We start from the raw sequence: 71784 nt of genomic DNA, 5'->3' as shown, positions 1-71784 counted from the left end.
CCATTTACATGTAACAATTGTTGCTCAAAATTCGCTTAAATGAATGAAAGTGCGCGATAATCGTTTTGTCTAAACACAGGTCATTGTGCACTATTCGTTTGCTTTTTATTTGACGCTCAGTTTTAGCCTACATAAAACTCATCGTCGGTTCACTCACTTCTCGTTGCGTCTGAACGCTCCCCGCTCGGTGTTTCACATAGGAATGTGAAGCACTGAATGAGAAGTGAGCAATTATCAGGAGTGATCTGCCTATCTGAACATTCTGCGCAAGCGCGAACAGCCAGCGGTGATGTCACTCGCTCATGCGCTCGTTTAAATGAGGATCGACCCGTGTCAAAGGAGCATTAGCTTTGTCTATTGACTGTATCTTGTATAACATGTTTTTGCTTGTATTCCGTTACTGCTGAAACATACTTTTTTTTTTTTCTTCTATCCAGTTATTCTCCCACCCCGAGTCTTCACTACTCGTCCAGGGCAGAAGAGTCCTGTGATACAGATCGATGATGGCTCTTCTGAGAAGGATAAGGAGGAAAGCACTAATTACACTTACGTGGACTGGAGGGAGTTCATGTGCAATACATGGCACCTGGAGCCCACACTTAGGTATGCCAAAAATAGTCATTTCTGTTATTCAAATGTAAAGCACACATCACATTAGCCAGAAGATTTGACGGCAGAAAAAGACCACATCTAGTCGACCCTCCCTTCGGATAGATCTGCGCTTATCACGGGCAGCTTGAGGTCATTTAGTATAGTTTTTCCAACCACGTCTGCTGTAAATTTGTTCCAAGCATCTCCTACTCTTCCAGTAAAATAATACAGCTGGCCACCACAGTCTTATGAAAGCTGTCTTAAAGGGGTTGTCCCGCGAAACAAAGTTGGGGTATACACTTCTGTATGGCCATATTAATGCACTTTGTAATGTACATTGTGCATTAATTATGAGCCATACAGAAGTTATCAGAAGTTATTCACTTACCTGTTCCGTTGCTAGCGTCCTCGTCTCCATGGTGCCGTCTAATTTTCAGCGTCTAATCGCCGGATTAGACGCGCTTGTGCAATCCGGTCTTCTTCTTTTCTGAATGGGGCCGCTCGTGCCGGAGAGCGGCTCCTTGTAGCTCCGCCCCGTCACGTGCCGATTCCAGCCAATCAGGAGGCTGGAATCGGCAATGGACCGCACAGAAGACCTGCGGTCCACCGAGGGTGAAGATCGCGGCGGCCATCTTCACAAGGTAAGTAAGAAGTCACCGGAGCGCGGGGATTCAGGTAAGCACTATCCGGTTTTCTTTTTTAACCCCTGCATCGGGTTTGTCTCGCGCCGAACGGGGGGGCTATTGAAAAAAAACAAAACCCGTTTCGGCGCGGGACAACCCCCTTAAGGCCGAATGCACACGGCCGGGTCAGATTCCGCATTCAGAATCTAACCCGGTGCTCGGCTGGTGACTCCTGCATACCTGTCCGGATTCTTCTTCTCTGTGCGGCGGATGTGCCAGTCAGTGCACATGCGCAGCACAGATAATGCCACACTATCGCTAAGCGATGATGCGAGTCACGCTGCTTTTCTGCAATTATAATTGTGGAAGGGCTGCGGGTTGGACGGCTTCCATTGACTTCAATGCAAGCCGTCTGCATGGAATCGGGCTCAAAATAGAGCACACTGCAATTCCCCCACCCTTCCCCCGCAAGTGGAAAATCGCAGTTGATTTCTGCTCGTGAGCATGAAAACCCCCTTTTACATTGCATGCTTATGGAGTGTTATTGCTGCGGGAATTCAGAGGCGGACTTCCACTACAGATTCCACAGCAAAAATCCGCCCGTGTGCATTGGGCCTAAAAGAAAATCTGTCTTTGTTGTTGTCCATGGGACAAAACCACAGTGCAGCTTTCATTTCTTATATTTGTTGAGGTAAAATAAGAACTGTGCTGTGATGTACTCATCTTTCTGCCCTGGCTGACCCGCACCCCACAGGCAAACAGATCTAATCATTAACCCTTTTGGGACCCACCAATTGCTTGTATGTTTTAAACACCAGCTGAACTGACGAAGGGGTTATCCCCGAAATGCGTTTTCATAAGCTGATCACGTACTTTATTAAATAAACGACGTTTCCCAAACCTTTGGTCACTTCCTATTTACTTTAACCTGGAGTGTTGCGCCTTCTCCACTGCCACTTTTTTAGTTCTATTCTTTTGGACATGAAACCTCAACTATCTACAGTACACAATTAGTATTAATATTTATGAACCCTTTCCAATCCACTGTCTGACGTCTAAAGACATTTATGATTTAAGGCTGTACAGCTCCGATTTTGGAAGACGTCCTTCGGGGTTCTCTTACTGTATATTGCCAGCCTCTCTGCTGTCGGAGTCTATCCAACGTGTCACCTCATGCAGTACTGGCTGTAGCCAGCATATAGCGCCGATGTATAATGACAGAAAAAGAGTAAACCCCAAGGAAAACCAGGATACAAATTGGATTGGAAAGGGTTAAAACTGTTTTCCCAGTGTGGCATTTAACAGACACGCTATTCAAACATAATAGTACTGGAGGTCTGGGAGCTGGAAAATGGCACCTTTTTTATCTATCTACTGTATATAGTACAATACATTATAATATATGTTTCATATTTCTTACCCCCATAGGCTAATATCTTGGACAGGAAGAAAAATTGATCCAGTGGGTGTCGACTACATACTTCAGAAGTTAGGCTTCCACCATGCAAGAACCACTATTCCCAAATGGCTTCAGCGTGGAGTAATGGATCCCCTGGATAAAGTCCTGTCGGTCCTCATCAAAAAGCTTGGATCGGCTTTGCAAGATGAGAAGGAAAAGAAAGGAAAGGACAAGGAAGAGCACTGAACATGTATAAAATGTGAACAAATAGCGATCAAATGAGCTCGGCGTGTTTTTATATTGTACAGCAAGATGTTTTAATATGACTTTGGAAGTGAGAATCTGCTATTATCTCTCATCCCTGTGAACCGTTTAGCTGCTTCTCACGCTTGGCCTTTCTTGTGATGTGATCTGCTACTGCAATGTGTATGTTACTATACATTCTGGCTGAGCGGGAGACTACGCCTGGTCTCCCGTCAGCGCTGTGTACATCTCAATATAAAGAAGACTCAGGGATGAGAGGGGTTTGATAATTCCGTTGTGAATGTACCTGTTTACTACAATGCATGCTCCCTTTCCACAAAGGGTAAAGCATTGCATAAATATGTATATTTTGAAATGAAAACTGGGGTTCAACACTGTAAAAGTTGAGTTTTTATTATGTGCAATATTACTTTTCTGTAATAACTGCAGAATATTAACTGTGAATTTTTGTGACTTTTTTCTGTTGGCCATAACAATAAATTGTTGACAAATGTAAATATAATTCATATTGTTCTATCTGGATATATTGGTTTAATGACTTGTATATGTAGCTGCACCTACTTTACCATTTTGAAAGACTATGTCTGTCTGTACACGACTGGATTGTTACTGCAGAATCCACAGCAGGTGTCCGCACGGAGAATCCGCAGCAAATAGCATGATTTGAAAGCTATGGAAAACCCTTTTTTTCCTTTCCTTGTGGAATACGCAATTTGTTTCTGCAAGTGTTGAGGAAAAATCGCTCAATTTTGCTGCAGACTCCGCACAGACAGCCTCCATTGAAGTCAATGGAAGCTGTCCGACCCACAGCCCATCGGCAATTGTCAATTGCAAAAAGGCTGCAGGTACCCGTGTCATCGCCTAGCGACGGCATGATCATCCACAGTACAGAAAAATCAGGTACGCGAGTCACCGGCCGAGGTCACAGACAGATTCCACTGCGGGAACCAGCATGCGGAATCTGGCTCTGCTGTGTGCAGCCAGGCCTATGTCACCACCTACCGTGTTTCCCCGAAAATAAGGCACCCCCGAAAGTAAGACACATTAAGAAATTTGCAGAAATCACAAATATAACGCACACCCCGATAATAAGGCATACTAAAGTGTGCAGGCAAGTCGAGAGGCCTGTCCCCTGCTGCCATCCCCGTTGTCTCCTACCTCCTCCTGTGCTGTACGAGTGTGCTGTTGTGAGCTCCCCTTGCTGGCTGGAAAAGTCCATACTGTCATTCTGTTGCTGCTGTACACGTCTGCTGTGATGAGCTCCCCCTGGTGGCCGGAAGCTGCAATACCATCCCTGCTTACAAGTGGTACAGGAACTTCTGTCTGCAAACAAGTACGTTACTTAAATTACAGCCCTTATTTTTTTTATGGCTCTGTGTGTGAGTCAGGCAACCATATGTGTGATTCTTAAGGCTGGGTTCTCACAGGGTGTATTTCCAGCCTTAGGGGGTGAGCATTACAGTCTCCAGACAGTGTGTGGGAGCAAGGTACTTTACAGCTCTTATTTTTTTGTGGCCCTGTATGTGAGTCAGGCAAATTTTCTGTGCCAGAAAATGATGACATAACTGTCATTGAGTAATTTTTGCTTTGTTTTAGGTTCAAATAGATTTTATTGTACATCAACAGTTTGGTCACATTTTGAAATCATTTCAACATTATCGAAACATATAGTAAAATAAACTTGGTATACTATTGTAGATGGGTGTACTTCAGAAACTTCTTATATAAACGGGGTTAGCAGAGACAAGAAAACGGGAAACAAAGTATCGTGGGTGATTCAAGTCGCGCTTCTCACAGTCAACCCAAAGCCCCTGGTACACGTTGACGCCTTATTGCGCTTCCTCCCCCGCTCTCCTCTCCGTTTTGATCTATATTTCGAAACTGAATGTCCTGTCTCGTCCCATCTTATAATTCTGATATGGACCTCTCCTCTGCTGTTGACTTAATTTTTCTTACTCTAAGACACACAAAAAAGGAGGGGGGGGAGATGTCCGGGGGGTAGGAGAGTAGGGTAAGGAGGGAGGCAAGAAGGAGGGAGCAGGGGTGGAGGGGGGGGAGGGGTGAAGAGGGGAGATGAGATGTGCAGAGTTAAAGGTAAGTATGGCCGCGTATGTTGCGCTCCGGGGGTCTATCCTACGATCTCATTGATCTATAGAGCCTTGCTCTATCCATTTTCTGAGATTATCTGTTCCCCTGAACGCAACCCACGGCTGCCAAAGCTTGTAGTAGACTTCCCATAGTTTGGGCTCGTCTGCTCCCAGCTCATCGAATCTCATGAGGGTATGAAGTTCTTCTACCCACATGCCCCTGGTTGGAGCGGTAGCTGAGCGCCACAATCTTGGAATGAGTCTTCTCATTGCGATTATAAAATGTTTTAATAAACTAGCTTTCGCTCCTCTCACGGAGCCCGGGAACAGCGAGAGCAGAGCCAGCCCGGGTGTCATCGTAACATCCGAATGGTTGACGTGGTTGTACAGGGTTGTCACTTCTTTCCAGAGCTCGGCTACTGGCTGACATTCCCACCAAATATGTATCATGTTGCCTCTGCTCCCGCTGCATCTCCAGCAATCCGAGGAGACCTGGGGATAGATCCGCTGGAGCTGGTCAGGGGTTCTGTACCACCTTGAAACTATCTTGTAGTTAAGGTCTTGAATTCTACCTGCCGTGGAGACCTTATGGGTCAGATTCCAGATCCTTCCCCAGTCCTCCTCTGTGAGGTTGTCCCCCAACTCCCGCTCCCAGGACTCCTTGTAATTTAGGACCTCGTCCCCCGTCTCCCGGCCCAGCAGCATTTTATATAGCTTGGAGATCATGTGTCTCTGGTTCAGGCTTGATAGGCAAATTTGTTCGAACTCCGTGAGGGGTGTTGTTAAATTCACTTTCGGCGTCAGCGAGCTCACAAAGCCCCTTAACTGTAGGTATTGTAGCCAATAACCCGACTGTGGTGGAGACTGGTCTAGAATCTCTGTCAAGGGTTTCAGTCCTGACTCTGTCACTACATCTCTTATCCTGGGTGTTGGAGTGGCCGGAAGGGACATGAAGCCCGTCCTATTTTTGGTGATTTTCAAATAATGGATTAGCAATAAGTGGTGTTAGTGGCCCCGGAACTGTTACCAGGCCGATGCGAGGCGCAAAGCCCGCCCATGTGGTAAACAATTGGAGACTGAAGGGAGAGATATTAGGAATGTCTTTTATCCGCCTGGTTGGTATCCAGGGGGCTCCGTATAGGCTGTCCGTCTCTCCTGCGTGTTCTATTTCCACCCATAGCCTTGAACTTCTACTTTTAATAATATCAAGGACACAGTTTGCTATGTTGGCTTTATGGTATAACGCGAAATCTGGTAGTCCCAGGCCTCCCTTTTCTTTTTCCCTCGTCAGTATGGAGTAGCGTAGTCGTGGTTTGCACCCCTTCCATACAAACTTTATGATCAAAGATCTAATTTTTTTGAAAAATACTCTTGGGAGTCCTATTGGAACGGTTTGACTGATATATAAAAATCTGGGCAGCACGTCCATTTTTACCGCATTAATTCGTCCGTTCCATGAAATGTAGAGGGGGTTCCATTTGCCCAAATCCTTCTCTAGTCTTTCGGCAAATGGGATGAAGTTTAATTTATAGGCTGCCGTGGGCTCCGCTGAAATATATATTCCTAAATATTTTAAGTGTGAGTCGACCTACCGAAAGGGGAGTACCGACCTCAGATGGGAGACCTCGGCCTGCGGGAGTGATATGTTCAGGGCTTCTGATTTCTGCGCATTGATTTTATAGTTATTAATTCTCCCAAATTTCTCGAATTCCTTTAAGAGCACAGGCATGCCGATTCGGGGGTTGGACAGGTATAGCAGCAGATCATCGGCGAATAATGCCATTTTATGTTCTGAGGTGCTAATCCTGTAACCCTTTATTGAGTCGTTACTGCGAATCGCGTTCGCTAAGGTTTCCATAGTAAGAATATAGAGAAAGGGGGAGAGAGGGCACCCCTGTCTCGTCCCGTTGCTTACTCTGAGCGTGTCGGACAACGTCCCGTTCACTCTGATTCTCGCAGTGGGATCCTGGTAGAGCGCCATGATCCACTGGAGCATCCGTGGGCCCAGTCCGATTTTCTCTAGTATGGCAGAGAGGAAGGTCCAGCTCACCCTGTCGAAAGCCTTCTCTGCGTCAATCGACAGGAGGCATAGGGGGGTGTTTGTTGCTTTGGCCCTAGCTATTAGGGACATTGTTTTAATAGTATTGTCCCTTGCCTCTCTGCCAGGGACAAAGCCAAACTGCTCCAAATGGATCAGCTTGGGGATTTGATTTTGTATTCTGTTTGCTATCAATTTAGCAAACATCTTGAGATCGACATTTATCAGTGAGATTGGTCTGTAACTCCCGCAGGCCGAGGGGTCCTTGCCTGGTTTAAGTATGACTGTGATGTGGGCTTGCAACGCCTGCTTGGGGAACGGGTGGCCTCTATTTACCGCGTTGAATGCGTCTAAAGCTATTGGGACCAGCTCTTCCGCAAATAACTTATAAAATCTGGCTGTGTAGCCATCTGGGCCCGGACTCTTATTTACTTTCAGGTTTTGAATTATGTCGGTCAGTTCTAAGGGTGAGAAGTCTTGCTCCAAGGCCTCGGCCTCTGTTGGTGTCGGGCTCTTCGGTGCGTATTCCGAGAGGTAGGCATCTATCTCATTTTTGAGGGTCTGATGTGGGGTATGTGTCTGTATCGGGATGTTGTAAAGTTTATTGTAATAGGATTTAAATTCCTCCAGAATATCTTTGGTGTTGTGTACTATTTGGCCTCTAGCGGATTGAATTTTAGGAATATACGTTTGGGGGGACCTAGGATGGAGGGTTCTAGCCAAATGCGAACCACATTTGTCCCCGTATTCAAAGGAGCCTTTTCTGATTTTGTCCCTGAGGGCTAGGGAGCGCTGATCTAATATCTCTAGGATCTGCTGGCGGACCAACGAGATTTCCGCCCGCAGTGTTTCCTTTTGTTGTCTTTTGTTTGCGTTCTCTTTGTCCCTCAGGGTCGCTAATAGCCCCGTCAAAGCGGCAGCTCTTTCTTTTTTAATCCTGGTTCCCTGTGAAATCAGCACGCCCCTTAGTATACACTTGAGGGTTTCCCATTTTATTGGTGCAGGGGTCTGGTCCGCTTGGTGGGTCTCCGTAAAGATTTCAATTTCTTTTTTAAGTGTTGAAACGCACAGGGGATCTTTTAGGAGATTGTCGTTAAGTCTCCAAGACTGACTTCTAAGTGTGGATCCCCATCCCGCTAGACCTCCAAAGACCGGGGCGTGATCCGACCACAGCAGGTCCCCATGTGAGCATGAGGGGGAGCTATCTAGAAGGCTATGCGAGATCATAAGATAATCAATCCTACTGTAAGAGTTGTGAGCCGCTGAGTGGAACGTGTAATCCCGGGTGTCTGGGTGTAGTGTTCTCCAAAGATCTATTAATTGTAATGTGTCTAGTTTTTTTTTGAGTGCCCTGATTGCTGCCCGGGAGACGGAGGACTTACCTGATGAAGTGTCCACTGAGGGGTCCATTGCCACGTTAAGGTCTCCTCCCAGGATTATTCTCGATCCGTCCGCGAATTTGGCTAGTGCGTTCAGCACTCTCAGCGCCGCAGGCACTTGGTTCTGATTGGGGAGATAAATATTAGCAAACGTGGTCACTGTACCCAGTATTTCTATCTTAAGAAAAATATATCTGCCCCCTGGGTCAATAAAAGAATCGACTTGCTGGTATTGGAGTGTCCTATGTAGGGCAATGGAAATCCCTCCCGCCTTTCTCAAAGGGTCGGGACTATGGAGCCACTTGGGGTAATACGAGGAGGTGCAAGATGGTACGTTCCCCTCCCTGAAATGGGTCTCTTGCAGCATGACTACCATCGCTCTTTTTTTATGGAGGTGGTAGAGGAGCTGCCGTCTCTTCTGTGGGCTGTTTAGTCCCTTGGTATTGTGGGTGCAAAATGTTAGGTTCGCCATTTGGGCTTAAAGATCAGAGTGTCTGCGTATCTCCCATCTCTCCTCAGAAGGGTTGGGGGTGGGGAAGAATAGGGGAGGGTGACACAAAAGGAAACAACACATCGGGAAAGACCATATAGGGGGTAATCACGTAACTTCAGAACAAACAACATCTGGTAAGGGGCCGCTAGTGGTCCCCTAAAACTAGTGGTTTGCCTAAACTAGGCAAAGAAACAACAGCTTAAGTTAGCTGTCAGCCCTATGTGGGAGTGTGGAGGCCAAGAAAGGGTGGGCTCCCTCCCGCCCCTCAACCCCGTCGAGAAAGTACATCCCGGCTATAGGAACCGGGATCATTAAACTTATAAGTGGGCATTCCCAGACCCGGCTACGTCAAAGTCGTCCCCACTGTTGATTAGATCTTGTATCCTGTTCACCCTGTAGGGGCGCACTTAAGAGAGGGGGGAAGAGGGTTATAGGTATAGTAGGAAAGTATGCGTGAAAAGAGGAGAAGTAGGACAGTATGAGGTTATAGATTCGAAGTGACTGCGTCCTGGTCACTCTGCTGCGCCACTTCTTGGGTCTTCATTTCCCCTCTGGCATTGGTCTCTGCGTCGTCGTCTGGATCTCGGAGGTACCGGTTGCCACGTGTTCCTTGGGGGTGGCACTGGAAGGGAGCACAGTGTTGGCCAATCTGGTAGTCGGACTGGAGGTAATTCCAACGTTCCCAAGAAATGTGGTAAGTCTCCCAGTCCTCGGAATGTTACTGTCTTGCCATTCCTAGAAGCATGTAATTGGAAGGGGAAACCCCAGCGATAGGGAATCTCCCTGTCTTGGGGGATGGTCAGCAGCGGTCTCAATGCTCTGCGCAGCTGCAGGGTTCGACGGGAAAGATCTGGAAGAATCAGGATCTGGGTACCCTTGAAGGACAATTCTTTAATAGTTCGTATTTTTTGTAGAATTAAGTCCTTATCTTTATAGAAGTGGATTCGGCAGACCACATCTCTGGGTCTGCTAGGGTCTGGGGATTTCGGGCCGAGTGACCTGTGTATTCTGTCGATTTCTAATAAGGAGGACTCCGGTCTTTTTAGTATATTGTTGAAAAATGACTGGGCCCAGCCCTCAAGTTGTGATGGTTCGACTTCTTCAGTAAGGCCTCTTACTCGTATATTATTTCTCCGATGACGGTTTTCTAGGTCATCGAGGTGCGTATAGAGATCCAAGATCTGTTGAGAGTGCAAGTGTAGTTCTTGATCATGGGCCTCGAGCGTTTCTGTGACCTTCTCCTGGGCCTCCTCTACTGCCTCTACTCTCTGGCCTATTTGTCGTATCTCCTGCTGGAGAGATGCGACATCCTTCTTGCGTGCAGCCTCGAGTTGCTGGAAAAGGGTATCGATGTGATTCTGTGTCGGTAAGGCCCTAAGATGGCTTTTCCAATCCCAGTCTTCTCCTACGTCTGGTTCGAGGGTTTGGTTATTGGATTCACTCTGGTTTGGACCCCTGGTGTTCGTTCGTCCTGTCCTGTTGCCGTAGTTGTCTGCGCTGCCAGTCCCCAGGTTCGGTTTGCTGGTTTGCGGCTCGGAGGTTTTGGGTTTGGCTGCGCTTTGCGCATTAGTCTGCGTGTATCTTCTCTGTCCCGCGCTTCTTTGCGGTAGCGGGGCGTTATGATGTGGCTGTACTGGTGTATCAGGCTCTGTCTCGGGCTGTTGGTAGTCTGTGGATTCTTTAGGGGGGCCTCTGGGTCCTAGAGGTGGCTCTGGGGAGTCGTGTGTCAGTGGGAGATTGGGCCGCTGAGGAGCCCGGTCCGGCTGCGATGCAGGGGATGTTGATGCATTCTTGGCCCAGTTACTGGGCTCGTTCTGTTTATTTGGCCTCTGTGGTGGCTTGTTTGTGATTGTGGCCTGCTCGTCAGACGGTCTGGTCTTGTTTTGTGATACATTCTTTTGTGTCTGAGGGGAGCTCAGTCGTGACTGGCTTGTGTCGGCTTCCGGCGTTTTGGTGTGCAGGCTACATGTAGGGCCCTTAGGAGTGTCTCCTTGCCATGTGGGTGGCTCTGGGGAGCTGGGTGCAGGTGGGGTGCTGCTCTGCCTTGAGGGGCTGTTTCCTGGTGGGGGGTGTTCACTGGCCAGTGCTGCCTCTTGTTGGGGGGATTCCCCCCGCCTTGCAGGGTGCTGTGGGTGTCTCTGGCATGGCTGTACCCCCTTGTTGGGCTTGCTGCCATTATGCGTTGTGGCTCTTATACCCTGCTCCACTTTAGCCTCTCCTGCTGGGGGTGGTTGCTGTGCTCTCCCCTTCTCTTGTGCTGCCCTCTCTGGCTCCCTTTCCTCTGCTGGGTGCTGCAGGGCTGCCTGAGGGGGGGCTACCTGGGCTGTTTGTGGCTCGGGTTCTAAGCTGGTGGGGTCTCCCCTTGTCTCTGTGGCCGGCTCTTTATTCCCACTCACCGCTCCCGCTGCCGTGGCCCCCTTTATGATTGCCGCTCCTCCTCCCCCTTCCTCTAGGTCGCTGCCGTCGGGTGCCGGCGGTCCGCCGTGTGCTGCTTCCTCTGCTCTGCTGTGCGTGGTAGCCGGAGTCTGCCGCCGGGCCGCCGAGGCTTCTGCTTCCTCCCCGCGTTCTTGCCGGCTGATCGCTGCCCGTTGCCGGGCTGGGTTGTCGCTCCGGAAGTGGAGCGGGCGCCATCTTGGGTGCGAGCTCCCGGGACTCCGCTCCCGCTGTTCTCCTCAGAAAGGGCGCGATGCTGCTCCTGGAGTCGTCTGGAAAGGTTGGTGCTGCTCCTCTTTTCTTCCCCTTCGCCATGGTTGTAAGGTGCCGGGTCTGGGTCCTCCACATATGGGCTAAGTGGGGCTGGATGCGGGAGCCGAGCCGAGGTGCGTCTCACTCCTCCATTAGCTGGCCACGCCCCCCTAATTTTTGCTTTGTTTTCACAGTTTGTCTAGCTATATTGGTTTGTGGTGACAACTACGGTACTGTGCAGTATATACGGTAATAAATGTTAATTTTTTTTGTTAAACAATAAATGGGAATTCTTCTTCATTGAAAAATAAGACACCCCCTGAAAATAAGACGTAGCGCATATTTGGGAGCAAAAATTAATATAGACGCGTCTTATTTTCGGGGAAACAGGGTATATTAAAAGAACAATCTTGAAGTCTTGCAGTTTTCACACTGGCCACTAATCCTAGTAAACTGACACTTCCTGTTCTGTCAAGAGACTTTTTCAGTAGTCCTCTCGTTATCATCACAGGCAAGATCACAATAAAGGGTAACACCTGTATATACACTGAATAGTGACTTTATTTGAGACATCCATCTGGTAGCCTCCCGGACCCTCTTTGACCTTCAGATCAGCAGCAATTTGTCATCGCGTAGATTTAATTAGTTGTTGACATTGTTCTACATGAATATTGGCCCACGTGAACAAGATGGCTTCCTACAATTGCTGTAAATTTGATGGAGGTACTGATCTGCTCTGAACAGCTGGCAAGAACAGGTCATCAGTTCATGCCACTTGTGCCAAGTTCTCACCCTCCCAATAGTATAGTACAACACAAATCTAGATTCATTTGACCATTTGCTCAGTGATCCAATATTTGCGCTCTTTTGCCCACTGGAGTCTTGGCTTTCTGTTTCTCTTAGACAGCAGTGGAACTCGAAATAATCATCTGCTATGGCCCATCCGTGCCCAGGAATGACAAGTTGGGTTTTTGGAGAAATTTAGTTGGAACACCAGCATTGCATGTCTTCAGTCACACCATCTCTGTAAACTCTCCAAACCGGAGTACAAGAAAACCCCAAAGTTTGGAAGTTTTCAAAATCCTGGCTCCAGCTATGTACCACCGATGACCGTGCCTTGTTCGGAGTATACGTTTTAGGGTGTGCATGTCTATGCAATCACATTATTATTTTTTCATGCAAAAAGGATTTAGTTTGTTTTTCACTTGAATTATGTCGATAACGGGTCACATTGAAAGTGGAAAGAATTCCTAAATGATTCATCTTTGTCGTTTTTTTTGTAACCTGACAAAAATATGGCATTTTAACAAGGATGTGTAGACTTTTTATATCCACTGTACCACTGATATACGCCCAAAAAGTCAGGATCCCAGAACTAAGACATAGGTCTGCCTCCATCTGACTGTCACGGCATTGGCTGTGGGTATGCCACGAAAGTCTCAGATGTGCATACTCCTTTAAAGGTATATTTATTATTTTCTACCTGTTGGAATGAGCGGCCTAACATGACTCTGGACAGCATGGATTAACAGGCGTTCCGTCTGTTCACTTTAAGGCCTCATGTCCACGGCATAAATTGATTTACAAAATCCGTGCGGGTCTCCCGACCCATAGGGAATCATTGGGCACCCACAGGTAATTAAATAGCTGCGGATGTCATTTTCCCCCCGCGTGCGGATCACACGCACAGGAAAACAACCGCAGCATGCTCCATTTTTATGCGGTTTATCCACACGGACGGCTCCCATTGAAGCCAATGGAAGCCGTCCAGATCCACGGCACGTCTGCAGCGATCGCTATGTCCGTGCCACAGACCGCTAGAAAGCAGGAAAAATTAAAGAAGGCATGGTGCTTGCGGCTTGTCGCCGGCATCCCAAGTGCGTCCGCCGTGCAGAAGAAGATCCGGCCGTGACTGAGGAGAGCCCGTCCGGACAGGTGACTAAAATGTATTTTTTGGGCTCGTGTCTGTGAGCTGGGTGGAATCCGCTGCGGGATTCTGCACGGGGAAACTGTGCGTGCCCGTGGACATGAGGCCTGAGGGTATAATCATGTGGCAAAGTTTGCTGTGTAATTTTCTGCTATGATGCTGCTAATTTTCTGCTATGATGCTAAAAAATCTGAATAAACTCACCTGCAGCGGTCCGTGCGTGTCTTCCGGCCGAATCTTCTTTCTTGGGCCTGGCGGATGTGCTCGGCACTTCGGCTGCGTGCTGCGCGCATGCGCCGGGCACATCCGCCGGGCCGAAGAAAGAAGTTTCTGGCCGCGAAGGAAGGAAGACCTGAATCGCCCAGAGCAGGTGAGTTTAATTCAGGCGCGGGTCTCCTGCGAATCCGGATGGCTTCCATAGGCTTCAATAGAAGCCTGCAGGAGCCGTCCCGGCGAGAGACCCGCGTCTGAATGGAGCATGTCCGGATTTTTTCCTGCACGCGGGACCCACGCCTGCAGGGAAAAATGACATCCGCAGGTATTTAACTACCTGCGGGTGTCTAATGCATCCCTATGGGGCGCGGATCCGCGTGCAGGAAAAACGCTGCGGATTTAAAATCCGAATTTGCCCGTGGACATGAGGCCTAAAGACCACTGTTTTTGGCACAGATTTGCCCTCTCAATGTGCAAAATATGCAAGTGGATTTCTGATGCGGACGCGAGCGACATGTAACTCTGATGCAGAGATTGACAGAAATGCAATTTTTAGAGGCTGAATGCACATTGGAAATTCAGCAGTGAATTCCGCCATCTGACCATAGCCTTAGGCCAACTTCACACAGGCACGTGCAAATCACAGCCGGATATCACGCTTGCCAACATGCGACTTGGTGCGATGCTGTCACCGGCGCCATTGAAAACAATGGGAGATGCGATGCAAGAGTATGCCCAAAGATAAAACGTGCCACAATTCGTTTCCTGCACTGTGATGTGGGAAAACATTGCCCATGTAGATGACCCTATTCAAAAGAATAGGGTTGAGATATGTGCATCTGGCAACGCACAAATCACGTGGATTTTCTCGGCCGTGTGAATACTGCCGCAAGGTATGGTCACACAGCAAATCTGCAGCTCATGGCGTGGATTTTGATTATAATTGCTGTGGATTATGGAAAATCCGCAACAATTATGCCCTGTGTGAACATACCCTTAAATGCCACAGCCGATTTTATGGCCCAGTCCAGCCCTGTGATGCGTGGTCAAACCACGACACTAGTCTGTAAGGCAGTATTCACACAGGCGTGAAAATTTTTTTTTTTTTTTCCCATGTATTCCTATGGAGTGACTGACTCCTGTGATTTTAACAGTGCAAAGTCCTATTGACTTATGTGAAAAACTGAGTTTCACCTGTGATTTTTCTGAATGTAATAAAATTGTTTTTTTCACACTCCCATAAAAAATAATGGGTGATTCTTGAACAAGAATCACTCAAAAATAGGACATGCAGCAATTTTTCTAACTTGGACTTTCGCTCCAAGAATTAAAAAAAAATCACTCCTGAATTAACCCTTTCAGATGAGTTCTTTTCCCATGCATGTTGTGTCCATCTCACAAATGAACAGAACTCGCATGGGAAAATTACCTGTGCGAATACACTCTAAGGCCCAATACGGCGGATTTTTACTGCGCCCACTCTGAATTCCGCAGCAATAACCCTCCATAGCGTGCAATGCAAAAAAGATTCTTCATACACACGAACAGAAACCAATTGCGGTTTCTGCTCGTGGATGAAAAATCGCAGCATGCTCCATTTTCCTGTGACGCCTGCACGTACAGCTTCCATTGAAGGTAATAGAAGCCGTCCAAGCCGCAGCTCGTCCACAATTGCCCGTACGCGGGAGAAGCAGATTTAAAAAAAAGAAAAACCTGTATTACATGTGCACCAGCTGGCACATCTGCAGTACAGAAGAAAGAGGACATGGACAGGTATGCCGGGTCGCCAACACGGGCGGATTCTGTGCGGGGATCCGTGGGTGCCGTGTGCATTTGGCTTAAGGCCACTTTCAGACGAGCGTATTTTAGCTCTCTGTTGAGGGGATAGTAATAATCACAACGCAGCATGATCTATTTTTTGTGTTTTTACCCCCTGTAGTGGTAGTTCTTTCTATTGGGCAAATACAGATAACTTTTTGCCCTATAGAAAATGATAAAATTACGGAGGCAAATGCGGATGGAAAATTGATGACCTACAGATATAATGTCTGTGATACAGATCCATATTACGGACGTGTTTGTATACGCTTGTCTGAAACCAGCCTAATACTGATACAAACATGCGCTGGTCTTAGGTCTCATCAAACAGAAAAAAGTGGAGTGCAGCACAACCTTGTTAGTGAAGAAAATGTGGATATACTCTTGGTGCACGTTCCTCAGCAATGGATCCGGACTTCTAGATCCTCAGACCAAGCAGGAAAGTTTCAAAAGGAGGACCAGCACACTGGATACCTTTTAGTCAGGAAATTCTTCTTTTATTCCCCAGTATAAGAGCATAAAAAGACTGCGACGTTTCGACCTCACATACTAGGTCTTTATGCTTGATAAAGACCTAGTATGTGAGGTCGAAACGTTGCAGTCTTTTTATGCTCTTATACTGGGGAATAAAAGAAGAATTTCCTGACTAAAAGGTATCCAGTGTGCTGGTCCTCCTTTTGAAACTTTCCTGCTTGGTCTTAGGTCTCATGTCCACGGGCCGGCATGGTTTCCCCAGGCAGAACCCCGCAGCGGATTCCACCCGGCCTGCAGACATGAGGCCAGAAAATACATTATGCTCACCAGTCCGGACAGGCCGGATCCTCTTTCTTCTGCACCGCGGATGTGCTCAGGACGTCTGCGGTGTGCAGTCGTTTTTTAATTTTTTAAAACTCCTGCGGTCCGCACGCAGTGACAGCTGCATCTGTACCGCTGATCCGGACGGCTTCCATTGGCTTCAGTGGAAGCCGTGGGAGCCGTCTGTGCCGGAAAACCGCACAAAAATTAAGCATGCCGCGCTTGTTTTACCGCACGTGCGATCCGTGCGCATGGGGAAAATGACATCTGCAGGTTAATTACCTGTGGGTGCCCAATGATTTCCTATAGGCATGGATTGCAAGTGCGGGAGATCCGTACAGTTTTTAGAATTCCAGTTTTGCCGAGGGCATGAGGCCTTAAGGTGGCCTAAGTTTGGCTACATATACAGGCGAGGAAATTGCGCTATTTTCCCCTGCTGCGATAGTCTGTAAAAAAAGCAGATCATGAAACCAATGTTTTACAATAATTTCGTTCGCAATTATTTCACTAATGCAATGTTGAGGGGATAAAAAAAAAATCGTGGCTTGCTCTATAGCCGCCTACACGCCGCCGGGTCTGATTTCGGCTGCCAGATCTTGCAGCGTGATCTAAGCCTGTGCCGGCCAGTGATGCCCGGGTACCTGTCATGCAGAGTGCGGAGAATTAAGCAGATCCATTGCGTTTTCGAAAATAACATTTCGGAATCGCCACGGGACGGACGGCTTCTATTGGCTGCAATGGAAGCCGTGCGTGCGAGTTTCGCACAAAAATGAAGCATGCTGCGATTCTTCCTCCGCAAGCAAATACCGCTAGTGATTTCCACTCGTGTGCATGGAAGAATCATTTTACATTGCATGGACAGAATTTGCGTCTGGCTGCGAATTCTGCTGCAAAATCCGTCCGTGTACATTGTGCTTATCTTTCTGCGATGTGGTATTTTTTTCTCCCATGTATTCCTATGGAGGCTTCTTTTTATCGCAACGCTATAAACGCACATTGTGATGTGATTTTAACATTACAAAGTCCCATTGACTTATGGAATAAAAAATAGCGCATATCTGCGGCTGCGGGGGCAATTGAAGTGAAAAAAGATTCGTATTTTGCAGCGGCAAAATCGCGACCGCCCGCGTGGAGGCAGCCTTATAATCAGAAAACCCGGATATGCAAATTTAATGCCCACTTATTACCTATAACCGCAGTCTTAGGTCTCCTTCGCACGCTCGGATTTGTGCGCTTACTGCCAAGTGAAGAGAACCTATTGACTTCAGTGGGCTCATTCACACGAGCGTATTTTTACGAAATGTGTGACTGCATGAAAAAAATACACGCACGGCCCATCTTGGTGCGCATTTGTGTACGGCAGGAGCCCATTGAAATCAATGGGATTCGTAGATACGCACAACCCACGCAGAAAACCTCTGTATTCTCTGTGGATTATACGACAATGTGATTGTTGTATTACTGCGCATGAATACATGCCGGGGCTGGCGGAATACACGGTGTCAGGACAGTTTGGTTGCAAAAACATGTGGTGTCTTTGCGCAGCCGCACTGTGCTTACGCCTATGTGACCAAGCCGTTACTGCGCCCGTACATGTGGCTGGTACATTTCTTGACGAGTCGCCCTTCATTCGCGACTGACCATAGCAGTACCTAAAAAAATTATTAGAAAGTGGTGTGAGAATTCTCAGGGCTCACCACGAGCGGATGGTCACCCTGTTTTACGTGCGCGCAAAATGTGCGTGTAAAAGGCAGTACTAATAACTTATAGACGGTCAGTGCGCCGCTATTAGAAAAACTTTGTCCAATCTTAGTGCGTATACACACCGAGATAGGCTGCGGGGAGTGAACGTGTACAACTAGTGTATACATGTATACTTTCATGTGAAAACAACGCACATGCACACTGGCGTGAGGCCTGAATCATTTCATGGCAGCAGTAGTCAACCTATCCAAAGACTCCCAGCATGACTGGAAGCCACTGCTACGTTATGGGTGATTGTAATCCTATAATGCCCCCACATCTGCTTCTCTACACCTCGTGCTTATAAATGAAGTCCCCTGAGATCCCTCCGCTGAGGGACTATTTACGCGGCCTCAGCGCACGTATAAAGCAGAAGACCTCTGCCTCACGAAGATCACGTGGACAGATGGCGCTCTGTGAGTGGCCGTGGGAAGAAGCGCTCAGAGCTCCGTGTAGTGGGGCGCAGGTTAGAGGGAGCTGCGTGGAGGCCAGGCCACTGCGCGGTAAGGCTGCTGTGAGGGGGTCCCCTGTGCCGTGTATGTACGGCAGCACTCCTGTCTACAGTACGAGCCACCATTCGGTTAGTGCAGAGTGTCCCACCTCCAGTGCTGACTGCCCCCAGCAGCTCAGGATATCCTCGGCATTGCAAGGTGATGTAGTTCTTGTCTGCCCCTCACACATTACCGCCGGGGGTCTTACTATAGGATACCCTGACAACATGGCTGTTGGGGGTCTCTGAGGACTGGGGCTCATTCCCTCAGGTTCTACACTATTTGGCCAGTGACTGTTCTTCTGGGGTGGTCCGCCTTGAACTACTGGGGGTCTCCTCCCTCCGTGCGCCCGGCGAGGGTCGGCCTGCAGAGGTGGTAACGCCATTAACCTAGAAATGAGCGCTTTTCAGTCGTGTAAAAAACACGTATTAATGAAACTGCGAGATATTCCTGCGTATTTGTGCACTAAACCCCATTGGTTGTGTTTATACGCAGCGAGTACGCGGGTTTCGGATGTTTCCGCACGTCCGTTGATGTCATTTGTGTCTGTGGTGTCACCGGGACGCGCCGCGGGTTTTTTCACGTAGGGTTAAAAAATACTACACTCCTGTGAATGAAGCCGTTGGAATCGGTGGGTTCTGGTCACTGTGTATTACGCGCGTGTAATAAGTGGTGCAAACGAGCGCTGAGACTGCGCTGACCGCCCACGGCACTGAGTGATGAGCGCCGCGTTTACTAGCGCACGGAGCGCCTGGGAGTGTCCGACCCTGCGCCGGCGGTGAGCCGCTACAGATCTGTGCGCTATCAGGCTTACTGCTCAGGGGGCGTTACACGGAGCGATGTGTAGCTGGCACAAGCGGACGGTGACCGTGCTCACTAGTGCCACCTGTTTATACAGGCAGGTAAGTCGTCGCGTTCGCTGTGGAAGTGACCGCCTGAGCGACCCTTATGTAAATCGCATGATTAGCGAACAAGCCGAAGGTTTTCATGACTTATCAGCAAACTGATTCTCCTCCGTTCGTTGGCTGCGGTTACGCGGAGCGCGATCGTTCTAGTTCTAACAGGGTAAGTCGTATCTGCGGGGTCCAGCTCTAGGACCCCCAGCCATCCCAACATTTGCGCAGCTTTAGCGGTCTTTGGCCTATAGTAGTGAATAACCTGTAGCGGTACCCACGCATGCATCACTCCTCCGTTCACGTGTAATGCTTGGGGTGCACAATTTTGGGATCTGACCCCTGTCCCGTATTCTGCGGTAGAAGTGTTATTAGTGGGACATACTTGTAATAAGATCCACTACGACGTTGTCTCTTTGCGGACCGCGCCTGCTGTAGGCAGTTTTAAACTTGGCGGCCGGCGATAAGTCGCTCATTTTGTGTAAAATCTGTCGTTCTTTTCAACTAGGGGCTCATTCGCGCAACCTCGATTTTGGCGCGTATTACACACTTGCTGCACAGCCATGGAATACGCTGTGAATGGAGTCAATAACAGGACGTGGGTTTTCATTGATCTGTTCACAGCGTGTAAACGCATCGTGTGGATACGCACGTGAAAATGATCGCAGCGCGCTGTATTTCACCATGACGCTGCATACACAACTCTATGAGGTGGGGGATTTTTAAAATAAAAGTGGTGGTACTGTTGAGGACCGCGTGTGTGAGATACGCTGTCGTTCTTGGCGCACCTGCCTCCCACGCAGTGTTTTACGCAGACTGTTGTGTGAATGAGTCCTTAGGCCTCATGTCCACGGGCAAATTCGGATTTTAAATCCGCAGTGTTTTTCCTGCACGCGGATCCGCGCCCCATAGGGATGCATTAGACATCCACAGGTAGTTAAATACCTGCGGATGTCATTTTTCCCTGCAGGCGTGGGTTCCACGTGCGGGAAAAAATCCGGACATGCTCCATTCAGGCACGGGTCTCCCGCAGGCTTCTATTGAAGCCTATGGAAGTCGTCCGGATCCGCGAGAGACCTGCGCCTGAATTAAACTCACCTGCTCCGGGCGATGCAGGTCTTCCTTCCTTCGTGGCCAGAAACTTCTTTCTTCGGCCCGGCGGATGTGCCTGGCGCATGCGCGCGGCACGCAGCCGACGTGCCGCGCACATCCGACGGCCAAAGAAAGAAGATCTGGCCGCGACGGAAGGAAGACACGCACGGACCGCTGCAGGTGAGTTTATTCTGATTTTCAGCCTCGTGTCCGCGGGGCAGGAGGAACCCGCTGCGGATTCTCCATGGAGAATCCGTAGCGGGCCTGATTTTTCCCCGTGGACATGAGGCCTTAGTCTGGCACACTTTACGCTGGAGGCCTATGGCTTGGAGAATGTTACCTGTAGGTGGCGCTGTTCCATCTCTAATTAGCTTCTATTTCCCAGAGGAGCGTGCATGGGCCATACAGCTCTCCTCGGTGTTTTCACACGGGCGGCGTTATTCTGACAGCAGGTGGTCGAACTTGTGGTTCTGCAGAAAATTCTGCATCAAAACAATGCCCCTTCCGCATGTTCCTGTTGCACACGTAAATACGCTGCGTATGTAAGTGTACAGAAATCCTCCATAAGGGCTGGGAATGTACATAGTTCGATCACGTAAATATGCATACTCCATGTGAACTAGCCCTTAAAGAGCCACTACACCTAGAATTGGGCAAAAAAAAGCTGATGTGTTTTTTGTTTTTTTTTCATAACCCAAAAGTGGTGTAAACATCTGCATCCGTAAACCACTTCCTACTTGGAAACAAAGCAGCCTGAAGGCCCCCTAATGTGTTTTGGGCCGCTTATTGGGTTAATCCACGGACAGCCCCAAAGCGGCCTATGAGAACAAGCACTTTGATGTTCCTTCACACAGACCATGGTCCATGTAAAAAGACTCACGGACAAGACATGGGAGCTGTCACTGCGTGAATCAGGCAGTGTCCGAGCGATGGTCGCCCCATGTAAACCCATGCAGTGACGGAACGAGAATGGTTCACTTTTGAACGACTGTCTGCTTACTGTGAATGGAGGTGGGCGGGGGGAGGACGGTCCCCGGACCCCTCTGCCGGCAGTGCTGTGAATGAGCCGAGTGGTACTCGCTCCTCTGTAACAGGATGAAAGGCAGTGATTTGTATATGGATTCATTGGTTATGACCGCTCCATATAGAAGGAAGCTGGTGCAGATTATATGTTTAACTTCTCTGGTTACAGATAGAATGGCGGGCGTTAACGACTGGAACCAAACCTCTCGCGTTCCCGGTTTTGCCCAGATATTAAAGAGAAATTTGCCGTTTCAACCATCGGCGGCCGTGAGCCAGGCGGCGGCGTGCTGTGAAAGGACCGATGGAGCTGCCAAAATCACACCTGTCACAGGTTACATTCTGGTTTTTATACCTTCTTTTTTCTTTATATGTAAAAATGGTCTTTGCGGAGTATTTACGTCGCCAGTGTACTTATGATGTGTAGGCTGATGCAGAGAATTGCACCAACAGGAAGCTGCAGGTGATAGATTGGTGGGTGTGAACTAATGAGTGGTCTGTAAATGGGGTTTTATTTTAATTTACCGTATATACTTGATAGAAGACTAGTTTTTCAGCACATTTTTTTTTGTGCTGAAAAGCCCCCCTCGGCTTACACTCGAATCAGGGAAGGCTTTAAATAAAAAAAAAAAACCTCCATACTCGCCTCCCAGCCGGCGTCTGTCTCCGGCGACGGTGCGGCAGGCTGCTTGAATTCTCTCCGCTGTCATCCCCGCAGTCCTCTCTGCTCAGCTCTGTCATACCCTGCCGTCAGCGCTGTGTAAGTAAGAGCTGTGATTGGATCAAGCGTCAGCCAATCACAGCCGGCGCTCGATCATTCACAGCCAATCAAGCTGCTTTAGAATTCTCCCTGCTCGGCTTTCAAATCCCCTGCAGTCAGTGCTGTGTAAGAAAGCGCTGTGATTGGCTGGTGCTCAATCCAATCAGAGTGCTTACTTACACAGCATTAACAGAGCCGAGCAGAGAGGATGGCGGGGGATGACTGTGGGGAGAATTCAAGCAGCTTGTCGCACAGACACAGGCGCCGGCTGGGAGGTGAGTATGGGGGGCTTTTTTTTTTTTTACCTAGTATATACTGGAGTATAGCTCGGCTTATACTCAGTCAATAAGTTTTCCCAGTTTTTTTGTGGTGAAACTTATTGTCTCGGCTAATACTCGGGTCGGCTAATACTCAAGTATATACGGTATATTTTTTTTTAGGGCTAGACTGCAGCCTTTCATCCAGTCTTGAACATCCCACTATGTATGAGCCTTGTTTTGTCACTATTTAATCTGGAAAAAATACATGTGCCTTGAGATGATTCGTGTGCAACAGTATAATTCTTTTTACGGAAATTTGATAAGACCTTTTCAATCATTCTATTTGAAATCTTTATGTTCCAAAGACCCCTCAGAGCTCACGTTACACCTTCGCTACGGGAAAGATTGTGGTGACTGTATATCTTGAGAGGTCCAAGTTTTGCTATGCTGTTAGGTAACTTGTACTGACCGATCACTGCGTTAGGAACAGCTGCTGCGTAACCTCTTCTAATCAGTAATGCGGTACCACGTGATGGCAGCGTCGCAATCTGCTTTCAGATAATGCGCTGATCTCTCCTCTCTGCAGCAGAAAGCAACATTTTGCAGTCATGGGTACATGTGGTGACTCTGGCTGCAGGCATATTTGTGCCCACAGGTGTGCTGCCAGGATTTCTGAAGCAATCACACTTGTTGTCTGATCACAAACCACAGTATCAAGAGTGAACCATGGACAGACATCCGACAGAAGCTCACCCAGCGGCGGGCCACGTGTGGTTGATCCTAGAGGCGAGTGTCGGGTTGCACGTCTTGTAGCAACGACATGCCACAGTGGACCAACTGACCCAGCTGTACAACAGTTGGGAAGTTAGACAAATTTTAACATTGACCATATAGCATACTTTGCAGTGACTGAGGTTCAATATCTAAAGACCGACGAGGGTGCCCATGATACTGCCACATCATTACTAGCAACGCCTTGCATGGGCCCAGGAAAGGTGTTAATGGACCTTGGATCCATAGCAAAAGGTCATCTGGAGTGATGCTCGGCATTTCTTGCTGAACTACACGGATGACCGGGTCGTCATCAGATGTAAACAGCATGAACCCGCATCCCATAGGTGTAATGTTTTGGCTCAGGCCGGTGGTGGTGTGGCCATGGTCTGGGGCACGTTTTCCTTGTATAGCCTAGGGCTGTTGCTCATCATACCACATCCCTTAAATGGTGAGCCTTGCATAACCCAGTTGGCTGATCATCTGCACCCATATCCTTAGCAAGATTTCCCCCATCACATTGCTTTTGTCTCATTGAGCTTGGACCACTTGGGAGTGGTTGGAGGAACACCACAATGAATTCTTTATACTGCCTTTGCCCCCAAATTCACCGGACTGTAACCCCATTAAACACATTTGAGATGTGCTGGGAAGAGGTGTGAGATCTGCTTCCACTTATCCACAAAATGTGCACCCACTGACTGAGCTGCTGCAGCAGACATGGGGCGAGTGGAGTATGGAGGCTGTTCCGTACGATGCTCTGCAACATCTATGACCTTTGATGTCATGTTCATCGATCGTGTGGCCTATGTACAGCTCTGTTTCGTTTGAGTAACTCAGATTGAACTGCAATATCAGGCACTGCCGCTGTGAAATGAACCATGCTGTGCCTGAGACACAGTGAAGAGCCCAAGCACTGCAGCCCCTTCCCACAGCTGATCCTCAGGAATGCTGGCAGTCGAACCCCCAACTATCTAAGGCTGGGTTCACACGGGGCGGATTCTCAACGGAAATCTCACGGTTTGGCCGCAGCAAAAACTGCGAGATTTCCGCCGGGAGAACCGCTGCTTCAAAACCCGCGGCGGTTTTAAAGCGACCTGGCCGCTCGCTCTTCCGCTGCGGCCGGCTCTCCCATAGAGGAGAGCGCGGCCACAGCGGGGGAAAAAATGAACAATTGGCAAAGCTGCGCCACAGCGGATTTGCTGGCCCATGTGGACGAGATTTCTGAGAAGTCTCGTCCACATGGCTTGCTAATCCCGGGATTAGCGGCCGCATGCGGATTTGCCACGGCGAAATGCTGCTCGGAATTTCCGCTGCAAATCCGCCCCGTGTGAACCTAGCCCAATATTGGTGAATAGGACATGTTATAAGTTTTTGAAAAATTGTATATGTGATAGTGAATAGAAATACATAGACAGCTCTTGTCCCAAAATTACGTCCGTCTGTCCTTCAGCCTTTAGTATGCATCTCCTCATTCTCCTTTCTCTTTCACCTTGACATGAACTGTTTAGGTAACTTTCCTGAACCACTTTTGAGTAAGGCAATTCTGCCTCCATCACCATGGTCACTGGCACCTATAAAAGTGCCAAAAGAGTTCATTATGAAGTATAAGCGCGGCGGCTTGAATCCAGTTTCCGCTTTACACCAGTTTGTTCAAATGCAGCATATGCAACTTGAGCTAAAAGAGACCATAACTACAGGTGAGGATCTGCTGATTGTTATTAAATGTATTGCTGAATGTTAGCCTTATGTTGGGTTCACACTGGGCAGAATAATCCCTGTATTAGCCAGCCATGTGAACAAGATTTCCCCGAAATCTCGTCCACACGGGATGGCGAATCCGCTGCGGCAAAACCGGCGCTGTGGCACGGATTCGCCGGCCGCAGCATGTTCGTTTTTTTTCTTCTGCTGCGGCCGTGCTCTCCTTTATGGGATCGCCGACGGCAGGAGAAAAGCGAGCGGCCAGGCCACTTCAAAACTTGCGGCTAGGTACTGTGTGTTTTGAAGCAGTGTTTCTCACTGCGGAAATCTTGCGGTTTTTCGCTGCGGCCAAACTGCGAGATTTCCGACGGGAATCCGGTGAATAAGAACCCAGTCTTAGTGTAATGAAAGCAGTCTGGAGAAGGGGACTAGATGGTCTTCTCAACTCCTTTTAGGCTATGTTCACCTCTCCACCAGAGTCCCAAAATCTTGCAGTGAATCCTAGACAAAATAGTCAAGCTTGTCAGATGGCATACTGAAGGCCTGACGAATACCATTAAAGCAAATTGGATCAGTCGGGCACCTTTTCATATCCGGTATGTGCCAGATGTGGTGCTTACAGTTTTTCTTCTCTGTTCTTCCATTGGCAGAGCCAAACACTGGAAACCAAAAACACGGCCTTAAGGTGGTTATCTCATGAAAACTGATATTCGTAGTGGGAAAGAACCTATAAAGTCATATTGCAGTGCCAGTGTATTATGTATTTTCCTGAGCAGAGATAAAATAAATTGGCCATTCTAGCTCCCCGTAGAGTTTAACAATGACTTTTCGGCTCTCATTAGTATTGGGTGTATTCTGTTAGATGAGTGGCGCTTTCTGTGTACAAGATGTTGTGAGATAACCCCTTCAGAATTGAGTCCACTTTGCTGTTGAGTCTTTTCTGTTATGTAATTAAAATTTGTCAGAATAACTCTTCTCACCTTGGTTATCTCGGCGCTTCTCATGCCCAGACTCATGCAGCCAAGCAGAATATGCATTTTCAATTATGGCCAGCTTCAATCCACTCTAAATGTAGAAAATCATTAAAGAAATAATCTTTGATCCTATCCTGTACTGCAATTGGGAGAAAATAAATATATATATATATGTGTGTGTGACATCCCCTTTCTTTCCAACAAACCTCAGCTGTTTGCTGAAGATGGAAGTGAACAGAAGGGATGACCATCTATGTTCTCTGTAAGGCCTCATGAACATGGGCGTATTTGAATTGCGGAATCTGTGATCGGCACCCGCACGGGAGATTTGCTGTTCAAGTCGCCCATAGGAAAGCATGGAGCGTCCTCAGCTCCACGCACACATGCAGATTTGATTTGCAGATTCTGCAAGCTGAAAATTAGTCGCAGCATGCTTCAATTTAGCATGGGTTCTTCACGGACGGCTCTATTGATCCGTGTGGAAGCATTTGATCTGCCATGCATCCGCAATTACATTGCGGATTTGTAGGCAAATTCTTCTCTGGTTGCTTGGAGGCCAGGCAGGGAGGTGGGGGAAGGCACCATTGAGCTTGTGGGTTGTTTTGTGTTTTTTTTGTTTTTTTTTAATTTGCGCGGACGATCCGCTGTGTATCTGCGTACATCTACGCGGGCAAACCAACAAATCTGCGATCACCCACGAGTATTTTATATTAATTTCTGCAATGAATTGCAGGTCTTCCGCAGTGGATATCTGCACACAGAATCTGCCATGTACATGAGGCCTGAGGTTCCTTTAGGCTAGTATTCCCCAACTCCAGTCCTCAGGGACCGCCAACAGCTCATGTTTTCAGGATTTCCTCAGTATTACACAGGGGATGTAATTATTGTTGGTGCCTCAGACATTGCCACAGGTGTTCTTATCATAGGATATCCTGAAAACATAACCTGTTGGTGGTCCCCGAGGACTGGAGTTGGGGGACCCCTGCTTTAGGCTACAGCCACATAGTGAAATTCCTGCATTGGAAATTTCCACACGGATTTTGCCAAATTTTCTCACCAAAATTAACTTGTGTGACATGAAGATTTACCAAATAATGCTCAGGGAAATGGTGAAAATCCACAACAAACTACGTGGGTGGCGTAGCGCGCCGTAAACTTCAAACGTGCCGCATCTTTATGTAAATTTCGCCAAGTATATTCCGTGTCGGCGCTGCTTTTATTCCTATACGATTTTCATGGTAACTTTAGTAGTTTTATAATATGTGTAGACTATATACTTATGATTTGGCTTACTGCAGCATGATATATAACGTTGTTTTTAACTACGTGCCATGTAATGTTTTCTTCATTGTGTCTTAAGGGAATGTTTTTGGTACTTATTTTGCCTTTTGTGCCGTTATTGATGGAATTCAGTACAAAACTGGAATGGGACAGAACAAAAAAGAAGCAAAAGTCAATGCTGCAAAACTGGCTTTGGATGAACTTCTTCGTTATGAAGAATCGGAATCGTATGGTAATTCTGTCCAAAAATGTGATGAGATAGATAGTTTTTTTTTTTTTTTTGGCACACTATTTAATTCCTTTTTTGTTTTCGTACTTACATTTAATCAGTTTGTGTGTACCATTCATACTTTCTAATTATATTTTATGTCCCACTGCACGAAGTTTATAAAATGTGGATCGGCTCACCTTTTTGTTGGAGGGGGGAGCCTCTAGTTTTGACTACGCCATGCTACACCATCCCATAAGGGTGTATACACGCTGCAGAATATGTTGGTGCTATATAAATAAGGATGGTTCTTATTAAATTGCAAGTCCGTGTATTTCAGGCATACTTCCTAGGAAGCCTCCAAACATATATGCCAAATGTATCCCTAGGTCCCATTTATTTTCTTTTTGCTTTTTCTTAGGCCACTCTCACGTGATAATTTTTTTTTTTTGCTATCTTTGAACGCTCTATTTTAGTGAGTTACTGCACTTTTTAACGCACCTCATCACCCATTGTAATCATGAGGCGCATTAAAAACCCTGTTGAACACATTGTTAAAACGCAGCACTTTAAAGTGTTTTCAAGGACACCTGTGTTAGAGTAGCTCTAGATGACTAAGCTATTCTATAAAGAGGCATTAAATAAAAATACTAGCTATACTGAATCTTTCCCCATAAATCTATGTCAATCTGATCATCTCCTCCTGCTCTGTAACCTACTGCTTGCAACTTGGACAGCATGTTTGAACGGGCAGGTTCCTTTAACGTGGGAGCTTATGGACAACCTTTTCATCAGTGACGTATGTTGGAGGCATCTAAGGTAAACCTCAGGAAATCCTCCTGATATTTGCTTCCAATGTACAGTGTAAATGCAACGTGAATGCATCCTCAGTTCTGCATTCAGCTGTGAAGTGCTACACTCACTTTTGCTTGGCAGGTAGAAAATGCAAAACTCTGAAGCTCTTCCTTTTAAGTTATAAGTCATAATAACTTAACCTTCTAACATCTACTCTATGTACACACTGTTTGTTGCACTTAAGAAATAAATAATTGGCCAGACATTTGCTAAATGGTGTCCTCCTGGCTTGTATGGGCTGAGGCGTGGCATCCTGCTTCAAAAAAAGTGTATCTATGGCTGATGTATACATGTCTCAGAGGTTTTCCATTGTATACTACAGAGGTTTTCCATTGTATACTACAAAGGTTAACATTAATTAGGCTGTTTAAAATCCCATTTACACTGGATGAATGTTGGGCAAACTATGCCCGACACTCGTCCCCTAGTATACTCGCTCCTGTGCTGTTACACAGGAGCGGGTATCGCTGGCTCTCTGACCGAACGGCCAGCAAGGTGCCTGAGTGGCTGGAGTGGACTCGTCCCCACACATACTAGCTCCCATGCTGCTGCACAGGAGCTAGTATCGCTGGCTTGCTCAGCAGGGGTCGGGGTGTCTAGAGGAGATTTTACTACTCGCTCTCCCCCGTACCTCTCGATTCACTAAACGGCCACTGTGTTCAGTGACTGGAGTGAGGAGTAAAATCTCCTCCAGCCACCCTGACCCCTGCTGAGCAAGCCAGCGATACTAGCTCCTGTGCAGCAGCATGGGAGCTAGTATATGTGGGGATGAGTGTCGGGCATTGTCCAGTGTAAATGGGCCTTAAGAGTTGGAGGGGGGAGAGCAACAAGTGCACTAAACACTCCCTATGTAGCCCTTTATTCTTCTATAAGAAGTTGGTGGGTGTATCATGCCTCTTATGCAAGTGAAGAGGCCTAAATCCTATCACTTGTTTGTGCCAAAAGAAATCATGCACTGGCCCCTTCCTGCTGCATAGCTGTCAAAAGTAAGTCTATTTTACACTTTTATTACCTCTTAAGTTTAGCATGATGTACCTTAAAATATTAATGTTCTCATCCCCAGAGTTTTAATGTAACTGGAAACTCCTCCTCCAGGGCTCTTGTGAAGCTGTGACTGAACCATTGGCTAAGGCCTCTGTTGTAGTCTTTAATGGGCCTCCAGGAATCAAACCTTTATGACGTAACGTGTGGATAGAATATAAGTGTATTTGGTCAAAAAAGCCCTTCAAGGTCTGTGAACGGACTAATAGAAATAGCAGAACCATTGTGCGCCCCCATGGTTTTCTTTATAGAAGATGACTCTACATGCTAATAGCCTAGAACGTAAATGTAAAACAAATGTAATTTCCACTGTGATATTACAATATATGTAAGGAAGTGTAAAATGTGTGTGTAATTGCATCTCAACTTGCAGAGGCTGCAAACGGAAGCTTTAAAGGAGGTCCTCCTTTGTTACCTGTGGAAGCAAATGTATCTACAGAGACTTCAAGAAAGCCAGTTGGTAAGGATACTTGTTTTAGTATTTGCATTGCTATTGTCATATTTCCTCAAAATAAGTTATACTGTACCTTACAGAAGCCTCCCAACAGGATACATTTTCATAGCGTTTATACACGAGCGCTCCTTCACACACCAACTTATTGAACGTTGATCATTCCTCTAGATTGGCGTGGATATGAAACAGTTACTCAAGGTTGGAAGAAGCTTGCCAGGTTAGGAATAGGCCAAACTTGCATACCACACATTTGCAGTGCTTGGTCATTTGACCTGTGACATTCTTCCCATAGTGTATGTAGTAATGGCATGCTTGGCAAACCAGATACTCAGTGGTAGGAGGAAATGGAGTTGTGGGCTGCAGAGTTTGGACACTTTCGGGCTACGTGCATCTGGTTGTCCACCATTAGCTCATCAGTGGGAAAACCTTAAAGGGGTTCTCCCGCGGCAGCAAGTGGGTCTATACACTTCTGTATGGCCATATTAATGCACTTTGTAATGTACATTGTGCATTAATTATGAGCCATACAGAAGTTATAAAAAGTTTTTTACTTACCTGCTCCGTTGCTAGCGTCCTCGTTCCCATGGAGCCGACTAATTTTCGCCCTCCGATGGCCAAATTAGCCGCGCTTGCGCAGTCCGGGTCTTCTGCTCTCTTCAATGGAGCCGCTCGTGCAGAATGCCGGCTCCGTGTAGCTCCGCCCTGTCACGTGCCGATTCCAGCCAATCGGGAGGCTGGAATCGGCAATGGACCGCACAGAAGAGCTGCGGTCCACGGAGGAAGAGGATCCCGGCGGCCATCTTCACCGGTAAGTATAGAAGTCACCGGAGCGCGGGGATTCAGGTAAGCGCTCCGGTAAGCTTTCTTTAGGTCCCTGCATCGGGGTTGTCTCGCGCCGACCGGGGGGGGGGGGGTGAAACTGTTTGTTTTGCAATTGTATTTTCTATTGTTTGAAATAATGATAATCTAATATGCTCTTTGATCTTTTATATCTGATATGCTATGTCCCTTTTCTGTTTAAAATGTGCTATGTAGATTTTTTTTATTTTTAATTTGTGGTGTTTTTTTTTCAGATAAGCGTTCATTTGCTTATGAACGGATGACACAAGTGATAAAAGAGAAGTATAACGAATTGTTATCTAAGTGTCCAGAGTATGAAAGCTGTGGAAATTCTTTAGCTGCATTTATACTGGAAACGGGTAAGAATGTCCATATGCACAAATGCCATAGCTATAGTTAAAGGGGTTCTGCCAATGTAGAAAGTTATTCCCTGTCCATGCCTAACTTTGATTGTTGGAGATCCCCGCATGGATGGATCGGAGGTCGCGTGTGCATGCCGCAGCTCCATTCATTTCATTGGGAGCACTGGAGATTTCAGAAACTCTAAGAATATGCTAGTGGAATGTGGAGAACATTGATGTGCATGCCTTTTGTGTTATATAAAGGGACACGTCATTGCCTGCTAACTTTTCCATGTCAGACTTGGCAGTCTCTTGTGGGTATATTCTTCCACTTCATAACTTTTTTTTTTCTGTTTTGATGTTCCCTACTTGTTAAACTTTTTATGCCTTGACAATAAACACATCACATTGTGTCCTGCCAGGACATCAGCTGTTAGCTTTGGGAAGTTTGTCTAGTAACACTGTTAAGTTGGAGGAGAGTGTGAGCTGGTGTGTGTGAGCTGGTGTGTGTGAGCTGGTGTGTGTGAGCTGGTGTGTGTGAGCTGGTGTGTGTGAGCTGGTGTGTGTGAGCTGGTGTGTGTGAGCTGGTGTGTGTGAGCTGGTGTGTGTGAGCTGGTGTGTGTGTGCTGGTGTGTGTGTGTGTGTATGTAATTATGCAGCATAATGATCGCATCAATAGTCTATTAACAAAGTGTGATGGTTTAAGAAAAGAAAAACTTGATTTATTTTAAGCACACTTTTTCTTGCTTTTTAGACGGACGACAATGGGAAGTAGTTGCATTGGGCACTGGAGAATTAAATTTTGGACAGAACACTCAGACTGATGGTAGAACTCTTCATGATTCACATGCTATAATTTCAGCCAGACGCTCCTTACTAAGGTAATAATAATAATAAACTTTATTTGTATAGCGCCAACATATTCCGCAGCGCTTACATAGACAGGGGAAATACAGAAAGACAAAATACAAACATTACAGAACCACGGTTACATAGTAATCAATTGATGGAAACAATAGGGGTGAGGGTCCTGCTCCAACGAGCTTACATACTACAAGTAATGGGGTGATACAGAAGGTAAAGGGACTGGAGATGTGCACGGTATGGCGAGATGGAGAGTGAGGGGTGATATACACATAGACAATGGTCAGACATTTAGCCGTGTGACGGCAGAATCAGTATGACTGCAGGAGCGGTTTATGATGGCTAGCAGGGATTGCAGTCAGTAGGTCAGGGAGCATGTTATCAGGCGGAGTACAGAGGGGTTTATTTAGGGAATGCGCGGTATGCCTCGCTAAAGAGGTGCGTTTTTAGAGCACACCTGAAGTTCTGCGAGTCCTGGATTGCTCGGGTATTTATGCATGTGTATTTAACCTCTTACTGACATGTCATAAATGTAGATCGTGTGAGGGCTCGAGAATTGAGCCTGCGCCATATGCAGTGAGTGTCGGCTTTTCTCGACCGCTAACACCTAGCCGGCAAGGGCTAGGGTTTTGGATAGGTTTATTCCTGGCAGTTAAAGGGTTTGTCCCACAAAAAAATGTTTCTAGTTAAATGCAGCCCATAATTATAGACCCATTTGTATTTACACTTCTTAAAAGTAATGGGGCACCTTTACTATGTGTCTTTAGACGCATCCAGTCGCTTTTTCTGATTTGTCTGAAAAAAACGGTGCAGCTTTGTGAAAAGGGGCATGGCTTAAATTGTGCCAAAATTTTGGCATAAACTGGGGCAACCAGTAGGTGGTATAAACTTAGACTAGACAGTTATAACAATGGGCTCAAAGTATCTGACCTGAGTTTAAGAATGTAAGTTTTTATACTTTCCTTCCCCGCCGTTTCTTTGTTGTCAGGGCTCAAACTCGCCACTAATACACTGAGGTGAGCGCTAAGTAGTCCTCCCATTCTTTGCGCAGAATAGGAGAACTACTTGGCACACGGCTCAATGCATTTAGTGGCAAGTTTGAGCACTGTTAGCGGGGAAGGAAAGTATAAAACTTGCATCCACGAAGTCGGCAGGCCAGCTACTTTGAGCCTATACACTTGGCTTTTAGGGCTCAAAGTAGATGACAAAGTTGTTTTCACAATAATGGGGAGCAATACAGAAATCTGTCTTTTTTTTTTTTTTTTTAAATTAAAAATTTAACAGTAAAGATCTTCTTTATAGGTTTTTCTACAGGCACCTTCTCCTCTACTACAGTGGAAATAGTGGCATGATGATGAAGTCTATTTTTTGCCGAGAGGCAGCAACTGATCTTCTGGCTCTTAAGCAGAATTTGAATCTCTGTCTGTATATGAATCAACTTCCTAAAGGAGCCGCTCAAACCAACTCACATTTGTAAGTATTTAGTGTATTGCAAAGAAATAAACCCTTTTCTTGACATTACTTGTTTGGCTAGAAGCTTGGAATGTTTAAACTTTGGGCTAGGGCAACCATACGGATGGAGGGGAAGATGGTGTAGACAGTGATCTGGGACTAAGTAATGAAAGGAGTGTGGATTGGTGGGAGGGGTTAGAAGTAGCAGAACAGTTAATAGGGATACACTTAAAAGCTAACCAAAAACCTATGACCTGTATAATGCCTAACGCCAGAAGTCTGACAAAGTTGACGAACTGGAAGTAGTAATGATTTAGAAAAACTATGACCTAGTAGAAATAAAATGTACGCCCTGGAGCTGGAAGGGGTTAAGGTTATTCTGCCCAGTTGACATCAGGGCTGTGGAGTCGGAGTCACTCCCATTGTGGTGGGGTCATAGTTGGTAGAAATGTACTGACTCCAGCTTATGCAATACAGTATGCGTTTTATTTATAAATTTAGTAAAGTCTTATGTTCTCAAATTCCAGTAAATTTTATTTTGTTTTATATAGAAATAGCCTGATGATGATATGAGGATGAAGACATGTTTAATACAGTAAAGCTATCACTTAGACAAGAGTCTGAAGGAGTCTGAGGCTACACGCACACAAGCGAGAATCTTGCCAGAGTTCTGTGCGTTGTGGGGGGAACAACGCACGAATATGATCTGCCCCATCCACAGCATGTCTTGTCTTTGGATGTTCCCTTGGAACACATCGCCCATTGTTTTCAATATGACCTTTAAAGACATTGCATGGCACTTGCATGCCATGCAATGTGATGTTCTCCATTAAAATCAATGCGAAACACTTTCGATCTTCTAGCGCATGTGAAACACACGCTTGAGGATTGTAATTTCACCAAAGTGATATGAAGTGTTTTTGAATGAAAAACTCCCCTTGTCCACATGTAAAACGCACGTTGGCAAGCGCAATGTCGGGCTGTGTTTTTGGCCCAATATCCCGCTCCCCCGTGTGTATGTAGCCTGAGTGGGAAAACTAAGGAGTCTGAGTCAGAGGGTTGTCTTACCAACTCCACAGACCTGGTTAACATGTACTCATGAAACTTGTAACCTGTAATCAGAGGATTGAAAGAGCACAGTGGAAATACTAAGTTTATGCAATCTTTCACATATAATTTTTTTGTGGATCTTCTTGCTTTTTAAGGAAACCGTATGAGAAATATATATTTTTTTTTTCTGCTTTTATTCTAGACGTCCTAACCCCTTTTCTCTCTCAGCACATGAGAATAACGACCAGTTAAGCCTCCATATTTCAGTGGAGAACCGGAATTATCCGATAGCATACTTCCATTGTGACACAACTGCTAATATAAGCAGCATGTCTCCCACAGACAAGCTAACAAAATGGGAAATTTTGGGAGTTCAAGGAGCGCTCTTAAGCATCTTCATGCAGCCAGTGTACATCAGCAGTATTCTTGTTGGTAGGTATTCTAAAAATATTGGTATAGGGTATTTTCTCCTGCTCTCCCGGTTTTCTTGAATGGATTAAAGTGCAATGGCAGACCCAACCTTGTGTGCATAGACATTGTGGTATCGGGTACTGTGCTGAAGCACCTCTTTCTTGATTTTGGGGGAGGGTGGGGGGTGCAAATAATGATAGTCATTACTCCAAATTGACTATCTTAAAGGGGTTGTCTCGCGGCAGCAATTGGGGTTCTACACTTCTGTATGGCCATATTAATGCACTTTGTAATGTACATCGTGCATTAAATATGAGCCATACAGAAGTTATTCACTTACCTGCTCCGTTGCTGGCGTCCCCGTCTCCATGGCTCCGTCTAATTCTGATGTCTTCTGGCGTTTTTAGACGCGCTTGCGCAGTCCGTGCTTCTGCCTGGTGAATGGGGCCGCTCGTGCCGGAGAGCTGGTCACCGCATCGTCATCGCGTAGCTCCGCCCAGTCACGTGTGCCGATTCCAGCCAATCAGGAGGCTGGAATCTGCAACAAACCGCAGAGAGCCCATGGTGCACCATGGGAGAAGACCTGCGGTGCATCCCTGGGAAAGGACCGGCGGCCATCTTAGGGAGAAGATTTTTATAACTTCATATTTCATCACATCGGTGAGTAGCAAGCGGTTTAAAAACCGCTTTAAATTGCTATTTTATGCCGGGGGGGGGGGGGGGGGGGGGGTGACAGGGGGAATGGGGTAAGGTAAAATTTTGATGTTTGCCTCAGGACAACCCCTTTAATGACATAAGCTTATACAATTACTCCTTCTCCTACTACTTCTCCATTTTCTATCACCTTAGTTGAACGAGTGTCAAAAGAATTAACCCTTTCCAATCCAATGTCGGGCCTGCCCCATCATCATTTTCCTGGACAGGCCCGACACTGCAGGAGTGCATCTGCACCCGCTAGTCAGCACTGGTCCACATCGAGGACCCCCCAAGGAGAATGCAGAAAGGGTTTTTAACCCTTTCTGCCTTCTCCTTTACACACTACATAGCTCTCAATTAGCGCTATGTAATGCACAGAATCCCCCGGCGATCATGTGACCGCCGGGTGTCAACTGACCTCAGCTATTATACGATCACCCAGCCGGCAGGCTGAAGGGTGAATGCGGAAGTATTGTTCTGCGTTCTGCCCGGCGATCATGTGACTGTCGAGTGCCACCTGACCCCCAGCTGTCACGTGATCGCCGAGGTGGGAGGCTGAAGGGAGAATGCCCTGATGGTGATGTGACCACCTGCACCCTCCTGAACTGTCAGATCAGGAGGATGAAGGGAGAATTTATTTCTTCTCATCCATTCTCCCCAGCTTCAATTTATCTCCAAGAAAAAATTAATAAAAAGCGATCAAGAGGTTGTTTGTATTCAAAAATGGTCCCAACAGAAACGACAGGACGTACCGCACAAAGTGAGCCCTCACTCAACTTTATTTTTCCATCGATATAGTTATTGTGGACAGAAAATAATTTTAAAAAAATTAAATATCTCTTTAAAAAAAATGCTGGTACAGCAAAAAAAGATGTGTGGTATCGTAATAATCATATTGACCCATAGAATAAAGTTATCAGGTCATTTTTGTTGCAGTTTGTGCGCCGTGGAAACAGGACGCACCGAAAGATGGCGAAATGTCGTTTTCTCCACTTAGAATTTTTTTTTCCTCCATTTCTCTCCACTTAGAATTTTTTTTACGGTTTTCAGTTAAATGGTACCATTTGAAAAATACAACTCTTACCGCAAAAAAACAAGCCCTAATGCAGCTACATAAATGGATGGATAAATAAAGGAGTTACGACTTTTTTAAAAGAGAGAAAGAACAAACGAAAATGGGAGAAAAAAGCATAAAAGCTGTCACTAAGGCGTTAAGCGGACACAGAAAAAAGTGACTCCTCACACCATGTGTAAATCAGATTTCGCTAAAGGTCTGTGGGAGGCAGGCCAGCCTGCTCAGCAGGTACATGCATTTCTTTTTAGTTTTAGAATACAAATTATGTCCCCCTGTCAAAGAGGGAGTACGGCCAAGCCTAACACCACTGTTTTGCTATCTCTCCGAAGACAAGGTGGCAAGCGGGTCTTCAACTGCCCTCTGATCCGTCAGCTGTAGGTTCACCCAGCTGTCCTAAGTTTAATTACGCCCTCTCCAAGGGGAGGGACACTGAAGGTTTGTCTCTGCTGAAATTTAAGTAGCCTAGCTATACACCACAGCAGGGAAATGACTGTGAACCACCAAGGCTTCTTAACATGCTTGGATGATTACTCGGATACTATCTAGGACTCTGATTCACCCTGGACAAGGAGCAGTCCTCTAAACTGTTCTTTGCTTGATAGCCTTATCAGAGCTGTCAAGGAGTCCCTAAACAGCCAAAAGCGGGAATCCTCTTCCTACCAAGGGGGAGGGGTTCTATCAGACTACCTTGATGCTCACCAAAACTTTTTCCTTACCGTTCTGAGTTTGAGGAGCTCCTGTCGAATGATTGCTATGTTCCAGATAGAAGTTCTACAAAAGCAAAGTGCTTAGATGTTGTGTATCTTTTACCAAACAAGCTAATAAAGTGGTCTGTTTCTCCTGTTGATCCTTTTAGTTTTCTACCTGACTGACCACACAACACTTCTCACGGCTGATTCTACTGATTTTCAGGACTAGCTAGATTTTAAAATTAAATCCTTCGCCAAATCCTCTTTTGCAGCATCCAATTCACTCTCAGAACTTTTCTTTGCCACCTTATAGGTCAGCGGGCCCCCTAACTAAACGGGTGTAACAACGCCTCCAAGGTGCAGTTTTGGATGAAATGCCTGAGATTACTCTTAAAATTCCACACAGTGAAGATATGTGAATCTTCTTATGACTTATCCAGACTTCTAACCTGTTCCTTGGCCCTTTCTATAGCCATAAGTAGTATGCTGTGACTAAAGTATGGGTCTGATGGCGCAGCATCGACATGTTGCCAAACAGCTCTTCCTTTTTCTGGTTCTCAGCTATTCACTAGCAAGATAGATGAGATTTCCCAGCCCACCGGTGGTAAGAGCTCTTGCTTTGTGTGTGTGTGTGTTTCCCTTGTCATCAATTCTCTTTTATCCCATATGATTAGAGTACCAGGCCCTGCATGAGAACCCTTCCAGAGGTTTTAGGCCAATCATTTTGTTCTAATAAGGAATGGTACATCAAATCCTGAATTTGAAGTGCCATAAGCCATTACATCATATTTTAGCATTTCCAGATGGAATTTCTCAGGGTGGTCATTACTTGGTAAATATCAAGCATAATCCTCCCTTCTGCAACTATGATCAGTATTACCCCTGTGCTTTACAACTGGTCACCTACCAATTTATAGCTCTCCCATTTGGCATTGTCACTGCTCTGAGGGTCTTCAGATAGTTCCCCTCCTCTGTGATGGCAGTCATTCACTCTAGCGACTTGGTATCCATTCCCAATTTGGATAATACCTGGATAACCCACCATCCAAGGCAGACAACTCAGATAGCATCAGATTACCATGGACACCCTATCCCACTTCATATGGATCATCAATTGCCCCAAATCTCACCTGTTCCCCCTCAGTGTCCCACACTCCTGGAAAGGATCTTTGATGCAACTCAGGCCATGATATATCTCCCACTGCAGAAACTTCCCGTACAATATAACACGTCTCCAGGGTTTTCGGCCAGTTCGATTTAGTCAATGTACAGTTATAAGGGTCTTGGGACTCGTGCTGCCTTCTATGGAGATGATTATTGTATGCCTAATTTCATCTCATTGGGGCACGGTCTTTAAATGGGCCTGAGGTTTCACTTTCTTAGGGGTCAGTCATTAGCCCTTTTTTCAGTATCCCTTAACTCATTCAGCTTTCCATACCTTTTTGCAATTATAGATAAGTATTTATAGAAAAGTTGTACAGCGCCTTGTTGTACATTTAGTGCATACAATTCATATGCATGAGAGAAGAGTAAAAAAAAAAAGAATTGGACTTACCCGGTGCCAAGCGGGGTTCCTGACTGGTGGCACCTCTGAGTCCAGGTTTGCCTGGTGGTATTGTGGTGATTCCTTACTCTCATCTGTAACCAAAGGTTACAGACTAAAGAAAAGGAAGGATGCCACTATAGCTATATAGCTATCTAAATTTATTTTTTTACGTAAAAAAAAAATAAAATGGTATATTGCAACACGTTTCGGTGCCAAATATTGCGCCTATTTCAAGACTTGTCAGTGCATACATACACTTCATAGATGGTATTGGAGACTTACATGTACAGTCAGTGCATACACACACTTTATAGATGGTATTGGAGACTTGCATGTACAGTCAGTGCATACATACACTTTATAGATTGTATTGGAGACTTGCATGTACAGTCAGTGCATACATACACTTTATAGATGGTATTGGAGACTTGCATGTACAGTCAGTGCATACATACACTTTATAGATGGTATTGGAGATTTGCATGTACAGTCAGTGCATACATACACTTTATAGATGGTATTGGAGACTTGCATGTACAGTCAGTGCGTACATACACTTCATAGATTGTATTGGAGACTTGTTAAGCTGATAGCTTCTGTGTGTGGAACGCCGAGCGTTATGACGTCCTCTTCTGGAGTCGCCTGGGGGAGTGGTGTAAGTGTGTACCAGCCCACCAACTTCTGGTACCTCTGCACAGGTATTCTAGTTCATGACCCGGGTATAATGGAGTCGTTCCTGCTGTAGCGCCAACCTTTCCTTTTACACACACACTCCCAGCATTCGCCCTTCCCTGCCGAATAACTATCTACACTGATTCATTTTTTTTTTATATTTGGCCACAGCAGCCATTTTATCACAAACCTAACTTTACACATCGTTAACCTTGACTTAAACCTAAACCAGGAAGAGGGGAGGTCCTCGAAGCCACAGAAGTCTCTCGCTTGAACATTTTAGGGAAGTATATCCATACTGCCACACACCAACTGACTCGGGAGACCGAATTGTCCTCCACCACAAACCAACTGACTCGGGAAACCCAAGATCACCAATTTGTTTCCAGCCAGCTACCTCCAGACTCTCAGACCTGCTAGCCATTCCAGGACTAGCCCATCCACTATCTCTGCAAGGACTCCGCCCTGTCAGAGCCCAGAGGCAACAGACCCGCTGTAACAAATTAATCACCAAAAGGGGGGTCGGCTATCAAGCCCATGCCAACTACGCCAGTCCCCATTAACCCTGTCATGGGCAGCCTCTGCCCACGGCCCTGCAGACCTCCGCTATGGCCTTTCTGGAAGATTGTACTATATTCCACAGTCCTCCATTATTTATTTATTAATTTTTTTGCCTCATAAACTGCGTTTGTTTTTTTTTTTTTTGTTTTTTTCTTTTTTGTTTTTTTTTTTATGTAATCTCTCAAGTTCTCTATGGGATGGAGCTCGGGATTGGGCCAGCCACTCCATTACCTCAATCCTGTTTGCCTGTAACCAAAATTATGTTTACTTACTACTGTGCTCTAGGCCATTGTTTTTAAAGGGTATTTCTTCTTTTCATAGGGCATCATGATCTCAAGTATTCTGATATATTCAAACTGATCCATGATCCCTCGTATGTGGTAAATAGGCCCAACATCATGGTATAGGGAACATCCCCATATAATTTTGCACCACCATGCTTTACTGTCTTTACAGTGCAATGTGACTTCAATTCAGTTTTCGGGGGTCGTCTGACATACTGTCCGTCACCAGACTGAAAGAGCTCTTTTGCATTTATCACTCCAGAAATGTTGAGCCGCTTCTCTTTAGGACAGTCAATGAGTTCCTTTTTGCAAATTTCTTTTCTCTGTTTGAGATCTGCCTTTTTTTTTTTAAACCAAGACACTTTGTGGGGAGTTCCTGCCGTGCCGGAGACTTGGCTTTACTTAATCGTCTTCTGATTGTTGCAGTACCTACCAGTAAGTTCAGATTTTTGATATTTCTGGAGGGGATCATTGGCCGTGCCTTTTGCCATTGTGGCTATTTTTTGATCAATTTGAACAGTAGTTCTCCACCTCCTTCCACGGCTTTCAGGTTTGGGTTGCGACTTCAAGGTATTTGAGATTATTTTAGCTGAGCAACCTATAATTTGCTGCACTTCTCTGTTTTCCGTCTCCAATTTTTGTAATCAAAGTACGTCCTTCATCAGAACAACGTCTGGAATTACCCATTTTCACCAGTATTTCAGAAGGAAATGCACTATAACCAACACTTGCCACCTTCCTACCTTTAAATAAGGGCCAAAATTAACCCCTGTTGTTCCACATAATTAATGACCACCAATTTAATCCCCCACTGCTGCTATTTTGAAAAATCTCTTCAATTAATGATTCAGTTACTCAGAATGAGCAACACGTCCTAATTGTCGGCTCTGGTTTTTTTCTATTACTTTATTACACTTCCAAGTAAAGTACTTGGTATGAAGAAATTTCACTTCTACTAAAAATGGTGATTTTATCAGTTAATATTGTACTTTTTTTTTTTTTTTTTTTTTGAACACTACTGTAAGTTTTATCTGTATAATTTTGGCAAAACCTACAGCTAATGAGCTATTTCTCTTATATTTACTTTCAGGTGATGTAAATTGCACAGACACAAGAGGATTGGAACGTGCCATAAAGCGTCGAGTTGATGATGCTCTGACTTCAAGATTGCCTATGTTTTACCTTGTACACAGGCCTTACATCAGCATTGTGAATGCTGTCAACCAAACTCAGGCTGTTGCTGGAAATCGCACACTCAGTTTGAACTGGTCAAAAGGAGACAGTTCTTTGGAAATTGTGGATGCATTGCAAGGGAAAACCATTGACAGGTATCTGCTTTAAAGCCCATAGGCACTCTGTCGGGCTTTTAAATTTTTTTTAATCTTTTTTTTTTTTTTTTTGCATGTATGGTTACAAATAACACTTGAAATTGCATTTATTAAAGGGCCTCGGTGTGTTTTTGTTTTTTTATTTTTATTTTTTTTATATATTTATTCATTATATAGCTATCCCCTCAGTATATACGGTATGTGAGCTAGTGTTGCCTTGTTTAGTTCTTTCCGTCTGAAACTTACAGCCGCTTTTTCCTCATATGGACAAAAGATCTCTGTTCCGACCAGCTCAGATCTGCCTTGCGGTTTTCATTTTCTAGCCAGATTCTCAGTTTGCATGATGTTACATGGTTCTATCACATAAACTGCTTAGAGGGGGATACAGACACTCTTGTCACAGTTACTGATGATGATCACACAGCTCCTGTCAGTTATAATAAAGGAGATTACAGCTCATCTTCATGACTAGAACTATGGTCTGCAGCGCCCTCACTTGCAGGAAAAATGGTATAAAAAAATAAATAAAAATACCATCAAGATGGGGAGACAGGAGGCTAAAATGCAAGGAAGTGACTGGAATACACAAAGGAGACCTCAAAAGTATAGCAGGCAATCAGATGAATAGGGCAGGAATGGAAAAATGTTTTCCTCTTTGTGGCCCTTTTAAAATATTTCCTCTATTTTGATTTTCTTGTAAAACAATACAAGCTAATCAGCAGACATAGCTGGCAGATGAAATGAGACTAGAACGAGATTGGGCAGTTTATATTGTAGTGTCTATACATGGCAGCAGTAGAAGCCAAACAGGAAAATGCTTATTTGTAAAATGCAATGCAGCAAAGCGTTCAGGTGTCTCTCTAGCCTTTAAGGCTGGGCTCACACGGGACGGAATTTCTGTGTGAAATTAGCCAGCAAAGTGGACGACATTTTGCAAAAAGCTCGTCTACGTGCTGCGGCCAAGCCGCACTGAAACTGACATGACGCAGGGAAACAAAGACGCGGCATGTCATTTCTTTTTTTCATTTTCGCAGCGGCCTCTCTCCTGTCTATGGAGAGAAATGGCCGCAGTGGCGATGCAGGCGGCAAAGTCGCTTCAAAGCCTGCGGCTGCGGGTTTTGAAGCTGCGCTTATCCCGTGGAAATCTCGCAGTTTTTCGGTGCGGCTAAGCGGCGGGATTTCCGACCCGTGCGGACCCAGGCTAAGGACCTAATTCGTAATCCTCTTTAAATGCTCTTAAACCTCTTTTTTTAAATTGTTTTATGAAAAGGATTGATTTTTGTTTCTAGCTCACCATTTAAAAGTGGTCGCTCGATGGCGAGTCGTCTCTGCAAAGCTGCCATGTTAAGCCGCTTCAACTTGCTTGTAAAAGAAGCAAAAAGGGATGATGTGTATTGTGGTCTATCTTATCGTGAAGCAAAGGTATGAAGATATGAATCATACTCCCCAAAAGAATAGCTTTTTATCAGACATATCTGTTGGCAAACTAAAGGTAAGTTCATGGAAGGAATGAACCAAGGCTATAGCCAGATCAACAGTAGTAAAAGGGGAACCTCTTCCGGACTTTATAGGATTGTCTTTATCCCTTTGTGACCACCAATACAGGTTTTTATGTCCTGGGTGGCTGGGCTTAATTCTACAGGGCTGTAAAAACATGCCGACCCTGCAGAGTACCTGATGGCAACGGTCGCATGTAGAGACCCCAGGCTTTACTAATGGATAACGGCGATCGCATGAAAGTAAAAAATAAAATAAAGTTTCTGCTCCCCTCATGTAAAATTTGGGCGCAAGGGCAGATGCCCGGGAAGCCCAAGAATTAAAAAAAAATCTTTCTCTGTTCCCGGGTACCATGAGTAGTCGAGAGCAGGGAGATGTCACCGGGGAGCGCAGTATGTGGTCCCTGGTCACGTGATCAGTTATCCAATGGATGACTATCATGTAACGTAAAAAATAGTGTGTTAAAACAAAATTTTTTTTTTTAATCTCCCCTTACGAATCATTTGTGAGGGGAGATGAAATTGAGTATCTAAGGCCCCCGGATTTATCCACGGACCCTAGCCCGGCTTCTGCACATGCACCTAATGGCGGACTCATGCGTAAAAGCTTAAGGATTGACGGGGAATTTTAAAACTCCCTACTCCCAAATGTAGCTGACAGCCTGGAGATTTCAAGGGTGGCTGCGGTATGTGGCCCCTGGTCACGTGATTGCTGTTATCCGATGGATAATGACGATCATGTAAAGTAAATAAAAGTTAGTTTCATCTACCCCCACGGATCGCATCTGTGAGGGGAAAATGAAATTCTCTATCTTTTGTCCCCCCAACGCAATCATTTTATCGTCTTCTGCGCATGTGCTTGTCGGCTAACTGGCAGACGAAAGCACAGAAGCTGTGGAGGGCCTGGTAAATTTGACGTCTCCTTGCTTTTGGCTGGTGCAGTGAGCGAAGGCCTCATTGAGTGGTCCCTAGTCATGTGATAAAAAGGTAGCTAAGAGACAGCGCAAGAAATCTAAACAACCAAAAAATGTACTGCACATGACCGCCTGTGTGATTTATGCAGTACATTATGCACTGTATGCCGGGCTCACAGCTGGGATCCGCTTCGGGCCTCCGCAAGCGGATTACACATACGGCTGTGTGAGCCCGGCATGATTCAAATCATTACCTGTAATACGGAATTTTACAAGGAGCCCCGGGAACGCTCGCCTTCCTGCAGTTCCAGGAGCAGCTTGTTCAGGGCCTTCTGTGTGAGACCGCTGCACCTCAGCAAGATTACGAAGACTCACAGAGCACCACTTTTTACACCCCATCCCTGCCACTGAGGTCAAGAAATACCCCCCAAAAAAGTGTCTGCTTTGCAGCAGGAGAAGGGATACCTGGTTCTATTGCCCCATATGCCCATCCCAAACAGGGCTCTGAAACTACCCCTTTTTTGAGGCATACCGCACAGGTTTACCCTGTTACTTTTATCTAAGATGTAGGGAGTGCCAAAAAAGGGGGTGATAATAAAAGGTGACTTATTTTTAGGAAGTCAGTTGTTTTTTTTTTTTTTTGTTTTTTTTCTCTCTGCACAAGTGAGCAATTGGATTGCAGGGCACACCTGAATAAATTCCAGCCACAACGGGTGTTCCCTCCATTACAGGCCTAGCAATGTGTGGGGCTACAATGGGGTATTGCTGAACCCAGAAGAAATGGTGCTATAAAATTTGGGGTGCATCTCTCCCATTTTTCCTGCTTTGAAACAAAGGAATCGGTCATGAAAGGGAAATTTATGAAAAAAGTCATTTTTCACTAGCTTTATACAATTTTTTTTTTTTTTTGCAAAAAAAAAAGTGGGGTTAGAATGCTCAGTACACACCTAGATACGTGGGCTGAGTGGTCTAGATTTCAAAATGGAGTCTATTGATGGCTCTACAAGTGAGCAGTTGGGGCTGGAATTTATTCAGTTATGCCCTGAAAGTAAGTGTTCCCTCCATTACAGGCATAGCCATGTGTCCACTAAGCCAGGGGTCCCCAACTCCAGTCCCCAGGGACCACCAACAGGTCATGTTTTCAGGATATCCTATAGTAAGAACACCTGTGGCAATGTCTGAGCCGCTGACAATGATTACATCTCCTGTGCAACACTGAGGGAATCCAGAAAACATGACCTGTTGCCAGTCCCTGAGGACTGGAGTTGGGGAACAGTGCACTAAGCTGATGGGGGCTACAATAGATAGGTTTCTGAATACGGGACAAACGGGTGAAAGTCTTCATTAATGTGTGTGCCGTACAAATTAAACTTTCTTTAAAATGACATATTTGCAAAAATATGAAATTTTATTTTTCCCCAGTCGTCTCTACGACAGCACCAATTGAGATTGCCTCCTCCTGATAGGACAGGAACACACTGAGAGGTTAAAAGCTCCCCTCCCCACTTTCCTCAGTGTCTTCCTGTCCTGCCAGGAGGCAGGATCTCTGAGAGGGGCTGGTGGAGCCAGCCAGGATTTACTTACAGCGGATCGGAGGGCAGTGGGTCAGCCTGTCCTCCCTTCCAAGCCAGATGACTCCCGGGACGCCACATGGGGTGGTAACCCCCGGGCCAGGTTCCTCCTGCAGCGGCCCATGGGGGGTACAAAGGGGAGCCTCAGTCCCCCTCGTCTTCCCTGCAGAGTTACAGCGCGGCGCTCCAGGAAGCCCTTGCGGGGCGCCGCGTCACGTGTCCAGCACAATGACGTCATCGCGTCTGCATCAGGAGCGGAGGGGGCGGGGCTTAGCGCAGGAGCGCGAAAATTTAAAAAGATAGGAACCTGAGAGAAGCCAGAACAGACCAGCACTACAGGTCGCAAGGTGTCTGCAGCACCGGTATAGTAATGAGTGCTCCAGCCCCAGAGACAGCTGGGGCCTCAGCGGCCGTAAGTAGCCAGTGCGGCAAAAAATACAATGCAAATATCCAGTGTATTGTGTATGGAAAAATTGTATATTTACCCGCAAAAATGCTTTGTCAGGGGGATAAAAAAGACATGGTCAGGCGACCTAGCCTCAAAAAATAGGCTATGCGCCCTCCTGTTCTACGGCCAGTTTTTGTTCGGACCGGACCTTGACAAGATTCTAGAGAAGGCGGCCGACAAAAGGAAGGGATTCCCGGAAGAAAAGCCACAGAGAGGGAAGACCTTCTTCCGGGCCCCAGTGCAACAGCCAGAGGCCTACCGAGGCAAGGGCAAGACAGGCCGCTGGAGTTAGCCCAAGGGGGGGCAGAGGAAGGAACATCCTCTTTAAGGAGCCAAAGCAGAGACCCTGACGCCATCCCCGTAGGGGCAAGGCTGGGGAGCTTTGTGGATCAATGGGCCACGATTTGCGAAGGCCCATGGATCCCAAAGATCTTACAGCAGGGATACCGGATAGAGCTGGTGTCCCTCCCCAGAAGAAAATTCGTTATCACGGGAGGCTCCAAACAGTTACACCTACTAAGGCAAAGCGTTCGGGACCCGCAACAACTAAGCGCAATGTCCCCCGTACCGCAAAACGAGGAAACCCAGGGCCATTGTTCCAGGCTCTTCCTAGTAAGGAAACCCTGTGGGAAACAGCGGATGATAGTGAACCTGAAACCTCTGAACACCTACATCAGATACAGAAAATTCAAGATGGAGTCCATCTCCTCAACGATAAAGTTGATTCCCAAAGGAGCCTACATGGCATCCATCGATTTAAAGGATGCTTATTTCCACGTACCGATGCACGAGGGGTCCCGGAAATACCTAGGGTTCGCAGTGGATATGGGCAAAGGAATAGAGCACCATCAATTCAGATGCCTGCCCTTCGGGATCTCCTCAGCACCCAGAATCTTCACCAAAATGATGGCAGAGGTAGCCACCTACCTGAGGAAGAAGTCGGTCCTAATAGTACCCTACCTGGACGATATTTTAATAATAGCAGAGTTCAGAGAACTCCTAACGGAACACCTGAGGATAGTGCTAGAACTTCTCCAATCCTTAGGATGGATCATAAACTGGGAAAAATCCAGCCTAGATCCCGACAAGCAGAAAACGTTTCTGGGTATAACGCTCAACTCAGAATCGCAATGCTCCTGCCTACCCGAGGAGAAAATACTAAAAATCTGACGGCTAGTCAAAACCTTTCTACGGAGACGGTTATGCACAATTCGGGAAGCCATGTCTCTCCTGGGAAGCTTGACGTCATGCATTCCAGGAGTGGCATGGGCCCCGGCTCACACCAGAGCCCTGCAAGCCTCAGTCCTATCCACGTGGGACAAAAGGCAGTCCTCTCTAAGGACAAGAATGTACATCCCAAGCGCGGTGAAAACATCCCTGCGTTGGTGGACATCCCCAGAGAACCTGCGGAGAGGGGTTCATTGGCTACAAAACCCAGCCACTCACATCACAACGGACGCAAGCGCCTGGGGATGGGGAGCGCATGTGGAGAACCAGTTCTTTCAGGGCCCCTGGCCTCAAAGGACGAAACAGTCCTCAAATTACCGGGAACTACAGGCCGTATGGCAGGTCCTACAGCAGTTAGGGAACTCGCTACGGGACCAGCCTATAAAGATACCGTCAGACAATATCACCGCGGTCGCCCATATACGACACCAAGGGGGCACAAGATCTCCCGCCTTGTAAAACATTGCACAGAAAATTTTCCACTGGGCAGAGGGCCGGGATCCTCTCAATCACGGCAACCCACTTGAAGGGGACGCTAAACCAAAAAGCGGACTTTCTGAGCAGGAGGCAAATAGACCCAGGAGAATGGTCTCTCTCCCTGGAAGCATTCAGAATCCTGACCAACCAGTGGGGGACCCCACAATTGGACCCGTTCGCAACCAGGGAAAATGCCAAAGTAAGCAACTTCTTCTCCCTCCGGCCAGGAGATCGTCCAACAGCAGTAGACTTGGGAGAGGGGCTGGTGTACGCCTTTCCTCCTATACCGTTGATCCCCAGAGTCTTACAACATTTCAGAACCCAGGTATGCACACTAATCCTGGTGACCCCCTTCTGGCCCAAAAGAAGCTGGTTCGGTCTTCTAGCAACATTGAGCGTCCAGGACCCAGTCACCTTCCCTACCTGGACAGATCTTCTCTCACAGGGGCCACTGAACCATCCGAGCCTAGACAAGCTCCACTTAACAGCATGGCTCTTGAGGAATCCTCACTAAAAGAGAAGGCATTCTCAGAGAGAATAGTAGAAACGTTAATGTCCAGCAGAAAAAAGACGACCCACCTTATCTACCAGAAAGTTTGGAGAAGGTTTTCCTCATGGAGACAGGGAAGGGATCGTGGGGATTCTATCCCGGACATCCCTCTAATCTTAGAGTTCTTGCAGGAGGGCCTAGAGATGGGCCTCTCTCCAAGCACCCTGAAGGTCCAGGTCGCAGCCCTTAGCGCCATATGTGACAAAGTTCGCAGACAACAGATGGGTCAACAGGTTCCTAGCAGCAGCAACTAGATTACAGCCTAGGCCCATAAATCTTTTTCCAGACTGGAACCTTAATTGGGCTCTAAGGGCCATGACAACGGTACCATTCGAGACGATCGAAGCACTACCCATAAAAATGCTTACTATCAAGACCATTTTCTTAGTAGCCATCACCTCCGCAAGATGGGTTAGCGAGCTTCAGGCCTTGTCCATTCGCCACCCGTTCCTGAAAATCTCGGACACCAAATTAGTATTTAAAACGGACCCGGCGTTTATGCCAAAAGTAGTATCACATTTTCATAGGTCCCAAGACATAATAATCCCCTCATTTTTTAGTAAACCTAAAAACGAGGAAGAAACCCTAGGCTGCCTGGACGTTAGGAGAGCAGTCCTAGGCTACATAGAGGCGACAAGCCACTGGAGGCGGGACGACTGGGGAAAAAAGAGATTATACCTACCCGATAATCGGGTTTCCAGTAGTCTCCACGACAGCACCCGTACCTCCCCCCCCCCCCCCCCCCCCCCTAAATTGATAGAAAAGAAACTATAGAATATAATATAAAAAATATATATATAATTTTATAATAAAAAAAAAAAATCCCGGTTAGGGGGAAAAAATTTAAGTTGAGCTCCTACCCCAGCAATTCGTTAGAATCCACTGGGGGAAGGGGGGGAGCTTTAAACCTCTGTGTGTTCCTGTCCTATCAGGAGGAGGCAATCTCAATTGGTACTGTCGTGGAGACTACTGGAAACCCGATTATCGGGTAGGTATAATCTCTTTTTTTTCTCCTCTAAATTGCATTAACTCCTGAAAAGAAACTGTTCGGTCAAATACTCATGACACCCCTCAGTGAATATATTAACCCCTTAGTGGCCCAGTTTCTTTTGTTTCAAATGGAGTAAAATGGGGGGAACGAAATTCCGCCATCTTTCGGTGCGTCTTGTTTCTACAGCGCAGAAACTGCAACAAAAATGACCTGATAACTTTTAATACTCTGGGTCAGAGCAATTACTAGGGGGGCCTTTTATTCCATTTTTGTCTTGGACAGGGTGATCAAAAAAAGCGCTTTTCTGACTTTCTGTTTTTTGTTTTCGGACAACATTCATCATGCAGGGTAAATAATGCGTTACTTTGATAGGTCAGACTTTTTCAGACACAGCGATACCAAATATGTATTTTTGTGTTTATGATTTAGATTTTTATTACAAATATAGCAAAAAGTTTTCTTCTTTTTTTTTTTTTTTTTTAAATAGTAAATCTTTCAACAACTTGCGATGCTTTGATTGCTCCTGCAGTATGATGTAATGCCAAAGCATTACATCATAATCTGATAGGCAGTCTATCAAGCCACGCCACGGGGATGGACATTCTGCCATGACAATACTGGGGCCTTTCAGGAGGCCCCCGGCTGCCATGACTACGGTACAGCTTCTTGCTATCTCATCGCGGGGGGCTGTATGGGACCCCCGAACTTCATTCGGTGGATTTAAATGCCGCTGTCGGATCAATCACAATGGATAACCTAAAGAACAACCTAAACTGCTGTATTCCATAATGCCGCTGATTTGGCTGGAATTTTCAATTGTGTGGGTCTCTGGGAGTTGTAGCTTATATCAGTGTTCTGAAAAGACTTGTTGTCCACTAAGACTACAACCCCCAGAGACCCACACAAGTGAAAGTTTGAAGCGGTTCCAGCCAATTAGCGGCATTATGGAATACAGCGGGTTGGGTTGTGCTGTAGGTTATCCAATGTTATGAAGTATGAATGATCTGTAGTGGAGTCATGGGATTATAAAAGTTATACATTATATGATAACGGTGCGTACGCTGCACACCGCTCCCATTACATGTAAGTGATTCAAATGAAAATGATTGCTTCGGTTTTGGATATCACTGATTGTTTTCGGATCGATTTATCAACGAAAACCGAGGTATTGCTACTAATTTTTTAGAGAGATGTTACTAGACAATAAAAAAACAAAGCAAACACAGAAAGGCCCTTTTCGTTCCACCGATGCCTTGAAAAGGAAAAACGCCCCCAGGGGTCAATTATGCCCACATTGAGAACCAGTTGTCTAGACGACTGTCGGCCTGTGTAAGGAGGATTAATAATGGAGCCTGTTTGCACCTTTTATCATAGAATGGTAGAGTTGGAAGGGACCTCCAGGGTTATCTGGTCCAACCCCCTGCTCAGTGCAGGGTTTACTAAATCATCCCAGACAGATATTTGTCCAGCCTTTGTTTGAACACTTCCGTTGCAGGAGAACTCACCACCTCCTGTGGTAACCTGTACCACTCATTGATCACCCTCACTGTCAAAGTTTTTTCTAATATCTAATCTGTGTGTCCTCCCTTTCTGTTTCATCCCATTGCTTCTGGTCTTTCCTTGTGCAAATGAGAATAGGGCTGATCCCTCTGCACTGTGACAGCTCTTAAAATATTTGTTGACCGCTATTAAGTCTCTTCTCAGCCGCCTTTTTTTGCAAGCTAAACATTCCCAGAACCTTGAACCATTCCTCATAGGACATGATTTGCAGACTGCTCACCATCTTGGTAACTCTTCTCTGAACTTGCTCCAGTTTGTCTGTCTTTTTTTAAAGTGGGGTGCCCAGAACGGGACACAATATTTCAGATGAGGTCTGACTAAGGAAGAGTAGAGGGGGATAATGACCTCACGTGATCTAGACTCGATGCTTCTCTTAATACATCCCAGAATTGTGTTTGCCTTTTTGACTGTTCAGTCTATGATCTATTAGTATACCCGTCTTTTTTACATGTGCTGCTTAGCCCAATTCCTCCCATTCTGTATGTGCTTTTTTTCATTTTTCTTGCCCAGATGTAGGACTTTGCATATCTCCTTGTTAAATACCATTCTGTTAGTCGCTGCCCACTGTTCAAGTTTTTCTAGATCTTTTTGAATCTCTTTGCCTTCCCTAGTGTTAGCTATCCCTCCTAGCTTTGTGTCGTTGGGAAATTTTGATCAGTTTCCCATTAATTCCCTCCTGCAGATACTTTTATGAAAATGTTGAACACCACTGGGCCTAGGACAGAGCCTTGTGGTACTCCACTTAATACATTCTTTCACTTGGATGTACAACCGTCTATGACCACTCTTTGAGTACAGTCACTCAGCCAGTTATGAATCCACCTAACAGTTGCCTCGTCAATCGCATATTTGGTCTTTTCTTTTTTTTTCAATAAGTATGGTATGAGATACTTTGTCAAATGCTTTACTAAGGTCAAGAAAACCTATATCCACCGCATTTCCCTGATCAACCCAGTTGGGGATTCTGTCAAGGAAGGAAATTTATATTCATCTGGCATGACTTGTTTGTTACAAACCCATGCTGGCTCTGGTTAATTTCTCCATTTTTATCCAAGTACTTGCATACATGCTGTTTAATAATTTGTTCAAAGTTCATTCCCGGTACAGAAGTCAGGCTCACAGGCCTGTAGTTTCCTGTATCCACCTTCCCTATTTTGAAGATTTGATAAGGGCAAATGCTGTCCCTATCTTCTGGGACTTCTCCCCTCCAGGAATTTTCAGATTAGGGCAAGAGTGGTTCAGCAATTACCTCCGCTGCTTCCTTTAGTATCCTAGGATGTAATTCATCTGGACCTTAAGACTTGAATTCATTTAAGTTAGCTAAGTGTTCTCCCACCATCTATCTGCTTACAGATTAGCCTGCATTCTTTTATTCCCCCAATAGCACAGGGAAGATCAGTTGATGTGCCATATAAAACGGATATAAAATTGGAATTTAAAAGTTTGGCCTTCTCAACTTCATTCTTAACCAATTCAGCATTTTCATCTTGTAAGCATCCAATAGCGTCTTTGACTTCTGATGTAGAAAGAGTTCATCAATATCTTCTGTTTGTCCAGGTGACCAATAGTAAGTGCCTACAATAGTGTCCTTTCTGTTGTCTCCTTGTATTCTTACCCAGTTTCTACAGAACTACTATGGTCTAAAGCTTGAATCTCGGTGATGTTTTCCTAACATACAACGCAACACCTCCTCCTCCCCTTTTTTTTTTGGTCTGTATTAGAGATGAGCGAACGTACTCGGCCACGCCCCTTTTTCGCCCGAATACCGCGATTTTCGAGTACTTCCGTACTCGGGCGAAAAAATTTGGGGGGCGCCATAGGTGAGTGGGGGGTTGCAACAGCGAGTGGGGGGGAGAGAGGGCTCCCCCGTTTCCCGCTGCTACCCCCTGCGCTGCCACGCCTCCCCCCGACGCCCCCCGAATCTTTTCACCTGAGTACTGAAGTACTCAAAAATCGCGGTGCTCGATCGAGTAATTACTCGAAACGAGTACGTTCGCTCATCTCTAGTCTGTATCCTTCAAGCCTTGTATTCCAATCATGTGTATCATCCCACCATGTTTCCGTGATGCCTATGACCTCCTATTTCTCTTCCTGTGTTAGGAGCCCCAATTCTCCTTGTTTGTTTCCCATGCTCTGAGCATTCGATCACAAACTAAAATGTTTTTATACAGTGTCTCTTGCTCCTCTACTTTCCTTCTGAAATTTTTTTGTCTTTGTTCTTTCTTTCCACTTCTAATAGCGGGGGGGGGGGGTCTCAAATGTATTAATTAGCTGTATATTTTTAGCTGGCCTTTCACTTCCCTTCCCATATTCTAGTTTCAAGATCGCTTAATGAGTGAAGCAAGGTGCCCAACAAATATATATGCTTACCCGTTTTTGTAAGGTGCAACCTGTCTCTTACAAGCAGTCCCATCATATAGGTTATTCATTCCATGGTCTAGAAATCCAAATCTTTGCTGACTGCACCATCAACATAGCCAGTTGTTCTCCTAGAATCCTGTTCCATCTTAATCCATGGCCATCCATTGGGAGGATGGATGAAAAGACCACCTGTGCTCTTCATCTTTCCAAGGTCTTCGAAGTCTCTGCAGATAGTTGCAAGGTCCTTTTTTTGCAGTGTCATTTGTCCCTACATGTATTATTGGAGATGGGTGGTGTACTGTATGACTGAAGAGTCTTGACAGCCTATCAGACACATCTTTGATTTGTGCACCTGGAAGACAGAACACCTCTCATGAGGTGTCAGGTCTGCAGACAGCGGCCTCTGTTCCTCTCAATAGGGAATCCCCCCCCCCCACAACCACCACTCTCCTCTTCTTCACAGCAACACTTCTTGTCCATTCAAGAGGACTGTGTGTTTACTACACAGTTCTTTGTGGGTGGTCCTTTCTTGCTGTACCTCTTTCTCCTCTGCTCCGTTCTTTTTGGGTAGAGTCATTTCTTGCTGTACCTCTTTTTATATGCCATGGTTGCATTGACTGTGGCATGTAAATGATTACACAGTGGGGATTGAAAGTTTCTCCTGTCTCTGCTGTTTGAGCAAGTGCCAGGCTGGTATCCAACCTCCACGGCCATGCCAGGATTCTGATGCAGCCACCATAAAAAAAGGCAGTTGCATTAGAATAAAGCCCATTACAGCCATTGTTAAAATACATTATGGGCAGTGATTTAGGGGGATCTCTTTTCTGGTATGTGCAGTGTATACTTTTTACAAGTAGTAATTGCAACTCTAACACCATCACATTTTTTTTTTCATACTGCCTTACAACTGTTGTACATGGAAATAACAGAAAATTAGAGCTTTTTCTGCTGCTAGAACCAGCATGCCTCATATAACAAAACTGCTTTAATTTAACCTTAGCAGCTTGAGAAATGAAAGCTGTGCTGTGATTGGTTATCGGCAACAAGGGCAATCTTACTGTTAGGCAGTTTAGCTAAATGAAAATTTCAAATCAGGAAGCTCATTTGTAAAAACCCTGTACAATCTAGCAGATGTTCTGCATTGTATAGCTGTATTTTAAGATGGCGTTTAGTTTAATAACCTAGAATTGAGTATATGTGGTTGTATTGCATCATAATCTATGTGAAATTCAGATTTTTTTTTTTGTCTTGTTTTTACACTTTTCTAGAACCTTTCAGGATCCTACCAAGAAGCGAAGTGCTTGCTGAAGTCCTATTTTGAGCAGCAAGGTTTTGGATGTTGGATTGTGAAGCCAAAAAGTATTGAAAACTTTTCAATGTAATTCTTTAAGAACTGTAATAATTGCTTATATATCACGTTCTCTCTTTTGTTAACCTGTTAGTGTATGCTAAGGTTTAAGAAAAAAAAACTGGAAAAAATGCTTTAACTCTTAAAATTATTTGAATCTTACAGGTTGTAAACTATTGATGGCTGGCTTATCCTCCAAAATAGATCAGTAGTAGTTTATTGGTTAGGGCCTGTCGCCTGGGACTGCTGCCAATCACCTGTTCTCTGAGCTCATACAGTGAGCTAGTTTCTGCAGGACGCAGGCAGCTACATTCTTACGTCAGTGGCTTAACTTGGTACTACAGTTAAAGTTCCCATTCACTTCATTGGGAACTTGGACTGCAATTCAGAGCTTGGCCACTGCAGTGGAAATGGGAGCTGTCTGCTTCCTGCAGAAATCTGTTCACTGCACAAATGCATTGTCCCAGAGAACAGATATCCGTTAGGTGCCAGAGATAGACTCCCGTCTATGTATTACAGATGATCTATTCTGAGGATATGTTATCAATAGTTTACAACTGGACAACCCATTTTAAACAAAAAAAATGTTTATGGCATCTAGTGCTTTTTTTGAAAAAAAAATTTTAATGCTCGTAAACAAGCAATTTATGTTCCACATTTATGAGAACAGTTCTCTTCTCTAAGGAATATAGAAGTCTTAACATTTATATACTTTTCTTTTGCATTGTGTTAAAGTAAAAGGACAAATATCAACAAGTCATGTTGGTTGTGTTGGTAGTTTTGCATTTTTACTATTGTGCAAGCAAGTTGTTATAAAACAAACATGAAACGACCATCCGAATTGGAGATCGGCAGAGAAACTGTGACCAAGTTCAAAACTGGGCAGTAAAAGGGATTTAAAAAAACGGAGGGCTTACAGGTAGAGATGAGCGAACGTACTCGTTACGAGTACTTACGCACCCGAGTACCGCCATTTTTGAGTACTGCAGTACTCGGGCGTAAAGATTCGGGGGGCGCCGTGGCGGCACGGGGGGTAGCAGTGGGGAGAGAGAGAGAGGGCTCCCCCTGTTCCCCGCTGCTCCCCCCCCCCCCCCCCCCCCGCACCGCCGCGCCTCTCCCCGCCCCCAAAATCTTTACGCCCGAGTACTGAAGTACTCGAAAATGGCGGTACTCGGGTGCGTAAGTACTCGTTACGAGTACGTTCGCTCATCTCTACTTACAGGGTAAAAGTTTAAAAAAAGTCAGATGGGGGAAGGAAGGGAAATAGACGTCTACTCATCAGCTTGAAAGCAAAATTTCTACTCTGAGAAAGGACGTAGGCTATCCATAGGTTTCTGAAACTCAGAAATCTTCTATGATTGTCAAAATGAATGTCCATTTATCATGTGCCGGTTGGGGTAGGACTAAATGGTCACTTGGGCTGCAACAGGAGTCACACAGCTAAAGATCACTGTGTAGCACTGCAACATCGCACTTCAGTCAATGAAGTCACACTACAAGTTGTATTTTGGAAGTTCCAGTCTGTGTGGAAAGACTTATTTTTGTTGTTGCAGGAACCAACAACTTCATGGAGTTGTATTACAGTGCTACACAGTGGTCTTTGGTTGTGTGACACCCCCCCCCCCCCCCCCCCCACCTATCACGGCCAACATCGTTGTGTAGCCCTAGCCTTTAGTTGCTTCTTGAGCTCCAAGAAGTCTTTTACTTGATGCAGACACCGGTATGATTCTATATGTATAGAGTGACAATATGGCATCATTAGAAATCGGGACATACTGTGCTCTGCAAAATGCCTTCAACTTTATACTGAGCCAGTGTTTTTGTTTTTTTGTTGAAATGAAACTAAATTTCTATAATGTTCTATTGGATGCTGTATTAGTTAGGCCAGAATACATTCATAATCTGGTAATGTACAGAGGGACTATATGATGTAGCAGTTAGGCTTATCAAGTGGTGTCCCCCAGAGGGCCATGATACAGACTTTTCAGGCAGTTTCTTTGTATTGGAGATGGCCAGTTAGGCCTCGTTCACAAGAGCTCCCCCTATCCCATCTCTGAATAGCGCAGAGAGGTGGTAGGGCTTCTCACAAGGATTCCCCATAGCAAATAGAGGGGGTGGAGCTAGAAGGCAGATCCTTCTAGCCCTACCCTCTCCTCCACTCAGGGAAGCCCTGTAACCCCGCCCCATCTCTCTCCCTCTTATAGGGAAATCCCTGGGTGCGAGAGGTGGAGGGAGTCCCCTACTGCCCCTTGCCATTGGGAAATCGCCCAACAGCGTGGCTGTTTAAAACATACTGCCCGGAAGTACATTTTAAATGTCCCGCTGTAAATTCCTGTTAGTCCCCGCAGGGATTAAGGGGGAACCCTTGGGGCATCCCCCACGAGGACTAACAGGAGTTTACAGCGGGACACTTAAAATGTACTTCTGGGCAGCACGTTTTTAATATCTCGCTGTAAGCAGCTGGGAATTCCTTCAGTCGACAGAAATCCTCCTAATGAGATTTGTAATCTCATATCCCAGCGCAGGAGTTTCAATTGACTCCTGCTCCCATAGGAGTCTATGGAAACTCATGCACAGCACGCACCAAAGATGGGTCAGGTCCTATCTCGCAGCACGGACCTTAGATGTGGGCATTGCATTCACATGTCCTAGCTTTGTTTGGTGTAAGTATTTAGTGTGTCTAAAATTCCTTCATGTGAGCGCTTCTATAGGAAACCATTGGTTTTTATAGAAGCGCTCTTTTCACGCACCTATAATGCGCGACAACCATGCTCTTGTGAACGAAGCCTTAGGCTGTTAACTCCATTGGAGAGTGTTCTTAAAGAGAAGGGTTGAGCCTCTCTTAGCTCACAGCCTGGAGAAGAGGTGTTGCTGACTTCTGGGAGTTAGCATCCTCTTGGCGTTCCTAACAAACCTGTTTTGCGGTAGGCCTGTGCCACCATCATCTAGGCATGCTGAGGGTTTAGTTAGTGGCTAAGACGGGGTTAGGACTGTTGTGGTTTTATGTTTTTTTTGGGTTTTTTTTATTTAAATTTTTTTTTTTTTATGCATGGTCATGGGACGAGACAAGTGAATAAAGACTAGCGCAAACAGTTTTGAACCAGAATGCAGTGTGTTGGAGTGAAATTACTCTGCCATTTTCTCGGTAAGATGGCTGGCACTCAATCTGAGCAGCCTTCACGCCAAAATGTCACATTGCTGCACGTGGAGCTGTGCAAACCCCCTGTCCGACTAGAGGTTGTAAATGGCTTTATGTGCAGGATCTCTTAAATCTACTCTGCAATTAATTTCTTATTATATCAAGATGCCAAATCAGTGTAACATATGGAGTCGTTCTCTGATCTCAACTCCTTCTATTCTGCAGTCAAGATCCGTGAAGCATTATAAAAAAAACAAGGCTTTGTTTCACCTCCGTCAGCGCAGTATTGAAATCTCTACCAGCTTGGTTGGCCATGGCTTGCTGCAACAATCAGCAGTTTACTGGTTTCAGCTGACTGCTGCCATACACTCTTTGAAAGTAGTTGGCTCAGATACCACAGTCGGCTCTTTTTAACCCCTTCAGTGGCGGGTTTCTTACCACCCAGTCAGACCCACCAGGGCAGTTTTTTTTAAATGAGCCAATAATTTACAGTGTATATACTCGAGTATTAGCCCACCCGAGTATAAGCCGAGCCAATACGTTTACCACAAAAAAACTGGTAAAACGTATTGACTCAAGTATAAGCCTAGCTATACTCGAGTATATACTAGGTAAGAAAACCCCCGCAATACTCACCTCCCAGTCGGCGTCTCTGTCCCTGGCGCGATGGTCTTCCCGTCGGTGCGGCAAGCTGCTTGAGAATTCTCCCCACTGTCATCTCCCTGCTCGGCTTTGAATTCTACCACAGTCAGCGCTGTGTAAGTGCTGTGATTGGATTGAGCGTTAGCCAATCCCAGCCAGCGCTCGATAAACCAATCACAGCCATTCAGTGATGTCATCCACTGAATGACTGTGAATGATCGAGCGTCGGCTGTGATTGGCTGGCGCTCGATACAATCACAGTGCTTACTTACACAACGATAGAATTCAAAGCCGAGCGGGGAGAATTCTCAAGCAGCTTGCCGCACCGACGGGAAGACCATCGCGCCAGGGACAGAGACGCCGACTGGGAGGTGAGTATTGCGGGGTTTTTTACCTCACTCGAGTATAAGCCGAGGGGGGCTTTTTCAGCATAAAAAAAAATGTGCTGAAAAACTAGGCTTATACTCGAGTATATATGGTAATTTCAACAAATTTTGCAGTCGTGTTCTAAGAGCCATAACGCTTTCGTTTTTCCATTGACACGGCCATATGAGGGCTTGTTTTTTGCAGGACAAGTTGTATTTTTTGATGGCACCATTTGTGGTTTATGTATGATGTATTATTGCATAACTTTTTGTAAAAATAAATTTGTAAGGAGATTTGGAAAAAAAAAAAAGATTCTGCCACTTGTTTTTTTTTGGGGGGGATTTCATTTTTACGGCGTTCAGAGTGCAGAATAAATGTGTTAACATTATTCTCTGAGTCAACACGATTCCGGCGATGCCAACTTTATACAGCTTTTTTTTTTTGTTTTGCTATTTTTGTACATTAAGGGGAAAAATGATGTTTTCAAAGGTTTGCTTTTGTGTCACCACATTCCAAGACTTGTAGGTTTATTTTTCCGTTGCCAGCGCTCTAGAAGGGCTTGTTTTTTGCGGCAGAAACTCTAGTCTTCATCTAATTTTTAGGAACATGTAAACTTTTGATTGCTTTTTATTCCATTTTTTGCTAGGGGCAAGATTAACAAAATCTGTAATTCTGGCATGTTTGTTTTCATTTTTCACTGCCTTCTCCCAGCAGTATAAGTAATATATTAAAGTAATTCTACAGGCCGGTACGATTATGCCAATACCAAATTGTAATAGTTTTTTTGTTTTGTTTTTCGCTACTTTTTCACCGGTAAAAGAAAGCTTTTTATCGCTACATTCAAAGACTCCTAGCATTTAAATTTTTTTTTTTTTTTTTTTTTATATCAATGGAGCTGTGTAAGGGTTTTCACTTTGTGGGATGAGTTGTACTTTTTATTAGTACCATTTGTTGATCTGAGCAGCATTTTAATCTTTTTTTTTACTGTTTTTGTTTTTTTTCTTAATGGTGTGATAGGCTAAATTAGCTATTTTTGCCACGTTTAATTTTTTTTCCCATGCTATGCACCCTGCAGATTAACCTCTTCCCGCTCCAGGACGTACATTTACATTCTGCAGCGTCGGGGTATGTATGTAGAGAGATCGCGGCCAACCTCTGGACGTCAGCTCTTTATTACAGCTGTCACCCGTGTGCAATAATTGCAATCATACAGCATTGTCATACTGCAGAAGCGATCAAAGCATCGCTAGTTGTGATCCCCCAGGGGGGCTTTAAAAAAAAAAAAAAAGTAAAAATAAGGTCAATAAAGTTACTTTTTTCCCCCCCCTACAATTAGTAAAAAAAAAAAGTTTTAAATCATCCCCTTTTGCCATATCTATAATAAAAGTCTAAATCCTAAAATAAAAATACATATTTGGTATCCCCGCATCCATAAAAGTCTGATCTATCAAAGTAGCACATTATTTACACCGAACAGCGAACGTCGTCCAAAAAAAGAACGCCAGAAATGCACTTTTTGAGTCACCCTGTTCCCCAAAAAACATACAATAAAAAGCAATCAAAAAGTCATATCTATTCCAAATTGGTACTAACTAGAGATGAGCGAGCACCACAATGCTCGGGTGCTCACTACTCGAGACGAACTTTTCGCGATGCCCGAGGGTTCGTTTCGAGTAACGAACCCCATTGAAGTCAATGGGCGACCCGAGCATTTTTGTATATCGCCGATGCTCGCTAAGGTTTTCATTTGTGAAAATCTGGGCAATTCAAGAAAGTGATGGGAACAACACAGCAACGGATAGGGCAGGCGAGGGGCTACATGTTGGGCTGCATCTCAAGTTCCCAGGTCCCACTATTAAGCCACAATAGCGGCAAGAGTGGGCCCCATCTCCCCCCCCCCCCCCCCCCCCCAACAATTTTTACTTCTGAAAAACCCTCATTAGCAAGGCATACCTTAGCTAAGCACCACACTACCTCCAACAAAGCACAATCACTGGCTGCATGACACTCCGCTGCCACTTCTCCTGGGTTACATGCTGCCCAACCCCCCCCCCCCACCCCGCGCACGACCCAGTGTTCACAGCGCACACCAGTGTCCCTGCGCAGCCTTCAGCTGCCCTCATGCCACACGCTGGCCTCATAGCCACACCACCCTCATGTCTATTTATAAGTGCGTCTGCCATGAGGAGGAAACGGAGGCACACACTGCAGAGGGTTGGCAGGGCCAGGCAGCAGCCCTCTTCAAAAGGTGCAGGGCAATAGCCCACAATGCTGTACAGAAGCAATGAGAAATCCAATCCTGTGCCACCTGCAGCAGGAGCTGCACACGTGAGCATAGCAATGGGGAACCCATGTGCCACACACTATTCATTCTGTCAAGTTGTCTGCATGCCCCAGTCAGACCGGGGTTTTTTATAAATAGTCACAGGCAGGTACAACTCCGCAATGGGAATTCCGTGTGCACCCACAGCATCGGTGGCTCCCTGGAACCCACCGGTGGTACATAAACAAATCCCATTGCAGTGCCCTGGACAGCAGAGCTAACGTCAGATTAAATGCAGGTGGGCTTCGGCGCACACTGCATGCCCCAGTCAGACTGGGGTTCTTTAGAAGTGGACACATGCAGTTACAACTCCGTGTGGACCGACAGCATGGGTGGGTCCCAGGAAGCCACCGGCGGTACATAAATATATCCCATTGCATTGCCCATCACAGCTGAGGTAACGTCCGATTAAATGCAGGTGGTCTTCGGCCCACACTGCATGCCCCAGTCTGACTGGGATTTTAATACATAGACACTGGCAGGTACAAATCCCTAATGTGAAGTCCCTGTGGAGCCACAGCATGGGTGGCTCCCTGGAACCCACCGGTGGTACATAAACGTATCCCATTGCAGTGCCCTGCTCAGCAGAGCTAACGTCACATACAATACAGGTGTGCTTCGGCCCACAGTGCATGCCCCAGTCAGAGTGGTAATATGTACCTTAACAGTAACCGCGTTGGTGAGAATGTGGTGGCGACTGCGGACCTAGTAGCGTGGTTTATTTAGTTGGTTTTCGGAATGTGGCCAGGATTAAGTGGGCCGTGGCCAGGATTAAGTGGGCCGTGGCGGGGGGATGGTGGGGGGGCTCTCGTTGTGTCGGTAAAGGTGAAATTCTTGGGCTGCCACCAGACGGACCAATGCAAAGGCATTTGCCAAAAATGTTTTCATTGTTGGAGGAGGAGGGGGATGTTTTTGAGGCACTACGTGTCCGTGGTTATATGCACTTTAACAGTAACCGCGTTGGTGGGAAATGGCCTCGCCACCATCATCTCTTTGGGAAGCCTCCGTTTCCACACCCCAGTGACATAGCATTAGCAGCAGTATAGGCAGAGCCCAGAATTAGTAACATTTCAGCGGTAGCATTAGGAACAGGCCCCAGTAACATATCACTAGCAGCATTATAGGGGGGGAGCACAGTATTAGTTCCATTTCAGTAGTAGTAGCAGTCCAGACAGGCCCCAGTAACAATTCCAAAGCAGCAGTATAGGGGGAGCACAGTCTTAGTTCCATTTCAGTAATAGTAGCAGTCAAGACAGGCCCCAGTAACAATTCCGAAGCAGCAGTATAGGGGGAGCACAGTATTAGTTCAATTTCAGTAGTAGTAGTAGTAGTCTAGACAGGCCCAAGTAACATATCACTAGGAGCAGTATAGGGGGAGCACAGTATTAGTTCCATTTCAGTAGTAGTAGCAGTCAAGACAGGCCACAGTAACATTCCCGTTGCAGCAGTTTAGGGAGATAAGTCTCTTTCACATTTCAGTAGTTGCAGTATAGACAAGGCCCCAGTTACATTTATGTAGCAAAAGTGTGGGCCAAGCCCACACACCTTGCTGTAGCATGAGTGCAGGCGAAGCCCATAAAAATGACTAGGATTACACTGTAGGCAAGGGCCCAAAAAAATTGGTGTACCAACAGTACTAATGTTCCTCAGAAAAATTGCCCACGCCCAACCAAGAGGGCAGGTGAAACCCATCAATCGCTTTGGTTAATGTGGCTTAAAGGGCTTGTCTCGCGAAAGCAAGTGGGGTTAAGTACTTCTGTATGGCCATATTAATGCACTTTGTAATATACATCGTGCATTAAATATGAGCCATACAGAAGTTATTCACTTGCCTGCTCCGTTGCTGGCGTCCCCGTCTCCATGGCTCCGTCTAATTTCGGTGGTGTCTTGCTTTTTTAGACGCGCTTGCGCAGATGGGTCTTCTCCCCTCGGCTCGGCAGCGGCATTTGGCTCCGCCCCCTTGTGCGCGTCATCGCGTAGCTCCGCCTCCGTCACATGTGCCGATTCCAGCCTCCTGGAAGGAGGAGGATGACTATAATACACAGATTGATGAAGCTAAAAGGTCCCTGTTTTTTATGGTGATAGAGAACGATGCTTCCATCCGTGGGTGCAGTATTCTTATTGTTTAGGTACCGCTGCTGTCCGCTGGTGGAGAAGAGAAGTCTGGGGAAATCCAGGCTTTGTTCATCTTTATGTGTAAGCCTGTCGGCACTGTCAGTTGACAGGCGGGTACGCTTATCCGTGATTCCCCCAGCCGCACTAAACGCCCTCTCTGACAAGACGCTAGCCGCAGGACAAGCGAGCACCTCCAGGGCATACAGCGCGAGTTCAGGCCACGTGTCCAGCTTCGACACCCAGTAGTTGTAGAGGGCACAGAGGCGTCACGGAGGATGGTCGTGCGATCGGCTACGTACTCCCTCACCATCCTTTTACAGTGCTCCCGCCAACTCAGCCTTGACTGGGGAGCCATAAAGCTGGCAAAGGCCTTGGAGAGTGTTCCCCTGCCTGCGCTGTACATGCTGCCTGATCTCCGTGCCTCCCCTGCTAACTGGCCCTCGGAATTGCGCCTTCGGCCACTAGCGCTGTCGGCTGGGAATTTTACCATCAGCTTGTCCGCCAGGGTCCTGTGGTATAGCATCACTCTCGAACCCCTTTCCTCTTCGGGTATGAGAGTGGAAAGGTTCTCCTTATACCGTGGGTCGAGCAGTGTGTACACCCAGTAATCCGTAGTGGCCAGAATGCGTGTAACGTGAGGGTCACGAGAAAGGCATCCTAACATGAAGTCAGCCATGTGTGCCAGGGTACCTGTACGCAACACATGGCTGTCCTCACTAGGAAGATCACTTTCAGGATCCTCCTCCTCCTCCGGCCATACACGCTGAAAGAATGACAGGCAAGCAGCATGGCTACCCTCAGCAGTGGGCCAAGCTGTCTCTTCCCCCTCCTCCTCCTCCTCAACGCGCTGAGATATAGACATGAGGGTGCTCTGACTATCCAGCGACATACTGTCTTCCCCCGCCTCCGTTTCCGAGCGCAAAGCGTCTGCCTTTATGCTTTGCAGGGAACTTCTCAAGAGGTATAGCAGAGGAATGGTGACGCTAATGATTGCAGCATCGCCGCTCACCATCTGGGTAGACTCCTCAAAGTTTCCAAGGACCTGGCAGATGTCTGCCAACCAGGCCCACTCTTCTGAAAATAATTGAGGAGGCTGACTCCCACTGCGCCGCCCATGTTGGAGTTGGTATTCCACTATAGCTCTACGCTGCTCATAGAGCCTGGCCAACATGTGGAGCGTAGAGTTCCACCGTGTGGGCACGTCGCACAACAGTCGGTGCACTGGCAGATGAAACCGATGTTGCAGGGTGGCAGCGTCCGTCTTGGACTTGCGAAAATGTGTGCTGAGCCGGCGCACCTTTCCGAGCAGGTCTGACAAGCGTGGGTAGCTTTTCAGAAACCGCTGAACCACCAAATTAAAGACGTGGGCCAGGCATGGCACGTGCGTGAGGCTGCCGAGCTGCAGAGCCGCCACCAGGTTACGGCCGTTGTCACACACGACCATGCCCGGTTGGAGGCTCAGCGGCGCAAGCCAGCGGTCGGTCTGCTCTGTCAGACCCTGCAGCAGCTCGTGGGCCGTGTGCCTCTTCTCTCCTAAGCTGAGTAGTTTCAGCACGGCCTGCTGACGCTTGTCCACCGCTGTGCTGCCTCGCCGCGCGACACCGACTGCTGGCGACGTGCTGCTGCTGACACATCTTGATTGCGAGACAGAGGTTGCGTAGGAAGAGGAGGAGGAGGGTGGTTTAGTGGAGGAAGCATACACCGCCGCAGATACCACCACCGAGCTGGGGCCCGCAATTCTGGGGGTGGGTAGGACGTGAGCGGTCCCAGGCTCTGACGCGGTCCCAGCCTCCACTAAATGCACCCAATGTGCCGTCAGGGAGATATAGTGGCCCTGCCCGCCTGTGCTTGTCCACGTGTTCGTTGTTAAGTGGACCTTGGCAGTAACCGCGTTGGTGAGGGCGCGTACAATGTTGCGGGAGACGTGGTCGTGCAGGGCTGGGACGGCACATCGGGAAAAGTAGTGGCGACTCGAAACCGAGTAGCACGGGGCCGCCTCCGTTTCCACAAGCCTATACAGCAGCATCTCCAGGCTGATCAATTTGGCTATGTGCGCGTTTAACGCTTGAGCGTGCGGGTGCATGGCGGCGTACTTGTGCTTGCGCTCAAACAGTTGCGCTACCGACGGCTGGACGCTGCGCTGAGAGACATTGCTGGATGGGGCCGAGGACAGCGGAGGTGAGGGTGTGGGTGCAGGCCGGGAGACGGTCGTGCCTGTGTCCTGAGAGGGGGGTTGGATCTCTGGGGCAGGTTGGGGCACAGGGGGAGAGTCAGTGGTGCAAACCGGAGGCGGTGAACGGCCTTCGTCCCACCTTGTGGGGTGCTTGGCCATCATATGCCTGCGCATGCTGGTGGTGGTGGCTCCCTGGCTGATCTTGGCGCGACAAACCTTGCACACCACAGTTCGTCGGTCGTCTGCACTCAGTGAAAAACTGCGACACCTTTTGAGCACCTCGACCTCTGCAGGGTGGCATGGCGCGAGGGGGCGCTTTGGGAAATGGTGGATTATTTGGTCTGGCCCTGCCTCTACCCCTGGCCACCGCACGGACTCTTCCAACCTGCCCTGCTGCTGCACTTGCCTCCCCCTCTGAAGACCTGTCCTCAGTAGGCTTAGCAAACCAGGTGAGGTCAGTCACCTCATCGTCCTGCTGCTCTTCCTCCGAATCCTCTGTGCGCTCCTCCCTCGGACTTACTGCCCTTACTACTACCTCACTGATAGACAACTGTGTCTCATCGTCATCGTCCTCCTCACCCACTGAAAGCTCTTGAGACAGTTGCCGGAAGTCCCCAGCCTCATCCCCCGGACCCCGGGAACTTTCCAAAGGTTGGGCATCGGTCACGATAAACTCCTCTGGTGGGAGAGGAACGATTTCTGCCCAATCTTGGCAGGGGCCCGAGAACAGTTCCTGGGAGTCTGCCTGCTCCTCAGAATGTGTGATTTTCATGGAGTGAGGAGGCTGGGAGGAAGGAGGAGCAGCAGAGGATTCAGAGTTGCAGCTGTGGACAGCGTCGAAGACTGGGTGGCCGATAGATTGCTGGATGCACTTTCTGCCATCCATGACAGGACCTGCTCACACTGCTCAGTTTCTAATAAAGGTCTACCGCGTGGACCCATTAATTGTGAGATGAATCTGGGGACCCCTGAAACTTGCCTCTCTCCTAATCCCGCAGCAGTCGGCTGCGATACACCTTGATCAGGAGCTCCGCCTGTGCCCACACCCTGACTTGGGCCTCCGCGTCCTCGTCCACGTCCTCTAGGCCTACCCCTACCCCTCAGCATGGTGTATTACGAGTAGAGCAGAAACAGAACGCTGTAATTAAATGTGCCGCTTATTGGCCTGTGGTTGGAGGCTGACTTCGCTTACGGAACGCACAGCAGAGCCAGGAAACAATTTTGCGCACGCCTATAGTGAGACGTAGGTGCGTAGGACTGAGCTAGTGGAATTCACAGCGCAGAAGCAGTCAAGTGGCCAAAGGGCAGTGGAAGGCTTAAGCATTTTGCTTCAATTTTTTAAAATGGTGAGCTGAAACACCAGACAGATACTGTATGCAGCGTATCTATTGTATACTGTTTCCCTCTGGCGCTATGACGGCGGTGATGTAACGGGCACAGCAGAGCCAGGAAACAATTTTGCGCAAGCCTGCTGTAACTCTTAGCTGCGTATTAATTAGGACTACTATCCCCAGCAGACACGCAGTACACTGAAGACTATCACAGGCAGCCCAAAGATAGTATTTTTCCCCAATTTTTTTGAAAAAGCCCACTGCCTATATAGACAGTATATCTCTTTTTCACCTTTCCCTCTTTCCCTGCCTCACCAGTACTGCCCCTATACTCTGTACAATGACTGCAGACTGAGGACGCAATGGTCTGCACGCCCGATATACAAAAAAATAAAAAATTGTGCAACACTGCTAAAAGCAGCCTCAACAGTACTGCACACGGTCAGATGTGGCCCTAAGAAGGACCGTTGGGGTTCTTGAAGCCTAATATAACACCTAACACTCTCCCTATAGCAGCTACAGCAAGACAGCACTTTCCCTGATCTGTCACCATGCATCTGTGGCGAGCTGCGGGCGGGGCAGATTTAAATACTCGGGTGTCATCTGATCTCGCCAGCCACTCACTGCAGAGGGGTGGTATAGGGCTGGAACGTCACAGAAGGAAGTTGTAATGCCTTCCATATCTTTCTATTGGCCAGAAAAGCGCGCAAATGTCTCAGAGATGAAAGTGAAAGTAACTCGAACATCTCGTGGTACTCGTCTCGAGTAACGAGCATCTTGAACACCCTAATACTCGAACGAGCATGAAGCTCGGACGAGTACGCTTGCTCATCTCTAGTACTAACAGAAACTACAGGATGTCTTGCAAAAAATAAGCCCTTGCACAGGGCTATGTCAATGGAAAAATTACGTTATTGCGCGCAGAAAATGTTTTAAGTACAGCAGCAAAAAAGAAAAACTATAAAAGTTTGGTATTGTAGTAATTGTACTGACCCATAGAATAAAGTTATGTCATATTTGTCACATGTTGTGCGCTGTAGAAACTAAATGCACTGAAAGATGGTGGGATGTCTTTTTTTTTTTTTATTTTACTCCACTTAGAAATTTGAAAAAGTTTTTTAGTACATTATATGGTACTTTTAAATAGCACCATTGAAAAAGACAACTTCTCTTGCAAAAAATAAGCCCTCATACAGCAACGGGGGAGGAAAAAACAAAAAGCCGGAGGGGGGGGGGGGGGCGTGTCATTAGGGGGTTAAATGTACTAACTTCCTTCTCTGGGTCATTATGAGCGCAGGGATACCACGTGTAATTTTGTTTTTAATTTTTTACAAAGTAAAGGGAGAAAGGTGGGGGTTTAACTTTTTTTTTTTTTTTTAAATCTTATAATACTCTGCTATGCTTAAGTATAGCAGAGTATTAGACAGGCTATGATGCAGCGTTAAAAAAACACAAGTGGGTAGCAGCCCTTAAAAGTAGGAAAAAATCTGCAGGAATATCTGCCCGTAATATAAGTTGTTAACCACCCCACCTTTTTTTTTTTTTCTTTTTTTTCTGATTTAGAGCAATAAGAATTCATGTCCAATGACTCCTCTAGTTGTAACCCTCCTAATCCTATGAATTTAAAGAGAATATTTTCTGATACCTGGAATATGAAGCATTCCTAATGTCATGTTTGCATCCTAGTGAAATAGACTTTAAAATTATAAAACCTATTAAAAGATTTAAGTGCAAAAATATCAAAAAAAAATCATTAGTTTAAGGGCCTATTTAGACAACCGTGTATCGGCTCGGTTTTTACGCCAAGCTGATATACAGTGTCCTTGTCTGGGGGGGGGGGGGGAGATGGAAGAGCCAGGAGCAGGAACTGAGGGGGCAAGATGGGGCGGAGCTAAGTCACGGCGCCCCGCCCCTCTAATTGCAAATAGTGGCATGGGGCGAGAGCTCAGTTCCTGCTCCTGGCTCTTCCATATCCCCCCCCCCCCCTGCAGACAAGGACACTGTATATCGACTCGGCATGAAAACTGAGCCGATATACGGTCGTCTAAATAAGCCCTAAGGTACATAATCACAATAACAAATGTCACTTCCTCTCAAGCCTCATGAATGAGTTTAGGAGAACTGATCATTAACCACCATAACTTTGTAATACAGTCCTCAACTATTGAGCAGTCATGTACCATTCACTACCTGGTGAGTTATTTGTGCCCCTGAGTTTCCCAACCAATCACTATTCTGTCCATCAATCTAATGGATTTAAGATCAGGAATCACTAACTGCAGTTGCATGCTAGTGCTCAAATCTTAAAGGGGTTGTCCCGCGCCGAAACGGGTTTTTTTTTTTTTCAACCCCCCCCCCGTTCGGCGCGAGACAACCCCGATGCAGGGAGGTAAAGAAAGCTCACCGGAGCGCTTACCTGAATCCCCGCGCTCCGGTGACTTCTCTACTCACCGCTGAAGATGGCCTCTTCCTCCGTGGACCGCAGCTCTTCTGTGCGGTCCACTGCCGATTCCAGCCTCCTGATTGGCTGGAATCGGCACGTGACGGGGCGGAGCTACACGGAGCTACACGGAGCCCCATAGAAGACTGCAGAAGACCCGGACTGCGCAAGCGCGGCTAATTTGGCCATCGGAGGGCGAAAATTAGTCGGCACCATGGAGACGAGGACGCCAGCAACGGAACAGGTAAGTATAAAACTTTTTATAACTTCTGCATGGCTCATAATTAATGCACAATGTACATTACAAAGTGCATTATTATGGCCATGCAGAAGTGTACAGACCCACTTGCTGCCTCGGGACAACCCCTTTAAGTATTGTGGGCACCCCCATGCTTTGTGTATAACTTGTATAGAGGAATTTAAAAAAACAAGTTACTGCACTTAGTGTTAGGGCACTTAGTGCTGCCAGAAGCACGGTACCAAGTTGTGCCATGTTTTCAGCAGCGCTAAAACCGCTGCCCATTTATTTCATGCTTTATCACAGCGATCAGCAGGGCAGTGTTGTAAGTCACAAATTGTGTTTAAAAAAAAAACCTTTTTTATGCTTTTTCTCATATTAGCATAAAAAAGGTTAAAAAAAAAATTAAAACCCCCACATCTTTGGTATTGTTGCGTCCGTAACGATGCGTATAATATGTTGCACATGATTTTGACTGCACGGGAAAAAGCGTTTAAAAAACTGAGGCAAAATGCAAATTTTTAGCATTTTGCCTCCCTAAAAACGCAATAAAAGTGAACAAAAAAGTCGTATGTACCCCAAAATGGTGCCAATAAAATCTACAACTTGTCTCGCAAAAAAAAGCCCTCACAGAGCTCTGTACATAAAAAAAAAATAAATAAAACGTTACAGGACTTTGAATGCAGCAATCTTAGAAAAAAATTTCCAAAAAAGGTTTTTATTGCAGAAAAGTGGAAAAACCTAAAAAAAGGAAGAATTTTGGTATCGTTGTAACCGTACCGACCCGCAGAAAAAATGGATTGTCATTTATGCTGCATGATTACCACTGTAAAAAAAAAAATCTATGGCAAAATTGATGCGTTTTCTCTCCCTGCTATCAAAAAAAATGCGTTTTACAATATAGTCAATGTACTCAAAAGTGGCGCCGATTTAAAAACTACAGTTCGCCACGCAAAAAACAATCCCTTATACGGCCGTGTCGACGGAAAAATAAAAAAGTTATGACTTGAATAAAATGGAGAAGAAAATCCGCCAAAAATCGTTGCGTTCTTAAGCCCAAAATAGGCCATGTCCTTAAGGGGTTAAAGAGGGGGAGCCGCTGGAGAATGCATGTTGTGTTTTGTTTTTTTTTTGGTTTTGTTTTCTTTTTTTTTTTTTAATTTTTAATTTTATTTTCAGGCTGCAGACCCCTGTTTCTTTCGCGACCAGACCAGATTGTGGGTTAAGGCGGGCGGGGATTGAAAATTGCATGAACGAGTGGCAGTCGTTACCAAGTCATGGCTGCAGCACCCATTTAAGCGCCTGTTCATATGGCCCGGGTGGGGCAGGATACGCCGCACCCAGAATACCGTCAGACGGGGAGAAAGAGCTTGGCTCTGCTAAACTCACTCCCCCTCTCTGCCCCTTACCGGCTGTCAGCAAGGGGACGGGGCGGGAGCTACTGTGCTAATCTCCTGTCCCCTCCCTTTGCCGACAGCCAGCAAGGGGGGGGGGGAAGTATAGCAGAGCCGCTGCTAAACTACCTCCCGGCAGCTCCCATAAGAGCTGAAAAGATAGGTCCAGAACTAACTGTCTCGTCCGTATCATTGGGGGCCATTGCCAGATCATGGGATATAGCCACTGCCACTAGGAGGCGACACTAAGCACAAGTGTTAGCTCCTCCCACCGGCTATATCCCCCCTGCAGGCAATCAGCTAATCAGTCTTTAGCTTAGTGTCTGCAGGAGGTGTTTCGTATGAGGTCTGGAGGAAGACTTCACTTACGGGAATCCGGGGAGTCGGGGGCTTTTCCCCTGGCTTACCTGTCCTCCCGGGGAAGGGCGAAAAAGGTGGTGTCTCCACCACACTACTGCGCCCTACCCAAAGAAGAAAAGGGGCACGACCCTACCTTTGTGCATTGGAGTTGTTGGCCTGCCAGCGATAGGGTAACCCCCCCCCCCCCCCCCTTCTGGAGCAGCTCTCCTCCTGGTGATGGCGAGCGCGGGGGGAACACTGCTGGAGCACAGACAGAGAGAGGGAGGACGAGAGCGAGGATTTCCTCACATGGTCTGTGGAGAACAGCTGCCGGGATCAGAAGGAATCGGGTACCCCCCTGGCTATCCTGCCCTGTGCCCCACCCCTGTCCTGGACGGCAGGGCATGGCGGCAGCAAGTTGAGCACAGCTGAGTAGTAAAGGTGGCATGACCCTGCCCTTGTGCATTGGAGTCGTTGACCCGCCAGCGATAGGGTTCCCCCCTTTGGGAGCAGCTCCTCTCCTGTCGACGGCGAGCACGGGGGGGAACACTGCTGGAGCACAGACAGAGGGAGAGGAAGGTAGCGGGGATTCCCCCCGAGTCTGTGAGGACGACTGTCAGGACAGGTACCCCTTGGATGAGTCCCAGTGCACTCTGTTGGGACAGGAGGTTCCATG

General features: G+C 46.5%; 2 protein-coding genes across 12 annotated transcripts in view; both read left to right on the top strand.

Moving 5' to 3' along the window:
• Positions 1 to 4297, top strand: part of BLTP1 (bridge-like lipid transfer protein family member 1) — a 240840-nt gene extending 236543 nt beyond the window's left edge. For all 11 annotated transcript variants that reach the window (XM_066573794.1, XM_066573788.1, XM_066573798.1 and 8 more), the window contains 2 exons: positions 438 to 603; positions 2643 to 4297. In XM_066573794.1, coding sequence (XP_066429891.1) covers positions 438 to 603; positions 2643 to 2859 — 383 coding nt within the window. In that variant the 3' untranslated portion in view covers positions 2860 to 4297. The remainder of the gene's footprint in view (positions 1 to 437; positions 604 to 2642) is intronic.
• A 14234-nt stretch (positions 4298 to 18531) lies between these two features.
• On the top strand, positions 18532 to 54929 carry ADAD1 (adenosine deaminase domain containing 1). Its single transcript, XM_066574692.1, has 12 exons — positions 18532 to 18558; positions 21724 to 21885; positions 24854 to 25042; positions 27378 to 27530; positions 29776 to 29862; positions 30930 to 31055; positions 31792 to 31918; positions 33204 to 33374; positions 34606 to 34835; positions 41428 to 41665; positions 42955 to 43087; positions 54529 to 54929. Exons 2-12 carry the CDS (start codon positions 21729 to 21731, stop codon positions 54640 to 54642), a joined length of 1725 nt encoding a protein of 574 aa, XP_066430789.1. The 5' UTR covers positions 18532 to 18558; positions 21724 to 21728; the 3' UTR covers positions 54643 to 54929.
• Positions 54930 to 71784: the final 16855 nt, after the last annotated feature.

This window comes from Eleutherodactylus coqui, chromosome 7 (assembly GCF_035609145.1).
Source record: "Eleutherodactylus coqui strain aEleCoq1 chromosome 7, aEleCoq1.hap1, whole genome shotgun sequence".
Taxonomy (NCBI): Eukaryota; Metazoa; Chordata; class Amphibia; order Anura; family Eleutherodactylidae; genus Eleutherodactylus; species Eleutherodactylus coqui.
The sequence above is the reverse complement of the archived record's forward strand: the minus strand, read 5'-3'. Positions and strand labels throughout refer to the sequence as shown.

Coding starts and splice junctions, on each gene's coding strand:
- ADAD1 (XM_066574692.1), top strand. CDS start 21,729: ATGGCGGGCGTTAACGACTGGAACCAAACCTCTCGCGTTCCCGGTTTT. Junction 21,886..24,853: donor CAAAATCACACCTGTCACAG/GTTACATTCTGG, acceptor TGAACTGTTTAG/GTAACTTTCCTGAACCACTT. Junction 33,375..34,605: donor GCTCAAACCAACTCACATTT/GTAAGTATTTAG, acceptor CTTTTATTCTAG/ACGTCCTAACCCCTTTTCTC.